This window comes from Convolutriloba macropyga, chromosome 3 (genome assembly GCF_964194025.1).
Source record: "Convolutriloba macropyga chromosome 3, txConMacr16.3, whole genome shotgun sequence".
Lineage (NCBI taxonomy): Eukaryota > Metazoa > Xenacoelomorpha > Acoela > Convolutidae > Convolutriloba > Convolutriloba macropyga.
In genome coordinates, this window is record NC_134470.1 from 71,793,319 (window position 1) to 71,861,708 (window position 68,390).

Consider the following 68,390-nt stretch of genomic DNA (forward strand, 5'->3'; position numbering starts at 1 on the left):
TTTTTGTGGTACGGTGGTCAAGGAGGCAAAACTCAAAAAGATCAGTGGTGAAGATTTATCAGACAGAGCTCTAAGAACTGAAAAAATGTGCGTAACAAGAAAGTTCAAAATTACGTAAGACCTTATTGTAGAAACGCCAATGGGCTCATTGTTTTGGTACTACGCAAGATACGAGAAGTAAGAAACAATTCTTGAAAACCTGATAACTAGGTTATGGTAGTAATGTGGCAGATGAAGCCTCAATAATGCAAGAAGTCAGTAGTCCAAATCTGAGAGACAAAAATGTTATCATAAAAACAGTGAAAGAGCATCACGTATAAACGCTAAGTTTATGTAAGATCTACACCAAGAAATGCCGTATTTTATATAAGATCATTGCTTAAACCATGTAAGATCCATATCCATGATCACTAAAACTTTGTAAGATCTACGCTTAGAAGCACCAATAATATTGGCACCAATAATATTAGCAAAATGGATCTGTAAAAATGGGAGTGGTTACAATAAATGGAATAGTTTTGGGGCCACTTTAATTAGTTGTTTCAACTGAATCAAAAATATGTTCAAATATACTTCCAATTTTCTGTAAAAAAAGAGGTCATCTGTAAAAAAAATGTTTAGCGACAACAAGTAGGTACAAAGCAAGGTTTTGGAGCACTACGTCTTTTTGTTCGAGACGTAATAAGAGTAACCTGCCCAACAAGTTTCCGGAAATAGCCACCAGTGACTTCATGGCCCCAGTTTGCATCCAGAAAAAAAAGAGAAGAGTTTGCCATTTTAAAACAATACATTTTTTGATTGAAATTATTAGTCTTGCCAACCCATATTGCTTAATCAGAAAATATGTTAACACCAATCAATATTCAACACCAATGGGTAATGAACATGGTGATGCAGACTTATTAGAGCAAAACTCATGTAGCAAGCTTCTTAAAATGGGCAATGCTTATTGATCCCGTATCGAATTTTGATTTAAAATTTGGATACTAGCTTTGTTAATTTTACATTGTATATAACTCTGCAACAACAATGCAGAAACGAAACTGCACTTCATAAAAATGAAAATTTTTCTGCAGACTCTTTGACAGATCAGCAGGTGAATTGAACATCAGAAACAAAGAAGAATAAAAAAAATACAAAACCCAATCAAAAACTGGACGAAAATAAAAAACTTTTTCATAATCATATTGATTCATTTGATAGTATCTAAAGACAACTTTTTTCCTGCTGAAATCTACAAAATAGTTAACCCGCAACCAATGGATAATCGGCTGCACATATGAAAAACAAACTAAGGAGAAAAGGATATAAAATTCAGCATTCCTGAATGAAAATAACAAAGCACAAATATTACATGTATTTTGACAACTGTGTCCAAGAAGATGACATTCGATGCCCTTGAGTTGACACCCGAGAGCACACCCCAATAGAAAAAACAAAATGGGGTTTTTTCAATGAAATTGTTAGTGACGAAAAGGAAAAAGAAAAGTTTTCTGGATTCTTTTTATTAATAATTCGAGTGCTTTTTGACCTCTTCCTTTGTAACCGTCTTTGTTCCGTTGAGTAAGTTTAGTTGCCAGGATCGTTATACAAAATCCTACAAACTAGGGTTCGAAGGAGTTCATATAAGGAGCTCGCGCATGTAATTAAGAGACTGTAATAGGGTGCCCGTTCACGGGATTAAAAACGCCTTTTTACCCCCTCCCCGTGCGCCCTCTTTAATTGACTGGTCTGTAACATTATGACTGATCTTTAGTAATTGGTAAGCTTCAATGCGATATTGAGCGATCTTCAAAAGTATACACCAGCGATTTATAATAGTAATTTGGTTCAAAAAATATATACGAAGGTCGGCCATTTTGTTCAACTTTTGGAACTCAAATACACTCAAGCACATCGCGAAGTAACAGCATATGCTTTTGATTCTGTTTGTTTATTTATCTAGTTATAAGATCTATAGACAACTGTCTGATTGAAGCGCTTGTTGATTTGATTGAGAGAATATCTTGAATTCTTCGGTAGTTACAAAGCTGGTTGGTATTTGTGACAAAAACAATAGAAAACGCACGGTGTAAAATATGTTGTAATCAATACAAACCAAAGGTGCTGATTTTGGCTTGAATTAAGCGAGACAAAGCATGAATTAATGTAAAATTTGTTAAAAATAACAGCTCAAACCTTATTGGCTACACAAACAATTTAACAGCTCGGCCAATCTTTTGTTCTACGTGTTGCGTTGTGTAAACGAGTTTAATTTATACAAAAACACAAGATGAGTCTTAAATGATACTCAATGTTAGTTTGAAAATATAAAAATTTGCGCGGTTGATTATCGCTACTAATTCTTAGTTTTTTATTATTTGCTCATTCTCTGTAACTCAATCTTTGTTTTTTTTTGTTTTCCAACTTGGTTCATTATGCTCCTTGATTATAAATTATTATGTCTTGTTCTGGTCTTGGAATGGTTTCCCCTCAACGGCCTTGGCGTTCAAGAACCAGAAACTATTTATAAAGCTAGTGAAACATTGACACGGAGTGACCTTATGCATTACACATTTGATCGCTCCGGCGGACAAGAAAACAGTTCCCGAGTAAGTACAACAAGAGATGATGGGAAAATGTAGGAAATAACCAATATAATTTGATCAATCAAACCGGAAATAAAAAATGCAAAAAATGACAGGACTTTTATTGCAACACAGTTGCAAGAAACCAATTAAATTTGGTCAGAAAAACATCAAGAAAGGATCAGATTTTCGTGAAATATCCTTATAAAAATATACAAGTTCTTTGTTTTGGTTCCCTAGTCCAGAAATGTTTACTTTTAAACATTAGAAAATCGTCGGATGTTCAGTTTTCAAAAATAGGAATTCGTTGTTCGGTATGTTTTTAAACGTAATAAGCTTTCGGAATGATCGGTTTCAAACAACAAATTATGACAATTCCGTGAATATGCAATAATTCACAAATTTCACATCAAGGTTCGAAAAAATGCACTTAAAATTGAAAAGAAACAAGAAATTTAAATTTGTTCAATTAGTTTTGGCAACGACTAAAAAACAAGCGTCCATTTTCGAAAGCCCTCAAGATTTTTTTTGTGAAAAAGTTTTTCTGAAATTCTAGGAAAAAGCAATATGATAACGTCTGGCTACATAAAAAACTCAAACTTTTATATAGAGCTCCAAAACTTTTTAAACTACCAAAAATCCCTACGTTGAATTCAATTATGCCGAACAAATAGGGCAAATCAAAGAATTTTTCATCGTTTTTGTTTGGTCTTCTGGACCACGGTTTGTAACTCTTGGGTGAAAAATTTTTCACATCACCACTGCAAACTATGTGTTAGAATAACGATTAAACTATTGTCATGAATTGAGTGAGAATTAATAGAAAGAAAGTTTAACTTACCGGATTAACAAGACAGGAGCAAATTGATTTTCTGTACAAAGTTTATAAATAAAAATGAATCGTCAAGAAATGGTGCTTTGAATCAATATTCGGTTCAAATTGGTGAATCTAGATAACTACTCTTAGAGTGAAATTATTTGATGTAAAATCTTCCCAGCATGTATTGAATGATTATAATTCCACCAGAAATGTGAACGAATTCTTAGAATAGTGCATGCCAACTGTGGTTCCCCCTGCGACTGTTTTCTAGGAAATTTGCAGAAGCAAACCATATTGGGTAACCCTTTCAATCCCCACTGTAAATCATGGTGCTAAGATTAGTTTTGTATCCTGACTTTCTTGCACTGATAATGGGTATATACAGCTGATTTTTGAGCCCTCATTCATCCCCAAAATCAAATCACTATCTTGATCTAATAATCAGATCTGACCTGTAAATCTCTAAATTCTACTGTAAAATATCATTTTTGTTATTCTCTCGTTTTGAGAAATTAACTTTTGTACTTAGTTAAGAACGCTTTCTGTTCCGCTTGCAAAAATCCATAACCCAACAGGTTATGGGCACCGCATTTTTCTAAGTCATGAAACTAATTTCTAAAACGAAAATATTTGCTATTGACAGTCATAATTCTTTTCGGCTCAGTACCTTTCCTTTTAACAACTGTTTTTCCTGCTCAAACTACGATGGATCAACAGACAGTGAAGCATGTGACCTACAAAAAAAGGCACAGGACCTTCCTATCTGGAGAGCGAGATGCTGCTCAAACTACGATGGATGAACAGACAGTGAAGCTGGTGACCTACACAGGAAAGGCACAGGACTTTCCTACCTTTTTGGCAATGATGCAGACGAAGGAACTCTACAAATCACTACTCCGAACAGAAAAGCAACCCTTGAGCCTGCACCACTAGCCAATGGGGGGAGCGATGATGAAAAGAAGAACCACAAGGTGCTGAAGGATGCGTGTGAGAGGGAAGTTGCAGACATCAAGGAGAAACGGAACAATGTGTGGTGCCATCTGGACTTGACTCTAGATGCAACAACCCTCATGCTGATGAGACAGCACTGTGTGAGAGATGACGACATTGGCTTGGATGAGGAAGCAAGGGCTTGGAAGCTTTTGTAAAAGAGATTTCAGAGTGTGGAGACGCCGAGAGTGGTGACTTTGGTGGCAGAGCTGGCTCGACTGCACCTCGAGGATTCTGAGGATTTTAGTAGCTTCTTCATCAGAGGAGAAGAGTTGCTCACGAGGCTACAAGAAGCAAGGGAAGCAAGGGAAGTAGTCTCAGATACCCTCTTCAATTCTTTGGTCCTCAATGGTCTGCCAATGAGGTATGAAAGTTTTATTTTATCTGAACGCTTCAACCTGGCAACGAATTTCACAGAGCTGAGAGCACAGCACAGAGACACAAGGGACAAAGTGGTTCAGTGGCACGGGTAGTGAAGCGTGAGTTCAAGAAGGGTCCCAAGAAAGGAAACTGCTTTGTGTGTTGGATTCCTGGACACTTTGCCAAGGACTGTAGGAGGAAGGAGACAGCACAAGGCAGCAAGTGCGCTGTAAAGGGTCACCTAGACAGGCATGAGGGAGACAAAAAGATGGAGACAAACATGAGTCAGTGGTACTGGGGCCAACAATGGCTACACGCGACGAGGATTACTGGGCAACTCTTACCCAATGGAATACAGCAGGCGAGCTAGTGAACAGTGGTTGTACAGATCACATAGGGACCAACATCGACCCGTTCCTGGACTTTGTGCCCCTTCAATCAGTGGTCAGAAATCCAAACGGATATGTTTCTAGAGTCGTAGGCATAGGCTGTGTGATGAAAAGCATACCCTCAAACAAAGGTACTTCAAAATCTTTTTGTGTGCCTGACTGTTCTTCAAACGTCTTATCAGTGTCAAGATGCAAGGAGTGGGGACATAGCTTCACTTTTGAGGAAGAAAATAACTGCATGAAAATCCAGACGGAAACTTGGGTCGAACCAACACAAGAGAATAATTTGTTCTATTTACCCTGCATTGTTCTAGAATTCAAGATAAATTACAACAGCATGAAACTTGACAGTGCAAGGAAGTAGCGCAAGCGATTGGATAATTTGAATCAAGCGCATGTGGTCAAGAATACACCAGAGACATTGGGGGAACTCGATGATGCATGCAATGTGTGCGCATTATCCAAGATCACAAAGACTACAGTACCAAGCGTGGCAGAAGAGTAGCTGGAGAGAATGTTCACAGAAATTATGGAACCGTTCATAGTAGAGTCACTCTCAGGGTTCCGACTCTGCATTGTGTTTTTGGACTGGTTGAAGGCAAAGAGTGAAGCACTGGCCGGCCTGAAGAGGTTTATTCTCAATGTGGGGACGCCCAAGAAACTGAGACAAGACAAAGCGAAGGAGTTTCTCTCAGAGCAGTTCAAGATGTACTATTTAGAGGCAGTAATTCTACAGGAGAAGAACTTACCAGAGCGCCAAAAAAGAATGGGTTAGCTGAGAGGTGCAACAGGACACTGCTGGAGATGGCAAGATGCTTGCTCATCAACTCGGGTCTTTGCAAGATGATGTGGGGAGCAGCAATTCTCCACGCAACAAGGATCAAGAACTTGGTTGTGAGACGAATGCCCAGCAGAGACGATGCGAGGCATAAAACCTAAGCTTTCCATTAGTAAATTATCTATTTCTGGTTGGATACTCTTCATGAAGAAGAGTGAAAGAGATGTCAGCGAACTTGAACCCAAGACACTAGAAGGAAAGCTTGTGGGTTAAACTGAAGGAGGCAACGGATACCTGGTATATGTACCCAATACACGCAAGGTGTTAGAAGTTCGAGATGTGATCATAAGGGAGTCCGAAGTGGGCTCAATCCCTGACAACACAGCGACGCCGGACCTATTTGATGAGGGGCCACCGCTTCTGGGGATCTGGCACCCAGATGACGGTCACCAGACGATGGCAACAAAGAGAAACAGGGGTTGTGTACTTTAAAGAGGAGTGGCATGACGCAGAGTGTGTTAACACTCGAGAAAGTACACAGAGACGGATGCCTCGGATGTTGAAGAAGCAGCACTAGATGAAGAATCTACTGCAACAAGACAGAATCTCAGACTCTCGGAGTCACTGGATGACAGTGACACAGAGGACTTCTCTCAGTCAGAGACAGTTGGCTTCATTGAAGAGGCACTGGAGCAAGCAGACAAGGCAGAGCCCAGACGAGGAACTCGAGCAAGGAATGTTCCCTAAATTTTTGAGAAGTCAGATCCAATCTTGTTGTGACTGAGGGTGACTATGTGGAACCCAAAACATTATACGAAGCCACGCAAGGTGACAATTAGGACCGTTGGCACCGGGCAATGAAGTACGAGGTCACGGCACTCCAAGACAACGAGACTTCGAACTTAGTGAGACTACACACCGACAGGGACGTAATACCGGGCAAATCGATTTACAAAGTGCAATTGGGATCCAGTGGTCAAGTAGACAAATACAAAGCACAATATGTGGCAAAAGGCTCCAAAAAAGTAGAGGGACCGAACTACTTTGAGACTTTTGCGCCTACCTCTAAGCCAGAGACATTTAGGGTTCTACTTCACCTATCAGCGAAGCTGGGCCATGAAATGCACCATTTTGATGTCCAAAATTTGATGCACCATTTTGATGTGACGCACTCACCAATAGAGAACAGCCACAGGATTTTGTAAAACAAAGATCAGATGGAGAGAAGTTAGTTTGTCGACTGATAAATTAATTTATGTTTTGAAACAGGCAGCTAACAAGTGGTATAAGAAACTGGCGAATTTCCTATTGAGACAGGAGTTCACCAGAGGCAGGAACGATCATTGATTGTTCGCGAGAGCAGAGACAGAGGGTCATGCCTTAATCTTGGTCTGGGATGACGAATTCATAGTAGCATCAGAAAGCATTACAGAGATCTCCGATGTCAAAAAGGCACTCGAAGCAACATTTCACATAGAAGACAGAGGAATATTGGTTTCTGGGTCTAACAACCAGATCAGAAGAAGGCAAAGTCACAGCCGACCACGAATGTTACATAGAAACAATGCTTGAACGGTTTCAAATGGATCAATGCAAACCATCAAGAACTCCAGTTGATTTGAATTTGAAACTCCAGACAGCACAAAACGGAGTCGAAGAAGTGGAACAGAGGATCTACAAAAGCTTGGTTGGATCACTTCTGTATCTGCCCATATAGACGAGGCCAGACATCATGTTCACAGTCAACACGATGTCCAGACACGTGAATGCACCTACCAATCAACACTGGCTATGGGGAAAACGAATTCTGAGATATCTTCAAGTTTCAAAAGGTTTGAAACTTACTTACACAAAAGAAGCTAGTTAAGATTTAGTGCGGGAAAGTGATGCAGACTGGTATGGTGATGTGAACGACAGAAACTCAACGACGGGCTGTTACTTCAAGCGTAACAGGCGTGGTGCAGCACCCAGCTGGGGTGTCAAGAAGCAGGCTACAGTTGCCCTTTTTTCATTAGAAGCAGAACATCATGGCATGGCAGCAGCAGGTCAAGAAGCATTGTATCTGAAACAACTTCTGGAGGATTTCGGCATCCAGCAGAAACATCCAATTTCAATTGGAGAGGACAACCAGAATTGTTTCAAATTGTGCCAAAACCCAATCAAGCACAAGAGGAGCAAACACATCGAGACAAAATTTAACTTCATTCGGGACATGACATTTAATTTTCCTGCTTAGTTAAAACGCCTTTTAATCCGCTTGCAAAAACCCATAACCCAACAGTATGCTTATAAGAACCCTTCATCGGAACAATTCTGCTCGAAAAGCGTAAAATTGCCAGTATCTGCTGCTTTATTAGCATACTCTGAATTTTCAGCTGCATTATGAACAAATGCAATAGGCCAACTTGGTTTCATTGACAGGAGAAAAAATCACCGGGACCAGAGGTTGCAAATTCGTTTTACAGTAACTCACTAAGTTGGCACCTGAGCATGCTTTTGCTATTCGGCTGCAAATATAATCACGCCTAGATAAGCCATCACTTTGTCCATGGCATAAAGTTGCAAGTTCATTAGATTAAAATGGAAAACCAGTCTTCCAAAAAAGACAAAATTTCTCACCGTCTTAAAACTCAATTACGTGACGTTATTCTGGCTTATTTGAAATTCTTTCAAAAAGAGATAAAGGCGCGCGACCGGATTGGTTGTGAAAATAAGCGCAGAAATCAAATGGTTATAAGTTTTGTTTTTACTCTCATTGGACCATACATCAAGATGGAAGGAAGTTTTACGAATATGAGCTAAGAGACTAATAGCTGAAGAGTTAAAAACAAATCAATAACTGTTGGATATTCTGAGAAGAGTTGATTGGTGACCTTGAACACCAATATTTTTATGCTAATACTGAGCCGACTATACTCTAACTTATTTAGACCCCAATTTCGCTGTTCAAAACTCAAAGACAGAAATCAACTAAAATTTATAGTAACATTGCAATTCTCGTGCAGAGAATCAATCCAACAATTGAATAATCATTCAACCAAAATAATATTTTTTCTAAACTCCTTAATATTATTGTAGGAGCGAACAGATCGCAGAGGTCATGAGCCGGCTCTGTTGTGTCACTCTCATTTTCACTCTCTATGGTTTTTAGAAAAATGAGAAATATATTAAATTATTTATTTATATTGACCCAATTATAGCCATTAAAAATGTCCTCTTTGGCGTAATTGTTACATTTTGTGACTGTTTCTTGTTTTCAGTTGTCCCCTTTAATTGTCTTTGAAAAGTTTTCTAATGAGAAAAAAATTGGGCTTTCAATAAAATTTTCAAAGAAGCATGTCTTAAGGTTTCCAACAAATTGTTCCAAGAAGTTTGCTTCAGTTTATTGCTCATTTTTTGTCATTTTGTAAGGTTGAATTCTAGACGGGTGTGAAAAGTAATAGAAAAACTGATTAAGTTCAAAGTTTAGAGTGATATTGAACGTGAAGTCTTGAAAAAATTGTGGGATGCTTGAAAAAGTATGAAATAATGTCTTTTTGCTTGATCAACTTTCGGAATTACTGACCGAGGGTAACTTTATTGTTAATTTTCTTTAACCGCGAAATTTAGGTCTAATTTCTCACAAAAGTTGATGCGGTGAATTTCGCGGTGAAATAGTTTTTCACCGCTTTCACCGCAGTCACCGCATTTCTTACAAACATTCACCCAAAACCTCGACCAGGGTTCAAACGCTTTTCGGGCCCACTGAAAGGTTGATTCTACATCTCCACTTACTGCAAGGGGTAACCGAAAGATGTCAAACAGCGCATCTGCCTCAAAATTAGCTGTCTTGGCAGGTATATATCAATAGCCTGTCTCGACACTTCATTAACGCCTTTGGTCGAATTCTTCTTTTTCTGTGTGTGTGTGTGTGAGAGAGAGAGAGAGAGAGAGAGAGAGAGAGAGAGCCGTTAGGCAAAAGTTTGCATCAGAGGTAAAAAGGTACAAAGAGCTTGCATCAGAGGTACAAAGAGCTTGCATCAGAGATTGAGAAAATGTCCCCTGCGAACAACTTTACAATTCTGAATTAATTTTTGGTAAAAATTATGATTGATCTAGAGACGTGCATTTAAAGTGTTTAACATATCTTTTTGTAAAATATTTTTAAGGACCTGCCGCAGTTTAGATGAGGAACTCTTTCATTTTCTCCTCTACCGCATTTTTCAAACAAGAAAACAGTTGCAACTAAGCTCTCCGATGGAGACAATCGGTACTTGATGCTTAGAGCTTTCAACAAGCCTAATGTATTTTTTCATCTGGATCTATTCCATCTGCGGCTAAGATTTCGGTCAATGGTCCTCTTTGACCAGTAATTTAAGGGTTTGCTTTTCCGCAAATTACACAGCTATTGAGTTTTTCATCAAAGAAGCTTTTCCCAATTATTTTTAAAATCAGTTGCATTCAAATCCTCCAGAGAGTTAGATATTCTAATCAATGTCAAATTTTTTCTCCCGCCCTTCTGTTTTTTGCCTCATAATGATAATTGGCGGCGCGAAAATTTTAAGTTTTTGCAAGCCCATCAGGAATTTGTCAGGAATTTTTGTCTTTTATTTTTTATTATTGGAAAGATGATGTGATCAATGATGTCTAAATATATTTTGCCAGAATCAAACTGCTCGTTAGTTTCTACTCAAAATTCTGAGTAAGTCCGGCAAAGTAATATTTCTTGACTTTTAATTCTCATCTAAAGACTGCTCATTGTTCCCTTTTATAGCAGGAGTTGATTAGTTTCATCTGATTAATTTTGATTTCTTTATTGCGGTTACGCAAACAATTCTTGATTGTAGAACGAATGTTGATAGATTTTGAATTAGACGAAGAGTGATCTGACCCCAACAAACTTAACGAGTTATGGCATGGTAGTCAGTGATCCAGGGTTGTTTGATGTATTGGTGAAAAAAACAGTTGATCCTACTCATTTGCTACTGCGCTGTGCTACGGTATTTTGAACTTCAGCTTTCTCAATAAATTGCAAATTGTTCAAGTTTTTAAAAAAACGGAAGTATTTTGTGGAGTGGTGTTACTCGTATTTAAAAAACAGCATTCTAATGAAAGAAAAGAAAGGTGAAAATAGAAGAATCCATTAAACAAAGAGATCTGCAAACAAAGCTTGTTTTAAAAACAACCCATTTTCAATATTAAAATCATCACTTAGCCGCTCAAAAACAGCCCAAAATTATTCAATGTTTTTAATAAAAAAAGACACTGGCTCCCATTTTAACACTCAAGACTAAAGTGTGCTTCCAGCAATGACAGAACACGTTTATCTATTTTTTTTAAGTTTTATTATATTTTAAAGATTTCCGTCTGGAAAAAGGTTTTCTGTGAGCATTGAAACGGTCAAAAACATACTGCATTATAACTGGCTCAGATCACTCACATGAGTTTATGCATATTACATAGACACTTCTCATTAATCTTGCTAAAGTCATATTGGCATATAACTACTCGAAACAGAACCACAAGATTTTAAAATTTTCTGATGGCCAATTTTTTTATTCCATCAACATTTTGGATCTATTCTGTTCCCCCCCCCCCAGCTTAGTGAGCACAAATTTTTTATGACCCCCAGGCGCACGTGCTATTTTCTTACATAGTAACGTGCTATATAACAACATATAATTTGTAACTGGGGGTCATAACAGAATAGATCCAACATTTTTATGCCTTTTTTTTCTTTGCATCAACAAAAAAACCTCAAAATATGCCGAAGAAAGAGAGAAAGCATATTTCAAATAAAAAACTGTATTCAACGCCAATATCTAATCGAAGATGATTTGGTTTCTTCAGCAAAGTTTAGATATGATGGCGCATATTATTCATCTTCATTGTTTTCAGGAAAGTTCCGGGAAGTAATCATGTAAATATCAAAAAGGCTATACGTATGTAAATTTCAAAATACTGTAAGCGCTGAAGATATAGGGGGGTCAAAAACAGTTCCTATTGTCTAAATCTTAGAAGGGCTAAAGATGTTCGGGAATGCTTCTACGTTCACCACACAACACTTCAAAAAAAAATTTTGATCTTTATTTCAGTGTGGTGGGGCGATTTCGACATATGCTCTGGATTTCTCACCGGTTTACAAAGCTCCCTTATGCCCCCCGTCCTTCAGTGGGAATATATTCCTTAGTGTAAACTACTCCCTGGTATTTTTTGATAAGGACCTGGAGAGCTTGGAACCCCAATGGACTGTGCTCTTGCACCTAGATCTGGACCCGAATGGTCTGGGCGACGTGAACGGATTTTGGGTTCATTACAACAGTCAAGACGTGTAAGAGATGTTAACATATAAATAATTTGGTATCACAGAGGTTTACCTAAGCCGTCACGGTCAAATTTGACCAAATGTGAATTTGTGGAGTTCTGTAACATTCACAAAGTTACGCTATTTTTTTTTTTTGGGGGGGGGGGGGGGGGTGGGAGGGCAGGCGCGGTGCGGATCTGTAACAGTTAAAAAAAATTTTGTCTTTTGACGTTGTTTTTCAAACTAAAATTGTCTGCATTTTTTCTAAACCCATTGAGCTATTTTTAATCATTAAACATCAGCCCATTCAAAATTTTTATTTAAATTTCGGTGAGATGGAACAAGATCGGTAATGTACACTTGCACATAACGTTCCGAACCCACTCACCCTAGTTTTTGGCCTAATTGTGTAGGAAAGGACAATAAAACCGGCGAGGATTTTTATTTCACTAGTAAGGACAGAAATCGAATTATTTGGCTCAAAAATTGAAGTTAACACTAATGCAATTTTTCAAACAGTAAATTTTTATGGACAAAAAAAACACGCTTTTGCATCACATATTATCAACACAAAAATTCAGCTGTTTAGTAGCAAAAGTCAACAATCACTCTTTTTGTGACATTTTAAAGCGTTATCAAACGAAATACACAGAGGCAAACGTAAAAAATATCTTCTAAAATATCCTCTTTCCATTTTTGGAAGCGAAACTGATGCCTGAGTCAAAAGTATTTCATGAGCGTTCCAACATGGGCCTGTTGGAGGCCAAATAGATTGATTAACAACTTAAACAAGGAGGCTTTTTAATGTGCGTACGCACATAATGTTCCGACCCCGCTCATCCACACTCTTGGCTTAATTGGCTACCAAATGAAAGCGAAAACCTTCAAAAATATACATCTCGTTCAATAAACCACAAATGAGATACCTTAAAGCCACGCTAGAGGGCCGATGAAACCTGTTGTTAATAACAATAAAAAAAATACAATAAAAAATCAAATAACTAACAATAACTACAACCAAAACTCGATGTCTATAATAGAAAATAACAGCAAAATCAAACTCGCATCAGATCAAACCTAAACAAAACAACGTCAATCATACTTCATTAGAAAAGAATTTGGACCTGTCCTCAATGCGACTGGGTAACAGGTTGACAAAAGGAGCAAAAAGGTGTGAAGATCAGAAATAAGTTTCCATTTTTAAAAACAAATTATTTCAAAGCGATTAAAATCATTAAATAATAACTGAAAACGCTACAATATTCACTGATATCTTCATAGAAAGCAATTAAGACCTGTCATTATCCAGTATAGGTCATACAACTACAAAAAAGACAAATACCGGTAAAATAAAAAAAAATCAAGTAAACATTGCGAGAAAATTGTAATGACGCAGTTAAAAACTTAAAACCTTAAATATGTCACTAAGAGCATCAAAATCTTCCAATTGCACAATTTTTTAGACCAGTTTGGACCTACGAATAATATTATAATTTAAAAAGAAAACAAAATCCCTTTAAAATCTACAAATGTATAATCACGAACATTTCATGACATCTCTTAGTAAGAGTAGTAACAAAGCCAAGAAACGAACGATTGAAACTAAAACTGTTACAATGATTAAAATAGAGCTCGCTAGAAACCAGTTTTGACCTGCCTTTACAGAGAGTAAGCTATGAGTCTACCAAACAGCAATTTAAAATATGGCGAATCCAAATATGTTTTTGAAATTTCCAAAGTCGTAACCGACAGAGGATTCCAAAAGCTTGATCAGTTAGGTTGCAATAGCTCAGGAAGCAAATTGCACTGGTTATTAATGAGAATAAGCCACAAGACTACAAAAAAAAACAAATACAGGCAAAAACTCAAAACTCACAAATAATTTTACGACATCACAGTGTTCAAGGCACTATAATTCTAGGATGTTATTTGCAAGAACAATAAATCATCACCTAGTTCTCATCTTAACACCAACGGGTCATCCTTATGAAGGGACTTTGTAGACATCACAACAACAAAGACCTAAAATTTGAATAGTATAGAAAAGTACATTTTGAACTAATAAAAAAATTGAGACTTCTTATTATTGAGGTTGATTACTTGATGACAAAAAAAAGGCAAAAGAGGGACATTGGGATATCTTTTTTTTAGAAAGTTAATTTGAAAGTCAAAAAAACAATAAGCTGTAAACAGAAGTCTGTGAAAAGTTTCAATTATACGTCCGAGAAATGCAATTTAGGTCTATCATTATTATTATCAGGAACATTTCGTGCAACAACAAGAAGAAAAACAAACAGACACAAAGATTAAAAAAATCTAAAAACTTTTCAACAAAGCATAAAACATTCAACAATAGCAATTAAAATTTTCAAATACGCATTTGCTCAACGCTTGTGCATTGTTCCCGATTATCCTGTCTTTCAATTAGACGTGTCAAAATTTCCTTGCCATTGAGATAATTTGACAACGAAAGAAAATGAACTTAAAAAATATTCAATTATGCCCAAAGTACAAAAAATAGAAAACTCGTGGTATCAAAACCAAGAAACACTCAGGTAATAATGAAACCGTTAAAAAACAATAATTCATAACTCAGAAGAAATGGGATTCTCCTGTTTTTACTGAGACTTCTCTTGAAATTGAGATAAATAAAATGAATCAGTTGAAAAGTTCAAAAATTCACCGATATTTTCTTAAAACAAATGAATTCACAGTCATAAGAGACATTAGACAACAACTGAAAACGATGTCTAGATTCACTTTTAGCTCGTGAAAAACAAATTGGATCTTTGATTTGAGAGACTAAGTTATTGGACTACAAAATGCATTAAAAATGAAGCAAAATATGAGAGGTCCATAAAATTAAGTTTTACGAAAACAATTGTCCAGCCATAAAAACCATGATCTTAATTCTGAAATCATAGGGCCTCTATCATTGGGACTTATTTTTCATATTAAGGATCAGTCAATAATTGAGACCTGGTTTGATATTCTAGACAATAATTTATATAAAAAAACTATAAATAAGGAAATATTTTTTTGAAAAAGAGGAGCGCCCCATTGAAATCTAAATTTCTTTTTACCGTAAGGATCCATGGTAAGATCAAGATCAGCCCTGATATTGCTGCTCGGCCAAAAATACACTCAGTTATTCAAGCCGTTGCGAGATAAATCAATTTTTAAACATAATTTTTCAGTATATCAAAAAAAAATCAAGAATTTTGTATATTTATCGACTTGAAAATTGCCAAAGACTCGCAATATTATAATTCAAGAAGACTCTTAAGGCCGGCAGGAGTAACACTAATTCTTTTGGAGCTTACAAAGTGCAGTTTCAGGGTGTCTACTTTCACCAAAATTGAAGAAAGTGGGCTAAAATGCGTATTTGCTCCCATTTTTGACAAAAAAGAGTCAAAATTAAGAAAAAGTTTAGCATTAATTTTAGTCAAAAATATGAATAAAAAAATGAAGCAACCTTTCCTATCACAAGAATTAAAAACAAATTACAATGCCGTTAACATTATTATTATATTTTACCAAATATTAACAAATATTTGGAAAAAAATACGGAAAACTACTTGGATTAAAACAAGGCAATATCATCTGCTGTTCACAAAACTTTAAACCTGGGTAACTCCCTTTAAAAATCGAAAATCAAAAAAAAAATATTTTTAGTTTCAAATTCTACACTGGACGGGCTTTCTAATGATACCACTCACAACTCTCTACGCTGATTATATAGTTCAGCCAAAATTGTCTGAACTAAAGTGGGTCGGAACAAAAAATTCAATGAGACATGTCAACATCGAGTGTGCAACGAAGGTGGATAAATCTCAATCATTTCAATTTTTTCAAATCCTTGTGAACCTTTTCAAACCAACGCAAAGATTCTGAGACTCCCGAAATGAGATTGAAAGACAGATCAACAAAGAGAGTTCAAAAAAGTAACAGGCACATTCTGAAAAATTTTTAGAATTAGGTCGCTAGAAAAAATGCCCAAAAAAACTACAATTTTTTTTCTATAAAAGGAGGGAAAGTTTTCAAACTTTTAACGGGAAAAAATTAATACGATCTTTTGCTATAGCTACTTTGTGACAGGGCAAAAAGAAAACCACAGAAATGGCCAATATTTAAAATTCACTTGTTTTGTTAGAGATTAGAGCTCATAAAGATCCAGAGATAAAGACCTCAAATAAACAATCGTTGACAATGAATAGGTATTTTTAGCCTCAATAAGATCCCGGGACGAGAAAAAAATTAGAAAAATATGTAGGATAAGCGGTGAAATGTTTCTTTCACCGCAAATTTTGTACATAATTTTGCGGTGAAATGCGATGAATGCGGTAATATTATGTAAGTTCGCCGATAGTGTAAGCGGTGATCTTACAAAAATTCGCCAAAGTTCACCGCTAAAATGTAATTTCACCGCACTTACAAGGGTTCGAACCTCTCACCTCCTTCAAGTCATCCACTTCTTTTTCCAATGCGTCATCTCTCACTAACTTCTAGATTATAAATCAATTTCACTCTACTTTCTGTAAAACATGCACGGTGAATTTTTGTAAGATTTTGGATTTTTAGTGGCGAAATTACATATTTTAGCGGTGAAATGTGTTGATTTTATGTAAGTTCACCGCTTATTCTAGTGATGAAATTACATAAATAATTACATAAAAAAGTATCAAAAAGACGTAAGATTAAGGGTTAGTTTTAGTGGGAGGGTAAATCTAACAATTTTTTTCCTTACCACCCATTAATTTCACCGTATTCTTTGCTGATCTCACACAACTTCAACAATTTTTTCCAAGCGGTGAAATTATGTGAGTTCACCACTAAGATGAGCAGTGAATTTATGTAATTTCACCGCATTCACCGCTAATCTTACATAGTTTGGACACTTTTTTCGAAGCGGTAAATTTATGTAATTTCGACGCTAAATTCAGCGGTGAAATTATGTAACTTCACCGCTACCAGGCGATAAAAGTTTTTCACCGCATTCACCGCCTGATTTATTTAATTTCACCGCATTCACCGCTTACTTTACAAAAAAGTCCGCAATCAGCGCTTATCTTACATAATTTTGCGCTGAATGGCGATGACACCTCGACCCGGGGAACAATTGTTAAGGGAGATATTTGAAGACGTTAATTTGATTGAGCATCACTAGAAAAAAGTTAACGCAAAAAAATTCATTTATAACATACAAAGACAAATAATCTAAAAATCCTAGCTGCCAATTGACCTTTTGACATCAGACTTATGTGTGTGAAAACTCAAATCATTGACAAAATTTTGGTTTTTTTATTCTTTTTCAGTAATCCGCATTGAATAATTGCATTGAATTTCAGTTCTACGATTTTGTATCTTATTAACATTAGAATAAACTTTTTTAAAAAAAAAAGAGTTTTAACAGACGTTACAAAACCCGACAGCGCCCCCAAATGCAACCAAAATACTTGCAGTGACACTCTCAAAAAATTCATTCATTACAGTCCCAAAATACTTAATGTGTTGAATTTCGTTTATTAAAAAGAGTGCCTTTGAAAAAAATTAACTACGTGTCGAGTTTTTTTTACCTGTTGATCTTTTACGTATTGATTTTACAAGTTGATTCTTAGGTGTCTTGTCTCAAAAAAGCACAATTCAACGATTCTAAGCACTAAAGAGACACAAAAATGAAAAGGCAAAATAAGGCGATATCCGGAGAATTTGAACGTTTTTGGAAATCAGTGCAACAAAGGTCTGAATTAACCTTTGATTAAATTTGAACCAAGCAAACAGTTCAATGTTCAATACAAATTATGTAGGATCCATCATAAATGAGAATGAGTCATAATTGGCGAAAATGGACAACGTCGCAATATTTCAAAGAAAATTATGGAAACGAGCAACTTTGATGAAAATCAAACGATAAATAACAACCAAAATGTTTGTTAACAATCACTCCTATCATCATGTTACATCAATTTTTTTCCATTGCCGCGCGTCAGTGATAAAACTAAAAGAAAAACAAATAATTATCAGAACATAAAATTAAGTGAAATTTTAAGAGAACACGATTAACTCAACCGCATACAAGAAATAGAGGGGTATGGTGAGACGTGAGTAAGTGACAGGAAAAGACAAGTACCGGCTTAGCTCCAAAATTCACAGCTGTATGATGAAAGGAGGGCATAGTATGTAAACTTAAAGAACATCAGCTATCCAACAAGGATGCTTGTTTATGTGCGTTCGCACATGATGTTCCGACCCAACCTCATCTACATTTTTGACTTAATTGTCAACCAAATGAAGAGATAATCAAAAATAGAAAATTGAGTTGAAAAATCGTAACATACCGAAACTACCAATTGAATTACATAATGACATGCCTCATTACAGCGCTCACAAGATCTGCCACTAAAAAGACTGCGAGAAAAAAATAAACAACAAAATCAGCGAAAACTAAAATTTCACAGCAAATACAAGATATCTAAACTTAAAAGCACCTGATAACAACATCAAAATGCAATCAGATAAAACCTTAGCTACACAAACTAACTTTTTCTTAAACACACGGCAAATGGGACTACGTAAAAAGACGACAAAAAGAAATAATGAGGCAAAATTCAAAAATCAGTCAACAATTTTGAAAACGTTTCTTAGCTTCAAACGTCTTGAAAACCCTTAACCTTCAACGAAACAATGTTTGATAAATTTAGTAAAACGTCATTACAAAGCAAACTTTTTTATGCAACTTTTTTACTAAGTCATAGATTCGAACTAAATTTTTAGAAAAACTAAAAAAAAACTCAAACAATTTGCGAAAACACAAATTATTAAAGCCATTAAAATCATTAACTTTTATCCGAATATTTTATCTCTTATTTCAATTGTTATTTTTACTCAATCAGCCAAAATCACACTGAACAATTTAATATGTTCACTTGGTATTTATTTGAAAATCATTGGGATCTGTTATTACACGAACATGCTAAAAAAAGAACACAAAAAATTACAAGTACTGACCTTCCAAAAGACTTTTATGATAACGCATATCCTCCACCACACAAAACATAATTTACGATGCAATAAAAAGAACTGTTTTTTAAATTACATGGACTTCAATGGGACCTCACATTGATGAGAATAAGTTACATGTTGACGAAAAGGACAACAATAACTGAAAAATTTGAAAAGGTTTTGAAAACGAATAATAGCAAAAACATAAGACTATTCACTGCAAACTGATTGCATTGAGAAACATCATTCATTCAATTCACAATTAGAAGCTGACGAGACTTCTCAGAATTTTACGACTACACAAAATTAATAAAAAAAACAGTCATAAAGAGCAAAATACAAAAAATTCAGAGCGAAAAGTGTTGAAGCCATTAAGAAAATGCATTTGTCAGTTAAAACCTTCTATTTTCGATAGTTTTCATAACAAAAATGTGATGTTTCTTTTGTTTTCAAAAATATAACTTCAAAAATTTAACTAATAAAACAAGTATATCAAAACCACGAAATTTTTGAAAAAAAAACACATAAAATCAACGCGCTTAATTTCAATAGCTCTCAACGGAAGTCAATATATACGATTAGTTACGCCTTGATGAGAAGACTATGTTGTTTGTAATTCATAAGTCTTGAATAAGAAATCACAATAATGACAATAAAAACAACAAGGCGACTCGGTAATGTGCGATTGCACATAAGGTTCCGACCCCGCTCATCCACAATTTTGGCTTGATTGTCTACCAAATGAGGAACATAGAAAAACCCAAAAATTCAAGTATTTCAAAAAAAAATTGGTGTATGAACGAAAAGAAAGTCTCAAAGCAAATAACTGTGGTGGAGTAAAAATGGTGCATTAGATTGGTGAGAGGTGCAAATATTAAGAAAGCGAGTCAAGACGAACAGCAAAATCAAACAACAGCAACAACAAAAATTAATTACATCAAAAACTTCATGTCCGCTTTAAAAAACAAAACTCAATAACACAGTCGAATCACCGTCAGATAAAACTGATATTAAACAAAATGATTTTTAATTCAACAGAAAAGATAACGGAGTAGTCAATAAAAAGGATTGGTAACAATTAGACAATAAAGAACAAAAACAGTAAAGTTGAAAAATCCGCTTATTTTTTTTTAAAACAATAAATTTTGAAATAATGAAAACCATCAGAAATCAAATAAATTATCCCAAAGGTGTACGATTACCAACGCTTCTATAGAAGAAATTAAGAGCTGTCGGTATTCAATTTTTTACGCGGTTACAAAAAGAACATATAGACAACAAACAAAAAATCAAATAAAACTTGGCAGAAAACGCTTTCGAAACCGTAAAGCCATACTATGGCCATCAAAAAGCGTTCAATTGCACTTTCTGCAACCACCGACAATGAATTATCCGACTTCTCATTAATGAATCAAGGTAACAAGTAGACAAAAATGGTAAACAAAATGCAAAAATAAGTAACGATTTAAATTTTTTTCGAAAAAAAAATATTTCCAAAGACATGAACGCCATTAATTACAGAATAAAAAAATAATTAGGTTCGTATATTCTTTCAAAAGAAGCCCATTAGAATTGCAATTATCCAGAATATGTCTTAAGTCTGCAAAAAGAACGTCTAACATGACAAAAATCAAAAATTTGTTTAATTTTTTTTCGAGTCGAAGCCAGTACGGTAAATGAATTCTTCAAAAACATTAGATTGTGTGACACTAATTCCCTTTTGAAACCTTCCTTTGACAACAATAATGTCATAACTGGCCTGTAATTAACGAGACTATATAACAACCAGACAATAAATGCAACAAAATTGCAAAGTTAAAGTGTTTTTTTTAATTTGGAAAACAATTGTTTTCAGAGTCATGAAAGCTATCACCTATCTACTAAAATCAGAATATCATCTCAACTATTTTTTCATGAAGAGGCAATGAAACCGGGTCATTGCACAGCAAAATTTCGTGCGACTAAAAAGAGAAACTAAAAACGGCAGTTAAAGACAAAAAAGTCTATTAAATTCTTCGAGAAAGGAGTGTCGAAGCCGTTAAAATCATAATCTATATCTTCAAGCATTTTAATAATATCAATTGTTTCTTATTTTGAAGGCCAATAATGTGATATATAAACTGTCAATGACGTGATAATGTGACAAAACTAGAAAACGTGAAAAATGGGCAAATACCTAAAAATTAAGAAAGTTTTAAATCTAATTGTATCAAAGCCAGTAGCCATAACTTATAGCATAAAGCCGCAATAAGATTGAAGTTGATTTTAATAGAAAGAAGAAGCATTCTTTCATTGCGAACAATCAGCTACAAAATGACCAAAGAAAGAGAAAAATAGAGGCAAAAGTTCAATAAGACAATTTTTATTTGAAAATCAAATACTTTTAAAATTCAAAACGACCATAAGTTTTCAAGTAATCAACTAGATACAATAATGTGGAACTAATTAAGAACCCAACTGGAACTATCATTAGTGAGTTGTTTTGAAATATTCTGTTATTTAATTATTGTAGAAGAGATCGAATTTTTTTTAATAAAAAAGACCGACTGCTTACAATCCGAATTATTTTGGATTATACCAGTCCAAGATTGGTCCAAAACTGACCCTGCTAATGCTGTTTTTTCTTTAAGAACACTTAATTGTTCGAATGTCATACATATTGATTTTTTGTTAGTTAAAAAATCAAAAATAGATGCTGCGTTTTTGATAATCAACGAATAACTTTAGCAAAAAACGGCGAAGTTCTAATTACAGAGCACTCTCAAACGAATTTGATGTAAAAAAGCCCCCTTTTGAGTCTACAAAAATTGTGTTAGTGGTGTCTGTGTTAGTGGTGTACTTCCTGTAAATTTAATCAAAATGGACTAAAGAAACTTATTTCGTGCTGTTTTTGAAGAAAAAGTCTTAATTTTGAAATATTTAGCCAGAATTTTTGACAAAAAAAAATAAAAATTGTCTAAAATATTCTTTTGGTTTTTTTTTTATTTTACAAATAAGAATCAACAACGTTTTTTTAAAAAATTAACAAATTTCAGCAAAATTGGCGAAGTTTTATTCAAAAATTCTAGAAAAAGTGAATAAAATCTCGACGGAATTCACACTATTTTCTCGAAATTTGAACCTCGATAACTCCCTGTTAAAAATGAAAATTAGGAAAATCTTTTTAATTCCATATTCTACTCTGGACAAGCTTTCTAATGATACCAGTCTCAACTCTCTACGATGAATATATCGATCGGCCAAAATTGACTGAACAAAAAAAAACCCGTTTGAGTATATAGTTCCTTCCCCCTCAAGAGGGGTCGGAACAATTAGTGGAACTACCAGCTTCTGAAACAATTCCGACAACCAATTAATCTTTTGAGCTCGAAATTGTCAGTACGGGATGTAATTTATCTGATAATTGAAAACTGAATTTCTGACAAGCCCTTCTTTGATGTGCGGTAACATAAACCAATGCATAATATTAATAAGAAAACCTGGGGCAATAAAATAGATATTTTTTGAGTTCTTTCTGAAAAACAAGACAATTGGAATATTAACAATGAAAGCTTTCAGACAAATTAAAAAAATTCTTTCTTAAGTGGTCACTTTGACACCACGAAAATGTCAATATGATAACTAAAAAAATATATTACCTGATCAGGGATTTTTCAAAAAAAACTTATATAATCTATTTCAAAGGGCTTTTCAATGATATGACACATGCTTTTATCGGAAAAGTGAAAAAAAACTGTAAAAGTGAACAAAAACGCCAGAATGATCACAAAATTTTGGAGCTCGATAACTCCCTGTAAAAAATGAATTTCGAAAAAATCTTTTTAATTCTATAATCTACGCTGGACGGGCTTTTTAATGATACCACTCATAAGTTTCTACGATGAATATATCGATCGGCGAAAATTCACTGAACAAAAAAAACCCATTTGAGTATATAGTTCCTCCCCCCCATATGATGGGGTCGGAACAACAAGGTCCTATGACAATGAAAACAACAACAAATACAGGCAAAAACCAAAAATTCAATAGAAAAGTGCGAAAAGCCAAATAAACTACAATTTTTTCTCTGAAAACCTCCTTTGCGATTCCCTTACAATTCTTCTAAGCAATTGGAAACTATCAGCTGTACGATAAAGTTTTAAGAATTCAAAGCAATATAATGAAAAAATATCCGAACTTTAAAAAAAAGTTAGGAAAACTCGTGGCAGCAAAGACATAAAGCTAATAGTTAGCAGTCAAAATTCCCATCTAAACAAATACTAGTAAGGGTAGAAAGGAACGAGTTCATGCGCTTACAGAAAATGAGTTACAGTTTAAAAAAAAATTGAGATTGGTCAGCTTTCGAAAAAAAATTGAAAAAATACTTTGAATGTCTTAACCGCCATTAGCGGTCTACTCTAACCGCTAGATAGGTTCAGTTATTGCTCATTAACCAACCTATTGCATTTTTAGTTAATGAGTCTGTTCCTTAGGACTTCAAAAAATTTAATTAAATTTCCCCAAGGAAATCAAAAAGTAATTAAAAATTACAAAAAATTTAAAGTAGAAGTCAAAAGACAACAGGAACGATTCCTAGAAAACTGTCTTTCTGTTCATTGGGCTCCATTTGAATAAAAGTGAGGTTCTTCATTAATGGAACCTCAATATATAAAGTGACTAGTCTATAGGTGACTTAAAAAAACAAAAAAATGCGAAAAGTTTTCTAAAAAACAGCTCATAAAAAGAATTCGAATTTTTTATAGTAAACTTACCCATGAGACAAAAACTAGCTTTTTTATCGCCTTTCCTCTATTGAAAATGCAAAAATGTTTCATTTAGTGGCATGAAATTTAATCTTGAACTAATAGTTATACAGAAAAAGTCTTATTTTGAACGAATATTATGCCAAAAGTGGACAAAAAGTCCTGTGTTCACCCAAAAGTTTAAACCTCGATAACTCCTCAAAAAGAGGTAAATCAAAAAATCTGTTTAATTTCAAATTCTAAGCTGGACGAGTTTTTTAATGATACCACTCACATTTCTGTACGATGAATATATCGATCGGCCAAAATTGTCTGAGCAAAAAAAAACCCATTTGAGTATATAGTTCCTCCCCCACAAGTGGTGTCGGAACAATAATTGAAACAATAATTGTCAATTTTTCACCATCAAGACACTTGTTTCAGATTCAGGACACTTGTTTCAGTTTCAGAAGCATTCGAGAAAAACTAAACCAAAACATCTGAGACAGAAGTGAAAAATGTGGCACGCAAAATGAACTCATCTCATTTTTTTTGAAAGCTTATATCAACAATAAATGTGCCATTTTGAAGAAATACCGATAGAAAATAGCCAAAATCTGTTATGTTTCAGTTTAAGATTGTCAACAATTTATAGCGAAAATTATTCAAGTTTCATCATAAATTACGGAAATAGAACAAGGGAAATCAGCCGAATTTTAACAAAACTTTAATCTTCGTTAACTCCACAAAAAGAAAAATATTCAAACAGTCCTCATCAGTGCATAATTTGACTCCCTTAAAAAGTTTTGTTTCAGAATCCATCCACTATACGATGAAACCATGGTTCTGTTCACTAACAGTCCCCTCGAGCCTCAAGATTTCAACAAACTAAAAAGCGTGGCATTGAGGGAACCCTACAGACCGAACGACATTTTTGACCTAACAATATGTCCCATGCCATTCTGCGGAAAAGTTGGCAGCTACTGCCACAATATGACCATAAAAATACCGGGCCGATCGATCGAAACAGAAAAATTCCCCGTTCTCATTAAAAATGAAGACAAATGTTCAAAGATTTCCCCTGACATTTCGTCGAAAAAACTGATTTCCTACGAAATTACTCAACTTGACGACGACTACTACCAAAAAATGCAGAACTCTTTTTATCGAGCAACATCAGTAACAGCAGTTGATTCGAGGATAATTATTAACTTCATTCCACGATCAGATCTGGACCGGACCTTGATTGTAATTTCAGATTCTCTTGGAGACGTTATCAGACGTTATCTATGCCCCCTTGCTTACTATTCAGAATCAGCTTTAATTGTTTATCATTTTGCACAGCAAGGACTAGAAAGTGAACCTCACATGCTGACAAGCTGTCTCAAAATTGAACCAAAAGAGAACTCTTCAAAACTGCAGCTATCGAATGTGGAGGCAATTTTTGGTTTATCGGCTTTGGTTATATTGGCAATTCTTGCAGTTCTTGTATACTTTGTAATCAGAAAAAGATCAACTGGTCGCAGAAGAAAGGCGTCATTGTCTTCCGATTTTCCGGATATTGACCCTATTGGCCCTTTTGCAGATGCAGGTAGGTTGCTCTTTCATGAGTTTCTGTCATAATCATATCGCGTCCAATTCGTCTGTGGTCTAGCTGTGAATTACTAGATAGGCCCACCACGTATGAAAATAATGTCCCTGAAGTTATCCCTCTGACTTTTTCTGCCCTTTTTCCATTCCGTCAAATACCTTAGAGGTCAGTTCTTCTTGGACCCATAGGTAAGGTAACAGTCGGTTGTTCATGAAATAAATTGGCGGCAAATTATCGTATAGGGATAAATACCCATTCATTACTCAATTCTTGTAAATTCACAAGCCCAATGTTTTTTGTGTTTTTTCAATGTTTTGACAAAAAAAGTCACCTGATCACATCAGAGGCAGCTGTGCGACACGAATATGCACACCGGTAGTTTGAAAAAGTGCAAAAAAAATGAAAATGAGTTTGTTTTTGAGATGCTTGTCTCATGGGTCAAAGAATGCTGGATCACAAAACACTACAGGTCAAGTATCACTCATTGTATTGGAAAAATTGCCAATAGACTTGTGTATAGAACCTAATATATGACAGAATTTTTTGTATTCACAGTTACAAATCGAATCTGTATTGTGCCAGAGCGTTAGACTATAAATTTGTATCAATATCAATTGCGTTGCAAATAAATCTAGAAAACTGTTGAGCCGATTTTTCTGGCTAGGATTGTGAAAATATTGGCTTACACGGCCTCTTCTGAAGAAAAACCCAGGTTGGTGGTCAACTTAATATTCCAGTAATCTTACCAGGCCGTCTATGATTCACAGTAATCATACGAAGCTATATGTGATTTCAATGATATCCTGGTAACCGTACAAAGGTCATGATATTTTAACAGGATGCTTCAGCCTCAATTGCGACGCTCAATTCGCATGAATTAAGATAGACAAGGATAACAGTTAAAACTTATCTAGAATTCGATATCGAATTTTCAAGGTTACCGTTAGATAAGAAAGTAATTTCCTGGTAATCAAAAAAGAATCATAAACTGTAGGAATACTATTTCTGGAAACTATATAAAAAGAAGTGCCAATCACGTTCCAACAATTTGTCTGGGAATTAAGTTCTTAAACAAAATTATTGTTTTTTCATGCTTATCATACTTGTTCATCTTTGAATATTTGAATAACTTGCAACCATCAAAAAATCAGGAAACAAAAAATTGTAAGCATACATCAACAAAAACTTACATAATTGATTCAATTATCTTGCAAAAAATTGGTACTTAAAGAGTTAATTTATCAATGGTAACCAATTTGAAGGCTCTTTCGGACAAACAAATTTTTCCAGTAAACAATTGAAATTGTTCAGAAAAGGTGGTACTCTGGATCAATTCATCATCAATTCGTCTTTTTTGATGCATATTTTTTCAGCCTCTGAAATAAATTTGAACAGCAATAATAGAATTTAATGCAATTATAAATCAAATTTATCGTCATTTTACGAGCTTCGGCTAAATAGTTCTGTTTCAACCACATAGTTAACAAAAATGGAAGTTTCTTGATTATTTCTTTTGCGAATAGTTTTGAGCATCCAAGAAAAATGGAGTATCTGTTGAAAAGCTGTCAGCCGACTGTTTTTCAGATCAAAAAAAAAGGTGCAATAATATATAAGAAATTAAAAAAGAGACTCATACTTCAGAAAACCATATATGGCTTTCCGCGTAAAATTTACCAGAACATGTTCATCAATATCTAAGTTGTATTCCTTCAATAAACAGTTTTGGGAAAGGATAGCAGGACATCACCATAAGATGAGCAATTGATGGCACCTAGACAAACTTTTCTTCCTCTTTTCTTTATTGTGAATAAATTTCATCAAGATAAACTGAATGAGAGACTTGAGAAGAGGGGGCATCGGCCCAGTAGTAATCTCCCACAGTGAAAAATTTGATTGAATTTGTATAGATATAATATTTTAATATTTCTGAAGATATTAAAATACTGATGGAAACTATTTATTATTACTATTATAACAAGCATGTTTTTTCTGATGATTAAGTTGATACTTTAATAGCATACTCAGTTGTGATAATTTTATATAAGGTCCCACTGGCTCTGAGGCATGGCCATGGCTCGCTTGACATGGCCAAATTTATTAGCTAATTTTTTTTCTAAACAATTATTCTGGGTATACTTTGGGTATTTTGTCTTATTGGCTATTATGCCTCAATGGGTATTTTGTCCGGATGCTGAAAATGCTACTCCCCAATTTTCTAAATTTTGTTTTCAGTATTTAATTTGTCAGCACTTGGAGTACCTGTGCTCTCCCAGCTTTGTTATTTTAATGAAATCATAAGATGAAAATTTAAAACTGTAAACTAGGAGTGGTGTAATGATTCAGATATCAGCCAGTCATCTGGGGAGCATCAGACAGGAAGCGAGAAGTATCATCCCACAGACACCTCATTTTTCCAAGAACAAAAAGGTAGGTGGTCAATTTTAATTTACTATTGGAATAGGTTGTTGGACTGGAGATTAACTCGTGAAAAGATCAACCACGATTGTTGTTAAGTATGAAAAGACCGGTGGGCATAAAAAAACGGATCTATTCTGTTCCCCCCCCGTGTTTTTTACGCCCCCCAGTTACAAATTATATGTTGTTATATAGCACGTTATTACCCCACTAATTCTGGAATTTTTATCGTGTAAAATCTGATAAGATGCTGACTAAGAATTTTTATCGAGTAAGATCTAATCAGATCTTACACGATAAAAATTCTGGTAAGAGGAATTTTTATCGTGTAAGATCTGATAAGACATCTTATAAGATAAACATTCCTCTTATCAGAATTTTTATCGTGTAAGATCTGATAAGACATCTTATAAGATAAACATTCCTCTTATCAGAATTTTTATCGTGTAAGATCTGATAAGACGGAATTTTTATCGTGTAAGATCTGATATGACATCTTTTAATTATTTCAACATATCCGTATAACGTAGTCAGGGCTCTATGAAAGTAAAAAAAAAAATAATCGGTCAGCTAACCAATTATGAAACAAAAAAATGCTTGTTGATTCTGTTTAGGCTGCAGTTTTATTGTGAGTCTTAACTGGGTACTATGGCTAAACTTAGCAGTCCAAGATAGTTTTGGTCTTTGAAAAACAATTTTCAGCCTTGTTTGATAATCACCGCTTCGGAGAAAACCCCTGCCACTCAAATAATCTTTTTTACAATATCTTATAAGTCTTAAAAGACAGTATAAGATATTTTTCTCTTTGTTGTTCTGACACTTAAATGTTGCATGCTGTAGTTTTTCAGCTACTGCTTGAGAGCAACTCTGAATTGTCTTCAATATGAAGAATATAACATACTTCAGGAATTTATACAAGAGTAAATAATCTGATAAGACGGAATTTTTATCGTGTAAGAATTTATAAGAGGAATTTTTATCGTGTAAGATCTTATAAGAGGAATTTTTATCGTGTAAAATCTTATAAAAGGAATTTTTATCGTGTGAGATCTTATAAGAGGATTTTTTGTCGTGTAAGATATTATAAGAGGAATTTTTATCGTGTAAGATCTGATAAACGTCTTATCAGATCTGATAAGAAGATGCATCCCCTTACAGGCTATTAGCACGATGGTTTTGTCAGAAATTTGTCAGATCTTACACGATAAAATTTCCACAATCATTGGGGTATATAAAAAAGCACGTATTTATTTAAAAATTTATGACCCCCAGAAGCATAGACCCCCGTGCTATATATGACTCCCAGGCGCACGTGGGGGTCATAAAAGATTTATGAGAGAGAGAGAGGGCTGTGTGAAAAGTGTGAAAAAATATTCGCTAAACGATTGAATTTTTTTGTTCACGTGCGCATTTTTCGAAACAGTTTTTTTTATAATTCTGCATTACATTTTGTGGTTATGTGTTTTTTGAAGCAATATTAACAATGAAAACTGTACGTTTCGGAGCATTTTTGTCAATCTCAATCATGTACTACTTTTTATCTGCAATTTTGAGGAATCTTTGTGGTTTCGTCGTTTTAGACATTTTTAAACGGTTTCTGTGCTCTTTTTCGTGCTAAGTGCGCTAGAGGCAATTTGTTCGATTGCAAATAGTTTATTTTTGTATTCGTGGAATTTTCATTTCATTAATATGAATGAAATTTGTTTTAGTAAACGAAAAAAAGCTAAACTTGAACAATTATTTTGGTTAAATTCTCTGTTTTGAAAGTCTTTTTCTGTTTTTCTGACTTTCAAAATATTTTGTCATTTTGCATTTTTAAATCAGTTCTGGTGCTAGGATTATTGTTCCAAATAGAAAGTTTAAAGGCTTAATAGCACATGTTTTCATAAAATCATTAACTCATTTCTGCAGTAAGTTTTTATTTTTCTTGCTTATGTTTTAGGTGTTTTAGTGCGTTTGAGTAACGCAATCCTTCCTAATGAATCAGCAAGAACTGTTTGATTATGTTTGAGGTTATAATGAGACTAAATAGTTACACTTTGCAATTTTCAGAGATTAACTAAAAAATCTTGAAATATATTTTTCGTGCTTTTATTCCTATCTCTTAGCTCGGATTCCTCATTTTTGGAGACGTATCGTTGGTTTTGTTTTCCAATGACTTTATTTTTGTTTGTTAAACACATTTAAATCATAAAAATGTACTATGAACACTGATTTTGGAGTAAAACTCATAAAATGTTTCCCAGAAATACATTTCACAATTTTCTTTTCCCTTGAACTTTCTTTCAGTTTGGTGATATCAGTTAGTGGTTGGCTAGGGTTCAAGTTATATTTTACTTATGATATATTTTACTAAGTCAATTATGCAATTGTCCCGCTACCTTTTTTGTTTTTGTTTTTGTTATTACCATATGACGTCACAACCAATTGAAATCTGTTTTTTGTTCATTCGTTCATGGAATTTGTTTTGTTTCTGAATTGTTTTGTAACGTCATTTTTCACTCTAAGTGTTTTTGTTCACTTGCGTGAATATCTTATTCGTTTACACGTGACTTACTTTACTCTCAAAAATGACTTCCTTATTCTGAAACTGACTTTTCTTTACTTTAATTCGAAGAGATAAGGTGAAGTGAATGTGTGTCAACGATTAATTGAGAGCAGCTAATAGAAGCATCAATTATTTATACAGATTCACAATCAAAGTCTAGAACCTCAGTATTTATTTTTTATTCTCAATATTAAATTTTTTTGTTCTCTTAATTTTTCTATCTTAGACTGTAGATCTGCAAAGCTATTACGGTTTTTTCCTGGAACTCTGCCAGCTAGGTTTAGAAAGCTCCTAGGGCCTAGAATATTTTCAGTTTCTTGCTGGGTTGTCACGTATTGAAGAGTTTATTTTTTCCCATTTTTTTCAGTAAAATTTAAAATACCGTTTTACTAATCTTTTGTCATTTTGCCACAAGTTTTTCTCAATTATTTCAGATGGATAAATTAGTTAGTAAGCAGGATAAATTGGAAAAAGTTAAATCATTGCTGAAAAACCAAATGTGGACAAATAATTTTGTTGCCTAGCCGCCCAAATTTTCAAAATCGACAGAAAAAATGAATTCCGTGATATCAAGAGAAGAAACACCCAGAATTTGATAAAAAAGATTTATTAAATATTGACTACAAAATGAAAAATTATCGGATGAATTGTAAAAACAAAGACAAAATCAGTCAAATATTATCGAATCACATTCCGCATTATCATCAAAAATTCGATTTAAAACAGTCGGAGAGGTTTTCGTAAGAGACAAAAGAAAAATTGTCTTCAATATTTTATTCTATATTTATTGAATTATATTGAAAATCTTGAAAAAAGGGGTCTTTGAACCAATATTCACTTGTCTATCTTAAGACAGAATCAAAGGTGACCTGTTTTGATTGCAAAACATTTTTATAGGAGTCTAAAATATTTGGTTGTCAAAAGTTTGTTTAAGATTTGTGTTCAAATGCGTTTTCTATAATATCAGTATTTCAATTTATTGAAGAAAGAGTCGTTTTAGGAAGAAAGAAAAAATACCAAAAAATTTAAATAGTGGCTGATAAACAAAAGATTTCATCCTATTTTTTTACCTCCAGGTATTCAAAACCTATACTCTTGTTTCGAACTCGCTCATTTTTTAGCATAGAAAAAAGAGTTAAAATATCTACATTTGATATTAAGATGGAACCCCATTTATGTTTTCTCTTGCTTTTGTATATACCGTTTCTAAATTACCATCTATTGGTTGGAACAATAATCAATAACAATAATCAGAACAAAAACCAAATTCGGAATTAAAACGAAAACGATGCATCTACCTTTGATAATTTAAAAACAAAATAACGATATAGTAGCGAATTAATGTTTTTTTTTAACTTTTCGGCTCTTTTTTTATTTTATCACCATAGAAAAACAAATATGAGGAGTCTTTTCAACATTTCTATACACACAGGAAAATATGCATGCCAGGTTGTTTTTTTATTTACTTCTTGAGCAAATAATCAATGCTGGCAGATGACTTGAAATGTCATTAATATGACATCAATACTGAAGAGCCATGCCTTGCAATGTCCATTAAAGACCATTTTAACGGTAAATCACTTTCCAAAATAAGCGTATTATTCAATATTTATATTATAAACGTTCACCCTAAATCTGATCAAGTTTTGGAGGCTTTTAAATCAAAATTGATTATGTAGTTTAACTTTTTTGCATTAGTTCAAGTGTTTTCAAAGTTATCTACGTTTAGATTGACAGCTGGTTATCTCAAAAATTTGTTAGTGCTTTATTTCGCACAAAGATTCATTAATCTTGAAATGGTTCGGAGCTTCCTATGAATTGTAGTCTAAAGCTGAAAGCGTGTGTGAGGGGCCGCTTTAGAGCTTCTTTTCCAATAAATTTCACTTGGTGTTACATTTTTTGATAAGAGTAGTCAACTGTAAATACTTGTTCTACTGCTAGTGAAAAACGTGATTGAACACAGTAAAATGGTTCAATTACCAAAAAAAATTATTAAAAACTTCCGAGTCTGAAATGTAGTTGTCCCTAACATTATAAAGAAAATTTTGCTAGTACGTTATATAATAAATGAACTCTGACTTATAACCGCCTTCTGTTTTGCTTAGTAAGTTTTTGAATGGTAGGTAAACTTTTTAGTCTCTTTGTATCATTTATTATCTTTTCAACTTTGCTTATTTCTAGGAACCTGTTGACTGATTCATGTCGATGGGTTCTGCGTAGGATTAAAACCAGTAACTTAAATCTTCATATACGTGTAAATCAAAAACTGAGGACATTGACGCATTTTTCTTGTCATGCAAACCTCATCCGATTTCTTTAATTGAAAAATTAATCTGAGAAAAAATTGTGTTGTCTTTGTAACTTTGTTAAAAGTTATGGTTCCAAAAATTAATACTAGTAACAAGGTTAAAAATTGGTAACAAGGTTAAACTTATTGCTTACAAATTTTTACTATAAAATTTTCGCATAGAAATTGGCGCGTTTGATATAGAGCAGTTATGAATTTTGCGGACTCTTTCCAATAGATATTACATGTTCTCTGAAGTCAATTTGAGGACTCCAAGATTTTTCACAACCGTTTTGGCATGAATTTGATTGTTTTTCTTGGTGAAAGAGTCAGAATTTTCATATTTTTCCATGCAACATCAACTGTAATTTAGCTATGTTCAGTGTAAATTGATTTTCATCTATTCTAAAATTTTATTTAGCTCCTCTAGACGACTGTTTTCATTATAATCTCCAAAAATCTTTGTGTCGTCTGCAAATAAGGTAATTTCACAATTTTTAACAATCGTCGGAAGATCATTGATGTACAAAAAAAAGAGAATTGGTCCTAGAGCGGATCCTGGGGTACTCCATGTGTAAATTCTCTCATGCTTGATGAGTTGTCGTTCAACTGCAGAAATTGCTTGCAGTTGGATAGAAAGGAATGTAATAACCGTTCTACTGTACCTAGGAGACCATACTTTTCACATTAAGCTTGGAGCAATTGATGGTCGACCGAGTCGAAGGCTTTTGATAAATCAAGCAACGAGCACTGGAAGGGTTTATGCTGTTGTTTCGTTCAAGTAATGCTTCAAAAAATTCAATTATTGCATCGACCGCTGAACGCTTACTTAGAAAACCAACTGCCTCCATGATTATCGCTTATGCTAAGAAAATCTAAGATTCTTTTGCAAAAGTTTCTCAAAATTTTGACTACTGCGTGTAGTAAAGAGATGGGTCGGTAATTTCCGGCTTCATTCTTTGGTCCCGCATTTTAAGTAAATATTGGAAACATTCTTCCTCGATGCATTTTTTGCTAATTTGACTAAGCTTTTCTGAAAATGTTGCTGGCACAATCTTGAGAAAAATAGTTTGATAGTCCAAAAGTATCTCGAATTTTCTTGTTGTTCAAATGTTTCAGTTCATTAAATACTTCTAGTTTGTCTGCTTTGCTTAGGAACATTGATTTCTCATTCCTTGTTTTGCTATATATTTCAAAGTTGTTAATGACTTTTTTGCCACTTTGGTGCTACTTCAACTAAAAAATCATTTAGCACTGTTGCGGATATATCTTTCAGGGATCTTGGTTAAGTCCTATGCTCTTTTCGTTCGTCAAGCTTTTCATAAACTGGAAGAATTTTTTGTTGTTTTGGTCATTTTTTAACAGAAAACTTTTAAGTTGAACTCTCTCATTTTCAAATTATTTTTTGATTTCTTGTACGCGAAATTTTACAGTATAATATTTCCTATACACCAGTTGTTAATTTTTCTGCAGCACAAATCTGAATACATCATCGGTAAACATTTAATGAACTTTTCACACGTTCTTGAAAGACAGATAGCTGGATACAGTTTGTTACATTTTCTTTTCTGCTTATAGACGTATAATATCAACAAAGAAACCTTCTTAACTTGATTATATTAACAAAAGAGTTCGTTTCTGTTCCAAAAGGTTTTTGAAGCAAAATTTAGTTTGAATAGTTGATGTGACCGAAAATCATGATATGGATTGCCTCTGAAAAAATAACAAAGAATCTTTTTGAAGACTTTTTATTGTCGCAACCTATAAAAACAGCCTCTAAGTCAATAAAATAAATTCTGTGCCAAAAAATTTTAAAAATGATTTGAACTGATTTAGCTCATTTTTCACCTGATATTACTTTACGTGGAAGAGACTAGGAGCTTGGTTTTTCATTTTTGTGGCATCAATTTAGTTTATATCATTAAGTATTTAAGGTTTAGTCAAACATTTATCATCGATATCTATTTCAACTACTCGTTTATTTCAAACGTGAAATTTTAATCATAAATAAAATACTTTTGAAAACGTTGAATCTCAATTTCTCCTCGAGTAATGAAAACACTTAACATTTTTATTCGACAATCGTTTTAGTTATCAAAAGTTATTTATTGGTTCCAATTTTGTCTCTCCAGATATCTGAAGATCTCAATTGGCTCAACAGAGTAAGTCGGGGGTGCATAGTATACATCACCAGCCTTTTATGGAAGGACGGAATAAACCACATGTCAGAATATTTCCCAGGTTGAGGTCCAGACCCCAATTGGTTTATGATCAGACCCATTCGAGCGCACACTCGTGCATTCCCAGACCGAAATTACAGGGTCTGGACGGAAGTTCGAGCACACTACAGTCTGGACGATGGTCTGGAGATGGTCTCATCAGAGGCCAATTTGGTCTGACAAGTCTGATCATAGGCGGATTCGACCGCAATTGGAACTGATCATAACATCTTCGAGCGCAGTTGGGTCTGATCAGAAATGTTTTCAAACGCAATTGGGTCTAATCAGGGACCATTCGCTCGCCTTATTTTTTTCTTTTTTTTTGTTTTTTTTTTCTACTGACAGATGGTGGCTCAGACAAGAGGCAACAATAAAGCAGCGTTCTGATCAGAGGCTGAAATAAAGTGCAAAAGCTCTGATCAAAAAAGGAGTCCAGCTGATAGCAAACGGTGGTCCCCTTCAGAGGAAATTTTGATCAACTGGAGAACACGATGTTTCTTATGGAAAGCTGTCTAAACTCATCCATTGAGTCAGAAATATATACACTAAACGGTACAATAAAAACAATTTGTTCTTTACAGTTGGGTTTCAATTTCTTTAGCAATACTTTTATAATTGAATTTTCCTTAGATGGATTAAATACTGCAAACATCAGTTTTTATGAAATGTATATATTATAGCAAAATAAAGAGATCTGTTTATAAGTAAAATCTTTCTCTGATCTTTCTCTATTTCGAGCGCACTTGAGGCTGATCAGAAGCAGTTTCGATCGCACTTCAGTCTGATCATAAATGGCTGCAAGCGCATCTGGGTCTGACCATAATTGCTTCGAGCGCAACTGAGTCTGATCATAACCTTTCGAGCGCACTTGAGTCTGATCAAAGTCTGGTTAATGTCTGTGCAAAGGTCTGAATTTGAGTCTGGACCATGGTCTGAATATGGTCTGATCAGAACGCCTTCGTTCTGAAAGGTCTGATCAGAGACCCTTAAGCTTAGAAAGTCTGACAAGAGGTAACTCGGGTCTGGAAATTCTGGCCAGGTTTAATTTCCGTCTGGAAATTCTGATCAGAGATAATATCGCTCTAGAAAGTCTGATCGGACGAAAATTTGAGTATGGACCTCAACCTGGGTTGTTCTTGTTTAATGTTTTGATTTCTCATGCCACGTGTTCAGTTAAATTGAAAAGTGTTATAAATTAAACTTTCAATTTTTCTAAGAACAACTGAAAGCTGAGCGCCAATAAAATATCCGTTGGTTACCGGTTTTCGGGGAGTGTTTTCATTCTTAGGTTCTCAGAAGATTATGAAGGCAACATGCTTTGCATAGAAAATTCATTTCAAAAAAATACTATATATATATATATATATATATATATATATATATATATATATATATATATGTTGCGTTTTAAAAGATAAGAGACATGATGGTGTGAAAACTGTTTTTAAACCTTGCCTGCTCTGGTTTAGGTTCCTATTAGAATGTTTCTAGGAACCCAGAGAGAGACAGATAAACATATCCGCATCAATATATCAGTAAATATTTATTACCGCAAAATGATTTCCTTGCTTTTTTGGTATATCAGAATTGTAAAACTTTTTCAAAATATTCATAAAACAGTTTTTTTCATGTAAAGTATGTTGCCTGAACAATATTCTGAGAACCTGTACGATCTTCTGTGCAATGAGCAGTTCTGATGTGAACAGTGGTTTCACATCGTCAGAGAAGTGATGATGACTAAATCTTGCTGCTGACTTTTAATCCGTGCAAACATAAATCAACAACCATAACTTTTAGATTTCCTGTTAAAAATCCAAAGCTCCGTCGGCCAGCTCATCTGGCCTTTGCTTCACGGTAATTGAGCCCAATTTTACAGCAAAACATATAATTTTGCTGAAACAATTGTGACTCATAAATCGAGACAAAATTGATCATCCTGATTTCATGAATCAGTGTATGACATCAGATCACAGTTGCAATCACTTCACTCACATTTTTCACTCTGCATTCGACTTGACACATTTTCCACAACCCAAAAACTGACATGAAATGGAACCGAAGAAAAAAAACTTTTTTTATACCTGAACACTAAAACTATTATAAATTTGGAGTATATTTTTTGCAAGCCGCAAAAAAAAACGTTGACAAGAGTCATCCGAAAGCGCGTTTAATCAGTTTAAGCTTGAAATGATGGGCCACTGATTGTTACGTGTTCATTTCAAAGTGATAGAAAAATGGCAAAATCATATTTTTATTATTTCTGAAATCAGATTTTGGGATGGCTTAATTTTTTTCATTTATTTTTCATTTAAAATATCATTTTTTTGTCTAATGTAATTATCGACGCAAGTAAAAATTGTTTGAGGCTTTTTCAATGTAAGATTTTTGTTCGCATAAGAAACTCATTGGAATATTTTTGTTTCATGATCTCCAAGAATTTATCTAAGTGTATTTCGGCCTGAAAAGTAAAGTTTTCCTCTAGACAAAAAAAAACTGAAAACAACCCAGAAACAGTTCAGTTCTTCAAAACTGATTTCGGATCTTTTCAACAATTGCAAAAGGGGGCTATTCTTGAATAGAATTTAAGCGAGCCATTTGTTAACCAATCAGAGACGACTAATAACTTTCCACGCATGCGCATACTATGTTAAATTGAATTGAATAAAATACGCCATGGTATGGCAACTAGCCGAATCGGAATACAAAGCGAAAAGAATTTCCGACTGGCGGGTCGGTGGGCGCGCTTCGCGCGCGTCGTGGCTTCGCCGCGACTTCCGGATTACATCCCACAGCGCATGAGAGGCATGGCCATGAACAGCGGTCCGCAATTGCACTTAAACTATTATTCGGCTATCTAAACTGTATGCCAAGTAATATCGTGGTAAAGTATAGCACAGAAGGGGGAGGCGATTCTCTCTCTACTAGGTACCAAAGGGGGGCAATTGTTGAAGAGATCCCTGATTTCAAAGGACAGCTACTTTATCCCTTCACAGACTGTAGTAACAGGCCAAAGTAAATTAGCTATAAAACTAAAACACACCTCACATCTGGAAGTAGTGCTTGATTCTCTGTTCTCAGCACTGTTTTTGTCTCCATTGATAAAGCAAAGAGAGAAATTTTTTCAACCGATCCATAAGAAAGATTTGATAGATTGAATTGCATATGAAACCAATCTGCTTTGCCAGGGTTAAAATCATTACATTTGTTTTTCGCTTTTTAGCATATTTACCGCAAATTAGCGACAATGCAAAAATCACCAACTAAATTGCCATTCTTTGTTGCTAATCTTGGCAGCAATTTTTAGCGGCAGTAACACCGCGAAAACTGCTAATCCTTCGAGTGGATCAAAGAATTAGAATCAATTACATTTGCGCACTATAAAATGCGAAAACTTGCGACCTGTAATTCAAAATTTGAGGCCGTCGGACCCTTTAACGCTCGCTTATTTTCCTGATCTTAATACATGTGCTTATACTCCATGCGCGAAACAGTGAAGAGCCGAGTGTGTAAACTCGTGCAGATGTGCTCTTTGCAATTTAATGATATTATTTTGCATGCGGTAAGTTTCACTCGAATATTACCAGCCAGCTCAAATTGGAATTTAAACTTCAGAAAAATGCCCATCCGTAAAAAAAAAACATTTTTAGACAGATTCAAAGCTGATATCATCTACCGCCAATTTCTGGGCTCTAATTGAGTTTCAACGGAAATAACTTTGTCAACATAATATACAAATCGGTTTTAAAACTACGCTCAAACGAATCTCGTCGAGCAGTGTATCTAAGTATAATTTTTTGATCCTATGTCGACATCACATCACACAAAATCTCAAAATTGTCTCTTTGGGTCTGAGAACTGGGTATCATCTGAGAACTGGTCTGAGAACTGGGTATCGTTTGAAATTTTAGTGTTATCAATCTTTTTAATCGTTTGCGTGAGAAGAAACGATTTTAGCAACATGGTCCAACAGCAGAGACATTACCAATCAAAACGCTATCAACTCGTCGGCCTACTACACGAGCATCAACGTCAGCAACGTCACTTCAGGTATATTACAACATGCACAGCAGAAACTAAGCATTACTTCTGAAAATTAACAAAATTTACTTAAATTTTTTTACTCGAATATCTAGTAATTTCTTTCATATCAGCTCGAGGAGAGAAAAATTAATTTACCGTGTTTATTTTCAAAGAAAGCTCAAGAATCTTTTGTAATATCGCAATGAGAAGCACTGAAATCATCTGCAAATTGGTCTGCAATTTTCAACTTATTTTTCATAATTTTTTTCGCCTTTTCACTGTTCAAATCGAACTCGCCAAGTGTTTAGCCATATCTTCTTCCACTTTCGTATTCATCACTGAGGCGTTCATCAACATATTTTATTCAACTCTAAAACAATTTTGTAAACATTATTTGCTAACAAAACATCATGCGCTCAAAATGTGCTGAAGTTAAGCAAAAATTCAGCACATCTTGAGCGCATTTTGAGCGCATTTGAGCACAACTTCAAATTCAGCACAACTTCAGTTTTTGAAATTCAGCACAACGTCAGCACATTTTGAGCGTATGCTCATATAAAGTTTTCGATAGGATCTTTCGATAGAATTCGTTCATAAATTAAACGCGCTCCGGGCATTTCCGGGAAAAAATGAAAATGTGCTGTAATTTTGACCCGGGAGGCTTTTGGAAACAATGATTTGAAAAATTGAAAAATAGTTTTATAATCTTAATACATGGGATGCTGAGAAAATGGATTTCCTTTACGCTTTTAATTCTTCCTTTATTGGGCGAGGAGGGTAAAGTATTTTACTTTACCATTTTTGAAAATAAAAGAGTCCAATATAACACCTAGGTTCCTAAGTTTCATACAAATACCATGTATGCTATCATACAAATCATAATGTAATTTTTGATACGAGTGGATATATGAGACCAAGGAAATCATCTATATTCTTTGCATGATTTTTTTAGATTATCTTTAAAATTTTTTTTCAGAGAACAATAAAATTCAATACGCTAACTGATCTCTGAAAAGCTATTGTCTTCTTTCTGAGTGCTGGCAACCCGGGTCGAGGTGTCACCGCCATTCAGCCGAAAATTATGCACAATAGGCGGTGAATGCGGAAATTTTTGTAAGATAAGCGGTGAAATTACATAAATCAGGCGGTGAATGCGGTGAAAAAAAATTATCGCCTGGTAGCGGTGAAATTACATAAATTCACCGCTTCGAAAAATAATAATAATAATAAATTGTTTATGGTTGGTACAGGATAATTATCATTAATTTTACAATGATTGCAAAAACAGAACACTATTTGTAAAATCAATAGAAATCGCACCAACCAAGAGCACACTATTAGGTCTCACTGATCTGTTTTCAAGTGCCTCTAGCGGAAAATAATTCACTGTCAATACCTATTCACTAAGGGTAAATCAAATTGTTTGATTTAAGTAAATTGAAAACAAAAGAGACAAAAAAAATAAATACCATAATCCGTAGTTTTGTTTTTTTGTTAACTAAAAATTGCTTCCTTTAGTTGTTCATTTTCCAGTATGAAATTGTCTAAAAAATTGTGTGAAAATTTACGTATTTCGTTTTCTTTCAGGTTTTTTACTTTGTCTACAAACATTGGTTCGAATATTGAAACTAGGCTTAATAACCTTCTTAACCTTGTATACAAACAATTTTTCACGCATGAGTTCTTACTAGTTGAGATCCTTTTAGACCGACTGCCTGAAAAGTTTTCTAGATCCTGACCACTCAACAAATTTGACAAGGATGCAATTTTGCATTCGCCCCGAAGGATATTAATCAGAGTTTTGAAAAGTTCATATATGTGAAGTTCCCTAACAGTGAAGAGTTTATGTTCTTCTCTCAATGAGCCCAGCGATTCGAAACTCCTTTTGTAGAAGATAATTTTAATTAACCGTTTTGTAAGTTTTTCCAGATTTTTTAACACATTTTTAGAAGTTGAGCCATAGATGAGAACTCCATATTGCAATATTGGCTTGATGTATGTTCTAAAAACTTGGATCATTTGACGAGATGTTAAGACTTTTCTGTGCCTGTAGAAAATGCCACAAAACTTGACAAGGCGTTTTTCGATGTAGGATACATGATGTTGGAAACCTAATTGACAATCAATAATCACACCTAAATATTTGTACTGATTTACTGACTCAATCGTTTCATTACCGAAAGAAAATTCTTTTTCAAACTGAATTTTCCGTCGACCATTAAAGAGCACGTTTTGTGTTTTATTTGCTTGAGGACCAACTTGTTTTCTTTTATCCAATCATTTGTGTCATTTAGTGCTAACTGATGATTGTTCAGTAGTTCAATGTTCCTACTTCCTGTTATAATTGCTGTGTCATCAGCATACAGTATTAGATCTGTTTCTTTCTGCATTGATTTGATGTCATTAATATAAATAAGGAACAGAATTGGTCCCAGTATAGACCCTTGGGGGACACCTGTTTCTACAATTTTCAACGAAGATTTCTTTGTTCCAATTTGAATGTATTGCTCTCGGTTCTTCAGGAACGATTCAAAAAGCTTATATGTTTCCTTACGAAAACCATAACAAAAACATTTTTGTAACAAAAGTTTGTGATCAACTGTGTCCAACGCCTTCTTTAGATCGAGAAATGTGCAGCAAGAAACATTAGTTCCGTTTGTCCATAATTGACGAATTGTTCCCACCAATGTAGCAATGGCATCAACTGTGCTCCGTTTGTTCCGAAAACCGAACTGTTTTTCACTCAGAATGTGATAGCGATCGAGGAACTGTACCAACCTAATATAGATCAGTTTCTCAAAAATCTTCACGATTGTCGGTAGCAAGGAGATTGGCCTGTAGTTTCTTGGCTCATGTTTGTCACCCTCCTTGTGTAAGGGTACAACTTTGGCAATCTTTAAAGCATCAGGAAAATAACTTTTGATAATGCATCTATGAAACAATCGTTCCAAACAACTTGCAAGAGGATCAGACATTTTCTTTAGAAATATGTAATTTAGGCCATAGCAGTCTAAGCAGTACTTAGGTCGAATTTTATGCAGTACCTCTTCTATTTCTTTTTTGGTAATTTTGCTAAAAAGGAAGAGTTGATGTTTTTCGGTGGTAATTTAGTTTTATTGTTGGGTTCAATTTCAGACGAAAGTTTTTTCCCAATACTCGCGAAAAAATTATTGAAGTTTTCAACTTGGTTTTGGGTGAAAATATCTTGTTCTGGTTTTTGTGATTTTCCCATCAAATCGTTGTAGATGTTGAAAAATTCTCTCGTATTTTGCCTACTTTCCACGTGTAATTTTTCTTGATAGAAAGTCCATCTTTTTTTCCTTACCAAGTTTTTTACAAGATTACTTTGTTTTTTGTATGCAAGTTTGTTTTCTTCGGAATTTATTTCATTCATTTTTCTTCTTAGTTGTTTCTTTTTAGTAGTCTCTTTTTTATTTTATTGTCAATCCAGTTTTTTCTTTTGCTAGATTTCACTTTTTTCATGGGACAAAATTTGTCTAGAGTTATCATGAGACTACTGTGAAGCTCAGAGATCTGTTTATCAATTGTTTTCATGGGGATGCAGAGACTTTTTAGTTTTTCTCCTAAAAAATATTGGGCCTCTTTGAGCACATTTTCATTCTCTAATGCTTTCCAATTTCTCGTAAAAGTATTTGATTCTTTGCAGTTATCATTAAAATTTGTGTTAAAAGTTGCTAGTACAGTGTGACGATCTGAAACATCCGATTGGTCCACTTTTATTTTCAATGGAATGTTGGAAAAAAAGATGTCCAGGCATGAGTTTGAAGAAACAGTTTCCCTAGTTGGTGTTAAAAGTTTTGGAATATCTAAGTTGTTTCCGTTCATTAGGTTTCTCAAACGCTTTTGCTTAATTCCATTTTGAATCATATTAACATTAAAATCACCACAAATATGCTGATGAGTTTCTGGTGGAACAACGAGTTCATCGAGATATTGATCTAGTATCTCGAAAGTCTCAAAACTTGTGGCGTTAGGTGGAATGTATACACATGAAATTAAAAGTATCGATTGTTTCAGTTGCACCGAAACACTAATGATCTGCAGATTGTTTGTTGTTAGTTTCTTTTCCACACGGTAACAAAAGGTTTCTTTCGCATAAAGACCTACACCTCCCCCTCGTTTTTTTCTTGAAGCTACTAAAAGGGGATGGTAACCATCCAATTTAAAAATTTCACACGAATTCTGTTCAGAAAGCCAAGTTTCTGTAATGCAAATCAAGTCAGGTTTCAATTCCATGGTATTCAAGTAAACATTAAACTCGTCAAAGTTTTGCGGCAGTGATCTCATGTTTTGCAGTAAAATCAATGAATTTTTTGTAACGCAAGCGTCGTTTGTGTCTCTGTTGAACATCAGTTTTTTCTTATAAAAAGCGGATACACAGGCCAAATCGATCCCCCGCACACATAACAATAGCCTAAATTACATTTGGTTTTTGCGGCTCTTCACATATGAGGGAGAGAGAAAAAATTAAAAGATACGGGATTTACCCAAAAAAAAGAAAAAAGAAAAAAGAGAGAAAAAAAAGGTTTATGTTACTTCATGTTGGCACTAACCTTTACTGTTCTTTCTTTTAACCAATACTATATTTGACAATTTGAACGGACTCCGCGGAAATCACAGAGTGTCAGTTCAAAAAGCCAAGGGATGGTAGTGTAAAAATAATAATCAGCTCCAAACACCAAAACCTGGAATGCGAAAATCACAGAACAGGTTCAGGTTTACCGCGGAAGTCACAGGTTGGAGCCGAAAACGCGAACATATGACAATATTTTTAAAAGTAACTACTAGTTTTTTAACCTAGATTTTTAAGTCTTAGTTGAAAGAGTTATTATCCGCTAGAAACAACATACTTAATTTAGCTAAAGCAACAAAAAGAATTAAATTACTTCAAACAGAAGAGACTCAGTCACAGTCAGTTATTTACTTCCATAGTGAGTTGAGAGCAGTGAAAATTTAGTTTGCTTGGTTGTTTGACCGTTTAGCAGCAGGCATCTTGCGATCATTTGCCGAGAAGGTGTTTTCGAATGGTCGTTTTCGTTTAACCGGGATCAGTTTGTCCAAATCCTCAATTTCATTTACTCTAACAAACTTTGTTTTGTCCGATTTGTCATCATTCACCATAACAGAGACCGTACAATTATGAGTAGACGTAATAAAATTTCGTTTGCTCGCCTCTTGCTTTATTAGTGCTTCGCACTCAGGCAATGGTTCGTTTATGTAGATATTCAGTCCCTTGATATTGTTTTTCACATTTCGTAATTTTCGTTTTTTTTGTCCAGATCAAGTTTTTATCCGCAAAGTATGGAAACTTGCAAATCACTGTAGGCATTGAGTTACCTTTCAAGGTTCCTGGTACGATATGGCATGCTTTTATATCACAATAGGCTAGCTTGATTTGCAACAATTTTTCAAAAAAAACTAGCGTCTCACTCGTAACATCTTTAGCTGTTCTGGCGTCAAAAGGGGGGTTTATTATTAGTACACTATCTTTCCTCTTATAGCGTTCTTGAGACCTGAGGCGGTCGTTTATATTTCCTTGTTTATCTTCCAGCGCATCAATTTGTTTCTGTTGTTCTACTACGGTTTTGCGGAGGCTCCAAACTTCTTTTGTTAGATCATTTACCTTATCGTTTTCAATTGTACTCACGATACTCTGCCCTTTGCTACTGCTGGTTGCATCCATGCTCTCCATCGATGGTAATCAAAGAAAAAAAAGTCAAAACAGTCAAATAATTCGCTCAATAAAAGTTAGATCAAGTCCAATAATAGGTTAAAGATACGATGCAGAGAAAAGAAATCAGCCTGTGTAAGCGCTGTCTAGAAAGAATGCAAAAACATCAAGGTCAACCGACTGTACTCAAAGCGTCAAACTAACCATTTATATGAATTGAGAAAAAAAACTCAGAAAAACTTCCAAGTAATCGATCACTGATTTTTTCCAAGAGAACGTTTTTATTCTAAGATGTCTCAATCTCTGTAAACAGCAGTATTTCTCCATGGAAATTATTTCCCCATGAAAGGAGATTTTCTCTCCGATATCTCAATCTGTTTATTGAGTTTATCTCTAATCGCCTGTCGTTTCTGCTGCTCGTTGTAAATTTATGAATTCTTTCTCTTAATCACTTCGTAAAAATTTATCCCGTTAATTTGGACGTTGATCATGAACCACTCAAGACCAGCACCGAGAAAAAAGAAGTAAGGAACTGGCAGATAGGGACCTAATTTCTGTCCGGCTAGAGTATCAATTAATTTGCCCAGAAAAGAGGATATCAATCGCCTCATTTGATCATTCTCAGTCTATTTAATAAGTTTATCACAACAATTAGGCTAAAGAGTGTCCAAAAAAGTGCTTAGAAAAAAAGTGTCCAAAATATGTAAGATAAGCGGTGAATGCGGTGAAATTACATAAATTTACCGCTCAACTTCGCGGAGAACTTACATAATTTCACCTCTTAAAAAAATTAGTAAAAATGTGTGAGATCAGCAAATTAATGAAATTAATGGGGAGTAAAGGAGGAATTGTTAGATTAACACTCCCATTAAAACTACCTCTTAATCTTACATCTGTTTGACAGTTTTTTCTAAGCGGCGAATTTATTTAATTTCACCGCTAGAGTAAGCGGTGAACTTACAAAAAATCACCACATTCCGCTAAAATATGTAATTTCACCGCTAAAATTTGCAAATCTTAAAAAAATTCACCGCGCATGTTTTACAGAAAGTAGAATGAATTTCATTTATATTCAAAAGAAAAATAAAAGAAGTTAGTGAGAGATTGCGCAGTGGAAGAAGAAGTGGATGACATGCAGTAGGTGAGAGGTTCGAACCCTTGTAAGGGCTGTGAAATTTCATATTTCAGCGGTGAATTGTGGTGAATTTTTGTAAGATCACCGCTTACTCTAGCGGTGAACATACATAATTTCATCGCATGCACCTTATTTCACCTCAAAATTATGTACAAAATTTGCGGTGAAAAAATTAACTTTTCACCGCTTATCATACCTATTTTTCCAATTTTTTCTCGACCCTGTTATTGAAGCGCGAGTCAAAGCAGTTACATTTGCTCCATTTGAGTTAGCAGAGATTCAAACTATAAATTTTTTCCAATAAATTCCGCTAAACTTTTTCTTCTTAAATATAATAAGCAGTATGTTAGACCTTGATACGCTTTAGGAATGGGCGATGAAAGTATGGCCATGCCAAATCAGATGCCCAACAATTTTTCAGCTTTCGATGCGACGATCAATACAGCCAATGTTACCACGGGTAGGAACATAAAGTACTGTTTACTAAATTCATTTAAATGTCACTGTAATAACCTGAAAATATGTCACTGAAAATATGTCGTTTCAATGTCCTACGATAAATTGTTGAAAACTTTGAGACTAAATTTACTAAAGTCGTCGTTAACATTTTTGTAGAATGAAAATTTTGTTCTTTTCAGGCTTAGATGTGCCCAAGGAATTAGATAAGAAAGCTCCTGTCAACGAATCCGCAAACAAAACCCTGGACTGTACCAACGCTACTGAAGAAGGTAAATAAAATGATATTTATGCTCTTTACTTTGCCAGCAAAAAGTAAAAGGGAACTAAACTGGGCGCCCACTAAATATTAAAAAAATGATCGAATTGTTTTGATTTTAAATTAACAAAATCTTCTTGAATTAAATGGTACCCAAGTTTCCCTAAAGAATGTCTCTAGGTAATAATAGTTTACAAACATGACCTTAATTTTTTTTGAAAAATTGATGTTGAGCATTTGAATGTTTCATTTTGTGTCCGTCCAAGAAATATATCAACAATCATTTTTCAAAGTTTTTGTACGTTTCACAACTCTAAACTATTGAAACATTTTCTATCATGTTTTCTACTCGTTCATCCATATTTTGTGCAAAATTTTTTTGAGGGAACGTAACTGAGGTGCAAAAAACTTGCGAAAATGATACATTTCGAACGTTTTTACTCATTTTTGTTTGAAACAATTGAGTACTTTATAGCGTCCAGTGGTTTTTGAAGTACCATTCTTAAGTTCTTTAATTGGGATTCACCTAATTCGAAATTTTTGTCTAACTGCTACGAAAAATGTTTTCGCCTAATCGATTCTGTGCCCAAATTCCATCCCCAGATGAAGAAAGAAAACAAAGACTGCTTTGTAAAAAACAATAATGCAGTTTTCAGCTCACGTTTTGAAATGGGCTCAAATCACAGATCGGCGTACGCGATTTTTTATCCGTTGGTGTAGCAAAAACATTTATTAAAAGTATTAATCGGGTTTTTGTATATTTGAAGTGAACAACACAAGGTTAGCAGCGCATTTTATCTGGCTGCCTTCTTTCTTATAGTTTCCTTCGTGTCAGACTGCAGGTTTTATGGTTAGCATTGTTGTAACTTTTTGCTTACAAATTAAGCTCCCATTGAGCATTGATGTAGCAAAACTGTCCAAAAATGCTGACCGATAGCTCAATTCGCCTAGTCTTTGGCTAATTTATCATTTGCAAGTTTTTTGTAAAATTACAGCAAAAACATATTTTTATATGACTGTTAAACTTCAATACAATATTTTTAAAAATCACAAACAAGCTTAAACTTAGACTCAGCAAATTGAGAGTTTTATGAAGAAATTTTAAAAAGACAAAGTTTGTTTCAAAAATTTTTCGAGAATTGTTGGGAAACCAGTTTCCGATATAATGGAGCGGGAAAACAATTAATCTAGAACACTTAATTTTACTTTTGAAATTTTTATTAGCAGAAATGGATCACCTGACGCTAAGATCTCCTAATCGCTGGAGTATCGAAGGTAAGTTCATTTTTCTTAGTTACAAAAAAAAACATTTTCAAGAATCAACCTTCACTGACAAGAAAAAATACGGTAATGACCCTTAGCATCACGATCAAAGTCAAAATTGATTGCAATGTTATTCGTTCTGTCTAAGAACAATCTACCCGTTATTATAGACACAGACTAATCGAGACCAAAAAAATTTAGAATACTATTTACTATTCTGAGAGGCACACATCCCATTAGTTTCCATTTTTCGCAAAATTTTACTCGCTCCAAAAGTCGGCAAAGTGTAAATTAATTTCATTATATCCCTAAGGTTAAATATCCTTATGCTTTCAATTGTTAAACAAAATAATCATAGTATCAGTAGTGTTAATAATATAATAATCTTAAATTTGGAAATTGTGTTAATTGTGGTTTAAGTGAACACAATTAAAAAGTTCAAAAAGATTAAAAATTTTCTTTTTCTCTTGACAAAGTAGATTCAGCAAATGTGTAGTGTAGACTAGTCCTAATAGGGTCGTTGAAAATGCTTAATAAACCAGATAAATAAGACTTTTTGAAAAAAAAATTTGTTTCAAATTTGTCCATTTATTTTCACGTTTATGATAAAAGGTGGAAAAAAATTTTGCTACTTTAAAGAAAAATTTCAGGAGCGCTCGAATTGTTTCACAGATAGCGTTCAGCTTTTAGGTAAATAAAAAAACTATAAATAAAAATTGCGGAGATAATTCATTTGATTGATTAATCTCAAACTAACTGAATTTTTGTTCAGCCGGTTTTCTGTTACACCAATCCCAAAATGATGAAGAACAGATAAAGCATACACTGGGCTGAATCGTGTACATCTACTTCTGTCTAAAAAAATTCGGTGCACAGGTTTACAAATTTTGCTGAAAAAAAGTATGATGATAAAACATGGCGCAATTTTCAGCAGAATGACACCTCAAACAATTGAACAGTTTAGAATAACAACGTTTAGAAGCTTGACAGAATTTTTACTGGAAATGATATAACAGCCAAGAACTAAAATGAAAAACTGAATTCCGCTGTTTTTCCAGCTTTTCTGAAGCTTTCCAAAGATCTAAAAACCAAAAATATCTAATTTTGTAGAATCAATTGCCATTCAAGTTGGTGAAGTCAAAAATTAGCATATGTTTCAAATCAAACTACTCATTTGTCTCCATTTTGAGTTGAATTTGACTGTTATTTTTTGTAGTTGGATTGCTAACGGTTGGTTTTATGAATGCATGAAATTTCCACAAAGCTGCTTCAATTTTTATTTCCTTGTTGTCTTTATTTGCTACACCAAAGAGACCTGAAGAATAAAACTTTCTGTCCGAAGGAGACCTGCCAAAAAGCTTTTGAATTGTTTTGAATTATTTGAGGCACAATAACTCCTCAAAAATAAAGTAAAAACTTTTGATTGTTTCAATGTCAGAGTTCCTGGAACTCAACCAAAACTTCGATAGCTCAACGGTCAATGCAAAATTCTTAAACCTCCGAATTATTTAGCAGGACACAATAATTTTTCATTAGATTATCGATGAAAGCAAACAGTTTAGCTAACTTGGGGCACGTTCCTTCCCAAATTGTAACATAAGTTGTAATTATGTAAGATAATTGAAACGTTTAATCTAAGCGGGGTTTCAATGGTAACATCCATAGCTCTCTACGGCATTTTTATTGATTGCCGAAATTTGGTTTGGCAAAACAACAAAAAAACTTTTGTCTATAGTTCTGCCTATCCACTAGTACGGGTTTTAAAACATTTAAAACCGAAATTTATGAGAAGTTAAACTTATTTTGAGTTCCCTTTGCGAAATACAAAAATCGCAACGCTTCAATTAAAATTTCTTATGACTTTGCGAGATATGGATGACTACTTAACAATCCTAATAACTGAGAAATTCTCAGAAGATTGTTTTTGTTAATTGCGAGTGACCAACAATTTGTGCTCAGATTATTGCAAGACAGGGGTGCCAAACTCTGATGCTGAAAACGAATCTGATAACTGCGACGCGGTGAATACGTCTAATGTGTTTTCTCAAATCCGTTAGTATTTACTTCTCTCATCATGAATATTTTTGAGACATCTGACAAAGAGAAGACAAAAATCGAAATTGTCAAATTAGCCTCAGCGATCCAGACAAAAAAACGGCCATGTTCTAATTTGTAGGAATCAATATTGGCCATGTTCTATTTTGCAAGAATCAGTGGTTAACTGTGGCAAAATGGTTTATCGAACGGCGCTCGCATTTTTCAATTCAGCGGTATCATAAGAATATTCATGACTCTGAATCTTAACGAAATATCGATCAAAAACTATGCGAACAAAAACCAAAACAAAAGGTACACTGGTAGTTTTTTGAAAAGTGTGATGCCAAAAAATAGCCATTCTTAGAACGACAGAAATTGTCTTGATTCGAAATTGCCCGCATATGTTTGAATTAGCGCGGACTTGCGCGAAATTAAGCAATTTGAGGCAATCAGGATTCGAAGGAGAAGACAATTGAAAAACGCTCATATGACTGTGAAGGGAGTACCCGGACTGTGAACATATGCACTCAAAATTATAGAAAAAGAATTAGTTAAAAAATCAATAAATATTTGGGCAAATTGTAAAAGAACTTTTGATGTCACATCTTGCGCAGCAGCAGCTCAAATAGTAATTGGACAAACGATGATAAACTTGTGGTATAGATGGACATTTTACTGTATCATTTTGCGGCGCTAATTTCATTAACATTATTTATTCTTAATTTAGTTCTCTTTCTTGTATAATTTCATAGATTACTTCAATCACTTCAATTTGAAGACCATATATTAATCGTTCCTGCCTTTTTTAATTTGTTTACATAAAAATGAGATATATTGTCTGTCCACGTTGTCTATCTTGTAGTTTACCGCCAATTCCTTTTTTAGTTGTGATATTGTAAATGTTGCGTGATCAAATTGTTGATCAAAATCATTGTTAAATTCTCAATTTCACTCTCTCCAATTCTAATACAATTTTCAGTTGATTCTCTTTCAACCGAACTTCGCTCCACAAAACGCTCAGAATAAAAAGAGCTAACTTAAAATTGATATCCGCTAAGCGAATCACTAGTCTTAAATTAAAAGCCATATTCGCAGAGCGAATTCCACCAAAGTCTGCTGACGAATTGAATTAATCCATTCACCAAGGGTAAGTGTGATTTCGCGTCGCAAATACACAAGTAAATCGGAACAAACGATTTCGGCAATTCGCCTAGCAAATCAATTAAATAGTACAGAACACAATTTCTGTACGACATCGCGCAAGCCTTTCTGTGAAAGAGCTACATCCGACCCACCGATTCGATGGGAAAAATGGCCCATTCAAGTCAAGTTGGCCATTTTAAACTGCCACGTGAACCGAAATACAAAACTGCTATCGAGGATGCAACCGAACAAACAGAGCGAGATCGTCAAACGCCAAATAAACTTCAATGGGAAGGAAAGTGTCAGAAAATAACTGAAGCAGGCATTTTTTGTGGCGACAGATCAAAGACACTCTGTGACCAGATATATGTCTCCCTGCTTTATCTTAATATCGGATCTGAGGGCCGCCGTCTTTTGACAAAAAAATTTTTACACGACAATATTTACGATCTATTGCCTTTGAAACTTTGGGAAATGTTGGAAATCGCCCTCATTCGGCTCCGTAAAATCACTTTTGATCGATATGTCTTTAATCCAAGAAACAAAAAAAGGGCGAAACGGAAGACCATTTTTATATTGTTCTCAAGGAACTTGCAGAGAATTGCGATTTTGAAAATCGCGAGGAGGCAATCATTAGGGATATTTTCATCACCAAAATGCTTGTTGACGATATCCAGCAGGAACTTCTACGAGACACAGTGGACTATAAAAGAGCTTCTAACATTTCAGTCAAAATGGAGATGGGTCATCAGAACCATCAAAGAATTTCTTCCAACAATAACAACACTGGAGTCAATGTGGTACAACAATTCACCAATTTTAGGGCGCGAATAATCGAGTGAACCAGCAGAACAGATTTACATTCAATCACGACTTAACTGTTTTTTGTAGAGGTTGTGGACAAAATTGGACACTAACACATTGTCAGATTTGTCCTACATTGGGTAAGAAATGTAACCATTGTGGTCTGCTCAACCATTTTACAAAGGTATGTCAGAAAAATTAGAATAATTTCAAAAATCCTCCACAAAGAAAACGTATCAATAATGTCAAAATTTCACAGAAAACAGAAGAATCTGATAATTAAAATGTGAATTTCATAAACTATAGCGAACATTTTAACTCTGAATACGATTCATCTGATGACAATTATATCGCAATGATAGAACATATTAATCTAACCCTAATCGCGATGCAAAACATGACAATAACAATTGGCAACACAAACTGTAATTTGCTCCACGATTCAGACAGTGGATTTATTATCCTAAATAAATCATTTGCTATGCAAATAATTTTTGACTGCATTCAAGCCCAATGGTCAGAGAAAAATCCTCTCGAACTTAAATCATATTCGAATATTTTTGTGGAAACGTTAGGTACACTGAAAACTCCAGTAAAATTTAACGATTGGAAAATTCCCAAAGCTAAAATAACTGTAGCCGCTGACGGAACCATCTTGGCATAACGATTTCACAAAAACCTTGTCCAAAAATCAAGTAAACGCAATCGAAACACCTTGTGTGCTTAAACAGTCAATAGCCAAAGAATTTCCTGATTTAATGACACGAATTGGAATTCTAAACACCATACGGTCAACTCAAAATTTTATAGAAATTATCGTGTCACCCATCAAAAGGGAAGAAAAGTGCACATTCATCTTAAACCGAAGGTAAAAATTGAACTTGAAAAATTGCTGAATGAAGGACATATTAAAAAATTGTCCATTTGTTCCGATCTATTCCTCACTTCCCCGATTGTCATTAGAGTCAAAAAATATCACTCCATCAAAATCGCTTTGGATTCCAAAATTCAAAATAAAGCAATACACAAGAACAAATACCAAATTCCTTATATTGATTCGCCATTTCAGACCATTTCGCAAACGCTGTCAAACGCGCCGGAAAAGAGAATTTATGTTACAGCAAAAGATTTGCAATACGCATACAGTCAACTCATTTTATACGCTGATACGGCTTGCTGTTGTAATTTCAATATTGTCAGCGGTGATATGACAGGCACTTATCGTTTTAAAACAAGCTTCTATGGGTTGATTGACATGCCGGCCGAATTTCAGAGAGCTAAAGATTGTACATTAGTCGGGCTGAATAATACATTTTGTTTTCTGGACAATATTCTAATAGTGAGTATAGGTCGGATTGAAGACCATTTAGTCCTTGTAGGAAAATGCCTAATTAAACTTGACGAAGAAAATCTCAGCATTAATTTAGCCAAATTTAATTTCGCAAAAGATCAAATTGAATGACTCGGTCATCGTATAACACAATTGGTAATAACTACATTATCAAACAAAACCGCTGCAATTCAACAACTCACTTCTCCAACAAACTTAAAAAAGTTGCGTTCCTTTATGGGATCTGTTCATCATCTCGGTAAATTTATACCTAATTTGTGTCAACTTTGCCAACCCTTTCAACTGTTGCTACAAAAACACTAAATTTGTTTGGACTGATGAGCAGTAAAAAAAACTTTAACATAAATAAAGAAAAAATTGCAGAAGCAAAGGAAAACAAACGTTTTATTTCACATGTTGAAAACCGAATTAATTGTGACGCCTCTAGAAAATGTTTGGGTTGCGCCCTCGAACAGCAAACTCCAGATGACTGGCATACAATAGCATTCGCCTCGCGTTTCCTGAATTCCGTTGATGAACGTTCTAGTATTAATGAACTCGAACTGTTAGTAGTGGTTTGGTCAATTGATTATTTTAAATATTATCTCTACGGTAAATCTTTTACTGTCATTACAGATCATAGAACATTATTGTCTATAATGAGAGAAAATAGAGCGAATAAATCTTACGATAGTCGTTTCACTCGACGGGTTGATTGTCTACTGCCTTTCGGTTTTTCAGTTGATCATCTACGTGGTTCGAAAATGGGATTAGTAGACTATATTTCACGTGAGCCGCAGCAAAAACATTGAATATATCGACTTACAACGAACAATGTATAGTTGCCAATTTAGACGCTACAAAAGGCAGTGCGAAACGCTTTTTGCTAAATACGGAAAATTATACGAACTTCGCGGAGCGAAAAGCGCTTATAAAATTGGACGCGAATAATTTAAATTCCAGCAAGAATTAAATTATGCAGTGATTTTGCACCACGTAATCGCGAATATTCGGAAATTACTAATAATGACAACATTATTTACAAATTAACACCAAATTGTTTTAATTCTTCTACCGTAAACCAGACAACCTACATTCCAAACTCGCTTTTTGCCTTTAATTGCCCTACAGAACAGTTGAAAAAATCGTTCTCGAATTTTAACCGTATTGCTAAATCATTCCAATCCATATTAACAATGTCATCATCAGACTAGGAAACGCTGTCCCAAATCAAGCAAACAACATCGTCGAAGGTTCGTTTTGCCGATGAAGCCGGCCCTTCGACAACACCAACCGCTCCTGTGACACCTTCAACACCGGGGACGGATACTACAAATGTCAGCAACTCGCCGTCCAGTGATGACCTCTACACGGACTCATTGAATTGCTCTTTCTCAAAAATCTTTCCGAGCACGCTCATGCCTAGCCTGACGTCAAAACATTCCATATTTAAATAGGTGTCGGACTGACGAACTGTGGAAACGAGGACCGTTGTCACCAAATAAGTCCCTATTCACAGCTATTGGAAAGATCTTCATCCACGCCACACATTCCGGGATTCGGGGGATAACAGACATGGCGGTACACGCTTGGTGGCCGTTCATGCATCGGGATCTTTTCTCAAAGACGGACAAATGTAATCCCTGCGTCAAGATCACTAAAAATTTAATGTCTATCATACCTTCTATTAAATGGTGTCTATCATACCTTCTATTAAATGGACATCCCTAAGATAACGCAATGTACCCAATGAACAAATTCAAATAGACTTTGATGGACCAATCTATAATGAAAAAATCAAGAGGTTTATATCCTTGCATTTATAGACGGTTTCTCAAAATTTCCAACAGAAAAAGTATTTGATAAAGCGAATGCACAAAATCTATTGAAATTTCTTCAAGACTACGTATCATTGCATGGCGTTCCCCGTACGATAAGATTAGATCAAGCACAGTGTCAAATCGGTCAACAGATAAAAAGCTTTTTGTAAACAGAATTATGTAAAGTTAATTGAAGCCCCAATACACGATCACAGAGCGATTGGTTAAGTTGAGAGGCTAGCATGAACAATCAAGAGTCGATTAGCTTGAATTAAAACCAAAACAACTTTAATTTGAAAGCATCAGTAAATTCAATTATTTATCAACTTTGTATATGCCGGCAAAAGACTATAAATTTTTTGCCATTTGAGGCGCACTTTGGAAGAAAGGCAAACACACCTTTAAACAAAATTTCAACTAAACCCCATCTCAGTACTTTGACGTAAGAGCCAATTTTGAAAAAATATATATTTAGATTTGGAAACAGTGCGTTGGGACGAACTGATACCTGAAGAACAATGGGATGAAGAAGCCAGAAGTGAGGTTGAATTCAAAAAGCAACGGGACAAAATCAGTAAGGATGCGCGGAAGCGATTCGATGAGGATCCATATAAAGAGCCCCGTACAATGCCCCATCCAGACATTGGGTTACAAGTTCCCTAAGCAGAGACATCATTGACATTTAAGCTGGCCAAGAAGAAGCCAAAATCAAAAAGATCTAAGAAAAGCTTATACGGACTGTATTATGTGCTGGCAACTGGATCGTATGTTATCAACTCTAACATTATACCTTCATAAACAAAAAACCAGGCAAAAAAGAGGTCCCAATCAAAATTTCTGACCTTGCAAATTTTGGCACTAAGGCCGATAAACAAACAGACCTTAAAAGTTACGCGGAACGACGGAAATACCAACGGGTAAAACAATGGAAGAAATCATAAGTCGACATGCCAAAAAAGCTAAGAAGAAAATTGAAGGCGAAAAAAAATCAAATATCGTCGCAACACTGATGATACTAGATGTGTATCGTTTATACACTCAAATGTGTCTCGAGCCCTTGCGAGTGTGGATGCCCACAAAAACCAAAAAGTTGGTGGTACCCGCCCCGCCGAATCAACCACCACAAAAGTCAACAGTTTTCGCAACGCCGTTGACACTTCCCCCAAACATTAATTGTAATTGCAGAACCACCGAGTCGCCCTAAACAAAAAGCAGCTATGAGAGCTACGCTCATCGCTCAACCAACGCAAAAACGGAAAAGACCATCAACATCAATTACTAAATCGGATGATTCTATTGCTTCGACTCAAACTTGTCCCCCGAATCAGTCCTCAAGCGGCGCACCATCAAGACAAAAGAGACAACAATTGCTAAAGGAACAACCAGTAAAGAACAATTTTATAGTTTCAACGATCAAGAAAACTGCGGTGCGAAATCATGAACCACAATTATCAGAACTCAAAGTAGGGACTTGTTCATCTGATACACCGTACCTTACACAATACTACATCTCTCCACACTATGAGGCTCCGGAAACCAGAATGACGGTTCGCGAAGCAGATTGTGCTTCAGACTCTGATACGCACTGATCACAAAACTCGTTGCAATAATTTCTTGTCTTATTTTATTAACCAGTACATAAACTATTAATCTTCTGTTACAAACAATACTTCGTCTTGCTTATTTTGCTGAGGGGGAAAAGTGGTATAGATGGACCTTTTATTGTATCATTTTGCTGCGCTAATTTCATTAACTTTATTTATTCATAATTTAGTTCTCTTTCTTGTTAAATTTTATGGATTATCTCATTCACTTCAATTTGAAGATCATATATCAAGTTGCGTTATCAAAATGTTGATCAAAAACATTGTTAATTTCTGAATTTCACTCTCCCTAATTCTAATTCAAATTTCAGTTGATTCTCTTTTACCCGAACTTTGCTCCGCAAATCGCTCAGAATAATAAGAGCTAACTTAAAATTGATATTCGCCAAGCAAATTACTAGTCCTAAGTTAAAAGCCGTTTTCGCAGAGCGATTACCGCCAAAAGATTGCTAACGAATTGAATTAGTCCATTCAGCAAAGACAAGTGTGATTTCGCGTCGCGAATACACAAATAATTCGGAACAAACGATTTCGGCAATTCGCCAAGCAAATCAGCTAACTACTACAGAACACGATTTCTGTACGACAAAAAGGATAGAAATTCTTTGACATTGCAAAAACTAAAATTTTTGTTATATAATTTTCCAGTTTATTCAGTTAAATTTATTGACTTAAAAAGATGCGTACAAATAGTTCAGCGTCTTACAACATTTTGAATCGGTCAAAATTTATGGGATGCAATTCTGTTAGATGTTTACAAGCGTTTATTTGTTCGGTTCGCAGACGTTTTCGAGTAATCTGCTGGTTTTCTAAATCAAATTTGAGAAAGGTTGTGTGTCGGTATGTATCAGAAAAGTTTCCTATTTTTGCAGGTCAGACAAGCTATAACCCGGGTGACAGATTCAAACTAAATACCTCAACATTGACCCCGTCAGTTGGAACATCAGATCAACACGTAGAGGATTCTACAATTAGTGGTACGAAAAATTACAATTAGTTCACTTCTATTTTTCTAATCACCTAATGGATTTCTTCATGCAATTATGCGATGAACTTTCATGATAATAGCGAAGTCTGGAAAAATTACGTCCACTTTTTGGCATTTCGTTAAACATGGGAGAGAAGTTAAATCATCACCGTCCAATAAACGAGAACAGACGCAGAATAATAACTCTTGTTAAAAAGTTTTGAAATTTACTGACGAAAATCTTCACCAGCTGTCTTGGAAGCTCTTGTAGAGAAGAGTTGAAGTGATTTGACTTATGATGAACTGAACTGATGAGAATTTTTTGATTTATCGAGATTGCCTAACCAGTTGTCTATCTAAGGTTTTAATTTTGACCTCACTTCCTCGAAATTAACCGCAAATATATAATCAGAGTTTCCGTTCATCTGATTGTCAAAATTTGACAGTCAATCTGAATCAAACATTTTTTATTCTTTTTTAGTCAGCCTTGTCTAAGGGACGAAAGCAACCATATGGAGCGGATGAAGACATCTAACAAATGATGAAGACACTCAACAAACCAATAAATGATGCAGTAATTGTACTCAAGTTATACAGAACAGTATTAAAAAGCTCTTCAGTGTTAAAAGCAGTAATTTCTGAATAATTATAGATTGTTTGCTATTTGAATTGTTTACCAGACCCTTTAGAAGATGAATTAATTTGATGGTTTTTTTATTACTGTCGAATTTTGCTAATTTTTTCGATCGTTTGCTATTTGATTTGTTTGAAATTCAGAAGACAATTAAAATTGTTTATTCTTACATTATTATTGTAAAATTCATTTAATGTTTGGATCGTTTGCTATGTAAATTGTTTACCAAAAGTTTAGAAGTAAATTTAAATTTAAGTTTCAACTTTTGCCCTCAACCTAGAGTAAAAGAGAGCAAAAGGTGCAAGAGAGTGAAAAAAAAATAATTTTCACCGCGTATTTCTTACATCTTTTTGCAGTGAATGCGGTGAATCGCGGTGAATTATTTATTTTCACCACGTTCTCAGTATTTTTACAAAAAAATCGTCACCTCACGGGTTCGAAACTCTGACATTCTACATGCCTTCAACTGCTTAGTGCACTGCGCCAACTGTCACTTACATTTCTGCTATTTCTTGTGAAGTTAAATCAGATTGAGTAAATTTTGAAAATCATAATACGGTGAATTTCGCGGTGAATTTTTGTAAGAAATGCGGTGAAATATTTGTTTTCACCGCAAGCACCGCAATCACCGCAATTCTTACAAAAGTTCACCGCATTTCTCACAAAATTAGCCCAAAAACTTCGACCCGGGTGTAGTAAACAAGAAATTATTTCGTGAAAACTGGAGAAACTTGTTTAGAATATTCATTCACCCGAGTTACAGAAACGTAAATACCGAAGACATCTAACAAATGTTCGGTTCGCAGAAGCTTTCGAGTATTCTGCTGGTTTTCAATCAAATTTGAGAAAGGTTGTGTGTCGGTATGTATAAGAAAAAATTCCTATTTTTGCAGGACACACAAGCTATAACCCGGGTGACAGATTCAAAATAAATACCTCCACATTGACCCAGTCAATTGGAACATCAGATCAACACGTAGAGGATTCTACAATTAGTGGTACGAACCAAGTTTTTTGGGTATTTTGCAAAATTTAGACGGATATTTATAGAAACCAAATAGCTTTCTGATAAATTGAGATTTTGATTTGCCAAAAAGACTAATATGAAATGCTTTGAAACAATTGTTTTTTTAACAGACGCACAGTGATAGCAAGGCCAGTTTTGGAATCTTTGCTGTGCTTTGAGAAAAAAATTGATTCCGGATTTAAATTTGGGTCTTTTTGAGCTATCGAAATTTAAATGTTTTTGAATATTAGACCGATTTCCGTTTTTATTTGCGTTTTTACAGAATTACTTCATTGAAAAAAGAACAAAAAAATGTTGTTTGAACCTTGATTACGGGCCTCTACTTTGATAAAACTTGTCGGAAGCACAAATCCAAAAACCAGCAATTCATTTTTTTTATAAGTTCCAGAGGGGGCTAGTTCAACTTCCATCTTCATAAAAGTGCTCTGTAATTAAAGTGTTGCAGTTTTTTTCTAACTTTACTCGATGATTATCAAAAACACAGAACTTATTTTTGTTTTTTGACTAAAAATTTATCTATATGTACAACAATCAAAAAAATGTGTTTCCATAGAACGAACAGCATTAGCAAGGTTAGTTTGGGACACTCTTTGACTGTTACAGTCCAAAAAGAACTCAGATTGTTAACAGTCGGTCTCTTTTTTTAAAAAAAATTATTCTATTTTATATTGATTAAATGCAAATCAAAGCTCAAAGGTGATAGCTCCAATTAGCTTCGTTAAAAGCTTCAAAAAATTGTATTCATCTTTTTAACTCGAATTTTTAGGGTCGTTTCGATTTTTAATCTTAATTGATTTTCAAATTAACAATAAATCATTGATCAGATATATTGCCACTATTGTTTTCTTAATTTGGTCACCTTGTAGCTTAGTGTAAGCAAAGAAAAAGTAGAAAGAAAAAATGCTTTTTTCTACTGATTTAATCATTAATTTTTATTTTGTTTTTATGCTTCTAGATATGTTTTCCTGGCTCTGTTACAAATAGATTTCACATTTTTTTTGGTCATTTGCCCTATTTTTCACGTTTTTGTCACATTATCACATTATTGACAATTCACATTACACATAATTGGCGTTCAAAATAAGAAAAAAAATTGAACACACAAAAATCTTCGGCGGTTTAGATTATGGTTTTAACCGCTTAGACACCAATATCATGAAAAATTTAATTGAATTTTTTACATTTTGTCATTAACTGTGGGTTTTACTTTGTCTTCTTATTCGAATGAAATTCCCTGGACAAAGACAGTTCTCTTTGGTAGATGAGCAGGTTTTCTGATTTATTTAGATAACTGGGCGTTTTCATGACTTTGAAAACATTTTTTTAAAAAAAAGCAAATGAGTTTCGCATTTTAGTTCTTTTTATTGTCCACTGGTTACCTAGTCTTGTTCATTACAGGTCACATGTGACATAACTTGCGTCACTGTAAGGCAAAAGTGTACACAATCAATTGTTTTTACAGAAATTGTCATGATGTTTTTGGCTTCGACATGGGTTTTTCGCAAAAAAAATAAGTTATTTTAAGATTTTTGTAAATCTTGATGCTTTTTGTAGACGTCAGACATAATCTAAAATTACAGGTCCCAAATGCTTCTTTTCTACGAATGATTGATCTTATTTAGTTTTTTAATATTGTATCTGATGGCTTCATTGACATTGAAAACATTTTTTTTTAAATACAGAAATATTATTTAGTTTTGCATTTTTTTTCTTTTCTGACTTCTTTATACCTAGTCCTATTAATGAGAGGTCAGATTTCACATTATCGGTGTTCAAAAAAAAGCAAAGGATTTTTTTGAGGGACAAAATCTGGCCTTACGGCTTCGACCGCGTTTTCTCTCGCAAGTTTTAATTGATTTTTTGTTTTTTATCTCCATTTGTTGTTCATTTTCTAAGCTCATAAAATGTTGAATAATGACAAGTCTTAATGCCGACCTATAGATGCATAGATAAGTGTAAATCTGTTGGGCTTTCCAGTTGATATCTAATGGTTTTCATCACTTTGAAATAAACTGTTTTTAAAAAATAAACAATTTTTGTTCTAGTTTGCTCAATTTTTTCTTGTTTTGTCTAATTGTTATCGAGCCTTATTATGGACTGGTTCCATATCAGTCTAGTTGTTTTGTTTAATTTTATTTATATCTGACGCTAAACTGACTTTGTTATTCAGCTGTGTTTGTTGTTGTTTGAGTTTGCTGTTCTTCTTGACTCGCTTTCTCAATGATGGCAAATTTCATCAATCTAATCCGGCATGTTTTACTCCAATGAGTTGTTTGCTTTCGAGGCTTTTTTGATACGTTATTATTAATTTTGAAAAATAGTCTTCTTCTTGGTGTCAAGGAGAGGTGTTAGAAGAGATTGGTTTCATACAGACTATTGTTTTTAGAGAAACCGTTATGATTTTACTGGTTTTGACACGGGATTTTCACAAGAAAAAGTAAATTAACTTTTGATTTTTGTCATAATTGACGTTCTTATTGTAGCCGTAAGACATACTCTGCACAAATGCAGGTCTCAAGGGCTTCTTTTGGACGAATAAACGAATCTAGTTAATTTTTGCACTTTGTAATTAATGACTTTCATCACTTTGGAAAAATATTTTTTTGAAGAGTAAAAACAAAGTATTACTTAATTTTGCTCCTTTTTTTACTTTTGTATACTTGTTACCTAGTCTCATTAATGAGAGGTCACATACTACATTATCAATGTGCGAATAAGGTGCAATCAAACATATTCTGAGTGCCAAAATGTGGCTTTACGGCTTCGAAAGCGGTTTCTGGTGAGTTTTATTTGACTTTTTGTTTGTTGTCTTTTCTGTTCTTCTTTTTGTGACCGCATAAAAAATTGAATACTGATACGTCTTAATGCCTTTCTATAGAAGCATTACAGTTTTATCTGACGCTATATTGACTTTGTTATTAAGCTTTGTTTTTTAGAACGGACACAGTCTCGGATGTAATTTTTTGTTGTTGTTTGATTTATCTGTTCTTCTTGAACTGCTTTTTTAATAATGACTGATCTCATTAATCTAATGCAGCATTTTTCACTCCACTGAGTTATTTGCTTTGGAGGCAATCCCTTTTTAAAAACGTGTATTTTTGTGGTTATCTATCTGCTCTTCATTTGGTAGACAGTTATGCTAAGAATGTGGATGAGCGGTGTTGGATTTTTATGTGCAATCGGACATTAAAGAGCTTCTTTTTTTGCAGTGAATGAAAAAAAGGAGCTGGCGAACAATTCATTAATAAAACAGTTCAAAAGTTGCAAAAGCGTCACGCAGCCTATCCTAATTAGAGTAATGATTTTGGATTAGACTGCAGTAGTAAATAATGTAGAGAAAAAGCGGGCGTTAATGCTGAAATACTATCCGAAACATAAGTCAAGTTGCCGATGGTGAAAAAAGATCTCTCAAACACCTAACATTTTCTCAAACATCGTTTTCTCATTCCACTTTTAACATAGATTAAAAGTGGAATGAGGAAAAGATGTATGTCAAAATACTCGGTTTTTTGGGAGATTTATTGTTCACCTTCGGCAAATTGACCTATTGAAATTTCAGTAATAACGCTAATTATCATTATAAAAGTGTTCTAACGGTGGTTGAGTGCATCTGAGCGTAAATCTCAATGAGCAGCTAATAGTTTTTGACAATAGCACTATTCCCTTTTGAAAGAAGTTTAGAACTTTAACGAAACTTAACCGCTTTTTTACATTTTGATTTTTGACAACTGGTCAATCATTACCATTACCAACAAGTGATTTATGTTTTCTAAAGAGACATAAAAATAATCAATGGTTTAGATCATAGATAATGGTTTTCGTGACTTAAACATTACGGTTCTTCAAAAACAAGCTGCAGAATTTTCGTGTTTTGCTCGTTTTGTTGTAATTTTTGTTGATTTGTCACTTAGTTCCTACTGAGACAAAAACTATCTAAACTTGTAAACTTGTTGGTTTATTTGTTAGCTATGATAATTTTAATCCCAACACAAATTGTTTACAGAAACAAACTAACTAGTTTTCAGGTTTTGCCAGAACTCGATATTCTTTTTGATGTTTTGCGGCCTATATTTATTAACAAACAACTTCGTCGTTTTTTTATTGAGGCAAAACTGAAACACATTTTCTCCAGATAAGAGTTTTCGGTTTTCGGCTTAAGTATTACTGCGATTCAAAAAGAAAATAATAGCAGTGAATAGATATGTTTTTACAGTTTTTTTCTGTTTTTTGTTGTTACCGTTTTTTTCTGTTTTTTGTTGTTTCCTCAAAACGTAGTTTCATTCAAATCTCATTGGTTTTCCATTGTAACTTAAATGTGAAGAAAGGCATAATTGTGTTGATAGCTAACGCTAACGGTTTTAATAAAATCGACACTTGTTTTTCTCGTTTTTTACATTTTCCTGGTTTTCAGTCTCAATTTTGACGGCCAAATCTTTCAATTGTCACGAATAATTTTGATTTCTTTTGTTTAATTTTATCTATATAGGATCATATAATTGATTTTGAATATTGTTTTTTTTCGGCTTGATATTGCTGGTAGTCCGGTTTAATTTTATGTTTTTCTTCAGATTGTTATCCAGGAGTTGTTTTTCTGGGTTTTTTGTTCTGTCGTCAGTATTTTTTATTACAATCGGAAAATGTCACGATCACTTCAGATATGCTTTTTCTTTCAATCATACATATTTAATTTAACTGCGTGCGTGACTTTTGCTCCCTCCGTAGAGCGATACCGCTTTTTGCAAATCAAGAAATTTGGATTGTTTTGGTGTGCTGTTTTTATTTCTAAGATCTATTCACGCTTTTGGACATTTTTTAATGAAACATGAACATTTTACAATTGAGGGTTGCAAAATTAAATAGAAAAAATCGATTTTTTTTGCACATTTGCGGAGCTATTTGGAACAAAAATGTTATTGTTTCTATAGATTACATTAAAAAACAAAGAGGTTAGTGATACCACTCGTTCTAAACTGTAACAGATGATCTGGCTGTTCGGCCTCTATCAGTATTCTTACAAATCAGTAATCATTGGCAAAAAATTACATAATTTTTGCCGCTCATAAACTTCCCAGTTGTGCGTTCTGGGTTTATCGAACCTTTTCTTTTGCTTTTTGTCTCTGTCTCAAAGCAATTTTAAAGAATGAATTGACAATTTGGTGACTGTCGTGTCAGATACGAATCGGTAATAAAAGAGCAAGCACAAAACTTGAATTTGCAACTTTCTTTTCGATGAGCTTAAGGCAGACTGCGATTAGCTTTTCACGCTTTTCGTGATTTAGACAGAGTACCAGTTGGCACTATATGAACAGTGTGTAACAAAGCTGTCACTCAAAACTTACAACCATGTTATCACCTATTGGTGATAGTATTCTAACTAAAGTAACCACAAAGAGTATGAGTTCATTTCATCAGGAATATAAATATAGGTAATATAGTTTATCCGAGTTTATATTAGTACGTAGGATACTTTGTTACATGTTCTCCGGGTGGATTCGCCACCACACTTCCCCTCGTATTTTGATTTTTGTTTTTAATCAAAAATCTTGCTGAGGGCTTCCATATCCGCCGTATTTAATGACGATATAGAACTCGTTCTTGAGTAGTCGTCGTCCTGTTCCTCCGTGTGTATGTTGTCTCTATCGGTGTTTGTGTCTTGACGTTCTTCTGGTGGATCTACTAAGTCCTTGATTGCTTGTGGGTGTGGTTGTGTCTTATCGTTTGATGGTGTTGGAATTTGTTCGATGATGTTGTCTATGCCAGTTGGTTTTGTTGTTTTCAGGTCAGTATCTCGTTGTGGTGTGTATTTGTTAGTGCCAATTGGTGTTGAAGTTGATGCTGGAATGATTGTGATGATTTGGTCGATTTCCGGTTCTGTTGTCGTCTTCTTTGGTGAGTTCGTGATTCTTTTAATTATTTTGTCAATTTTCGCGTCTCTTTTTGTTGGGCTGTTGTCTTTACCTTTTGGATTGTCGTTCATAAAGGCGTTAGGGTTGTCAGAGGTTAAAATTTGTAGTGGGCTCCCTTGGGAAGAGTCCGAAGCCAGGTTGATTATTTCTACCGATTTGTCCTTTTGTAATTTCTTCATATCCAATTGGATGAGGGGCGAGTTGGCTTTTTGCTTTTGGCGTTGTTTTGCCTTTTCGAGTCTTGACTGGGCCAGGGCTGCTTCCTTTGAGCGTACCTCGAAATCTTTGTTGGGTTTGTAGGTGTGCTTGGTTGGTGCAGTTCCTTTTCGTCCTGGTTGTTTTGGATTTTTGTTTGGTTGATTCCTTTGCGATCCACTTGGACCGGGTTGGTCCGTATGTCTGTAGTTGCATTGGGATGTGCTTGGGACAGGTTGATCCGTATGGATTGTTGTGACGGGGTTGTGCTCTTGTTTCTCCTTGCTTTGCGTCTTCTGGTTGTTCTTCTTTTCTGTTAACAGAAACTCTTTTATTTTTTCTTGATTTCTTTTGTATTCTCGGTCTAACATGCTACAAAAAGTATTAGTCTGGGTTTTGTCTCATTTACTATAGCTAGGTCATTTTTTCTGATTACCGTGTCTTTGCGGTTGTGTGTGTCTAGTGTTATTGTTGTTGGTGAGTAATTTGTGATTGTACCATCTGGTATTATATTCGATAATGGTTTAAGTGTGCCTCGAGGTTCGGTCGCTCTACGTGCGAGTGTTTTTCGTGCTACTTGTTTTCTTGTGTTATTGATTGTTGTTGTTTTATCTCAGAATGTTATCATTAGTTTATCAGGTGTAATCTTAATAGGTGATGTATGCTTACGTTTCGCTGCTTTTTTCTTGACATTTTGGAGAGTTGAGTTGTCGGAGGCAGAATCGTCGTCAGGGATGTCTTCATTGAATCTGATATCCAACTCGGGCTTCCAATCGGTCTTGATATTCCATATGGATTCTGCATTTAACATTGGTTGCTTGAGGCCTCTCTTCTTGTCTAAATAGAAATTTTTTATGTTTTTGTACGACAGGTTATTGTGTGATGGTTTTGTGATTATGTTGGAAAGCTGGGTGTTAATTTTTCTCCCGAAGTGTGCCGTGTATGGTGCTATTTTTGTTGTTGTGTTTGGGATTAATTTTATTTCTTGTATTATTCAGGCGATTTTGTCTGCAAGTGTTATCTGTGACCAATTGGTATCGTTGTTTAGTACTGATAAGCGTCTTTTTATTGTTTGAATTAGGCGCTCTATCATTCCTGTGGCTCTGTGATCTCCCACAGCAGCTAGTATGAGTTTTATATTATTGTTTTTACAGTATATTTCAAATCGTCTTGATTTAAATGCTTGTGCTTGGTCACATCTTATGTTTCTGGGTATGCCGTGAAATTTTATGTATTGGTTGAGATACTCGATGGCAGTTTCTGCATCGCAATCATGGTATACTTTAGCGTATGGGTACCTCGAGTATCTAGCAACCGATGCTAATATATACGATTCTTTGTGTTTTTCGTCGAGTACTGGGCCGGCAAAGTCCAATTGGACTTCTTCGTTTGGTTCTGTTAGTTGTGGCAGTTCTGAGATTTTGTTTTTTGGTATTAATGGTTTTAAATACTTACCTATCTTAATACACGGTTGGCAGTTTTGTGTGAGTTACAATTTTCCGGTGTATTCGTGGGAACCAGATTAAATTCGCGAGATGCATCATCCCACTTTGTCCCGGGTGTTTTCTGTGAATGGCGTTCATTATGGGTTTACGTAGTTGTGTCGGGATGAATAGTTTGCCATCGTAAATTATGCATCCTGTTGGTGTTATTCCTAAATCTCGTTTAAGTGAGTGCCAGTAGCGGCTGAAGTGTTTGAGTGTTGTCCAGTCCTTGTCTTGTATTATCTGTAGTAAGCTGCGGCTCTGGGGGTCCACTCTGGTGGCTTCCGCTATGAATTACTCTCCTAGGACTTTATGTAGGCTTTTAAGGTAGTCTGGGGCTTCTTCATAATTTGTCTCTGCGAATGGGCTGTACTGTTGTTTTGAGTTGAGTGGTGTTTGTCCAAGTCCTAAGTTATTTGTCTCTTCCGTCTGTCTTGCTATAGTGTTTGTGAAGCTTTTTGTGTTACCAGTTGGTGCTTCCATCTTCTTTTTGTTCGGTTTTCTAGGTCTTTTTGTTGTCGGTATGTCGTTCGTTTCCCAATCTGGTCTTCCCCGTGTGGTTATGTAAACTTTTGATGGTGGTAAAGTGTAAAGAATTTGTTTAAATTGGTGGATTTTATTCTGTGTTAAGTTGTTAAATTGAGATTTCTGTAATTTGTAAGGCGTGATAAAGAGCGACTGATTGTTAGCGTTGAATTGGCCGTGTTGCTTTTGTTCGTTCCGATTGGAATGGTTTTTGACGTCATTCTGTGTGTTTCTTAAGCGCGCTTTCTGATTGTTTGATTTTTTTTGGTTTTTTGCTAGCGCATATTTTAGTGATGTTATTATGTTAATTACGTGATTTTCATTCATGTTTTCAACAGCTGGTGGTGAATTTGGGTGGCGACTTAAATAGTCGGCGAAGCCCATATTTTTTCCTGATACGTGTTCGACTTTGAAGTGGAATGGTAATAGTCTGTCGACCCATCTTGTTAGTCTGCTTTGATATGTTTTATTTCCTCTATTGTTTTTTAGTGCAGAAAGAAGAGCTTGATGATCCGTTTGGAGTGTGAAGTGTGATCCGAATAGATAGTATTTAAAGTGTTCGAGTGACCAAACGACTGCTAATAATTCTAGTTCATTTATGCTGTATCTTTGTTCGTTTTTGTTAAGGAACCTACTGGCGTATGCTATGGGTTGCCAGTTGTTATTTTCTTTTTGTTCCAAACATGCCCCTAGTCCATCTTTACCAGGCATCGCACTTTACTCGCGTTTCGTTGTTGATGTTAAAATGTTTTTGTTCTACTATGTTCTTTATTGCATTTTTTATGTTTTGGAATGCAGCGGAGTGTTTCTCGTTCCATTCTAATTTTTTCTTAGATGCTGGTGATGACAGCAGTGGTCTGATTGGTGCTGATAATGTTGCAAGTTTTGGTATGAATTTAATTAGATGGTGAATACTGCCCATAAATGATCGTAGTTGTTTAAGTGTTTTGGGGTTTTCCAGTTGGATGATTGCGTCGGTTTTGCGTTTAGTTGGTTTTATTCCTTCAGCGTTTATTTTATACCCTAGCCACGTGATTTCATTGAGGCCGAATTCACATTTGTGTAGGCTTATTGCCAAGTTTTCCTCGTTCAATCTGTTTAGTGTTTTGTCGATTTCTA

At 34.6% G+C, this 68,390-nt stretch overlaps 1 protein-coding gene across 4 annotated transcripts; it reads left to right on the forward strand.

Moving 5' to 3' along the window:
• The first annotated feature begins 1,978 nt into the window (after window positions 1-1,978).
• On the forward strand, window positions 1,979-58,396 carry LOC142337270 (uncharacterized). 4 transcript variants are annotated; one of them, XM_075386430.1, is made up of 11 exons: window positions 1,979-2,591; window positions 11,979-12,214; window positions 24,726-25,501; window positions 27,845-27,928; window positions 36,768-36,824; window positions 38,925-39,017; window positions 46,185-46,277; window positions 46,456-46,545; window positions 49,755-49,847; window positions 57,406-57,510; window positions 57,982-58,396. In XM_075386430.1, the coding sequence occupies exons 1-11, from the start codon at window positions 2,418-2,420 to the stop codon at window positions 57,993-57,995; spliced, it is 1,815 nt and encodes a 604-aa protein (XP_075242545.1). In that variant the 5' UTR covers window positions 1,979-2,417; the 3' UTR covers window positions 57,996-58,396. The 4 variants fall into 4 exon arrangements, with proteins under 4 accessions (XP_075242545.1, XP_075242549.1, XP_075242548.1 ...); XM_075386434.1 differs by having other exon boundaries at window positions 1,979-2,033; XM_075386433.1 differs by lacking the exon at window positions 49,755-49,847.
• Window positions 58,397-68,390: the final 9,994 nt, after the last annotated feature.

Excerpts from the sequence above, each read along its gene's own strand:
- LOC142337270 (XM_075386430.1), top strand. The coding sequence starts at position 2,418 with ATGCTCCTTGATTATAAATTATTATGTCTTGTTCTGGTCTTGGAATGG. Across the intron at positions 25,502-27,844 it reads TGGCCCTTTTGCAGATGCAG|ATATCAGCCAGTCATCTGGG; the intron begins GTAGGTTGCTCT and ends GTAATGATTCAG. Across the intron at positions 46,278-46,455 it reads TACAGCCAATGTTACCACGG|GCTTAGATGTGCCCAAGGAA; the intron begins GTAGGAACATAA and ends TGTTCTTTTCAG.